This window comes from Tursiops truncatus, chromosome 11 (assembly GCF_011762595.2).
Source record: "Tursiops truncatus isolate mTurTru1 chromosome 11, mTurTru1.mat.Y, whole genome shotgun sequence".
NCBI lineage: Eukaryota > Metazoa > Chordata > Mammalia > Artiodactyla > Delphinidae > Tursiops > Tursiops truncatus.
The window spans coordinates 9,147,405-9,216,675 of record NC_047044.1 but is presented as its reverse complement, the minus strand read 5'-3'; the positions used below and the strand labels follow the sequence as shown (position 1 = coordinate 9,216,675).

Here is a 69,271-nt window from a genome sequence, read left to right as displayed (position 1 = left end):
CTAGATGTGAGGAGTAAATGAGCCAATGCACGGCAGGCTCCAGACACAGTGCACGGACAGGCCAAGAAGCCAACTGCCCCGCTGCCACCCACCCCACCCCGGTGTGGAGAAGCGGGTCCCCTGTGATGAGGTGTGATGGAGGGTCTCAGGGAAGACCTCCCACAACCCACCCCCAAATCTCTCCTCAATTTGCTTCCTGCTGTGCCTGAAATCCCTCTCTTACAAACTCATTCCTTTGAACTGTGCTTTCCCACCCTTCCAGAGCCATCCATTCCTATTTGCCCTGGGCTGGGTGTTGCTCAGCCTTCACAGTTCAGGTCAAGCCTCCCTCTTTCAGAAAGTCTTCCCCGATTGCTGCTGCCCATGGAATTCTCTATCTTTCCCTCCTTTCCTTTCTCTCTCCCCTCACTCTGCACTGGCCTTTGGCTTTCACAGTCCCAGCCTCGGAGCTGAAAGGGCCCTGAGAAATTGTCCAACCCAGACCTCCCTGAGCCCCCATGCTTCAGATGAGGAAACTGAGGCCCATATACTGTGTTCTCAGGGCAGCTGGGATGAGGGCCAGGCCAACAGCACAGATCAGACTTACTTGTTTTTAAATGAAATGTAAAATATTTCACACGTACCAAAGGAACTGTGGAGGCCGCCGCAGCGTGCAGGGTCCCTCAGGGAGGTTTACGTGCAGCTGGGGCTGCTTCGTCTGCCCGCCGAGAGGCACTCCCCAGGCTGTGGGAACCACCCTCCCTCAGCAGCTCTCAGATCATTGCTTCCGGGTTTGTGCTATTGATCAGGTTTTAAAGATAAAAGCCAAGCTATGAAGCTCGCTCTGAGGACCAGACTGAACATATCTGTGGGCTGATTTGGCCCTTGGGCTGCCAACTGCCACTTCTGTGGGCTCCGTGGACCTTGGCGCCAGACCAGTCAGCACCATGGGCTGGCTGTGCGAGCCTCGGCGAGGCAGCGGCCTTCTCTGAGCCCTGGTTTGCCATCTGTGAAATGGAAGTAAAATACTGCCTCTTCAGGGGGCCGTCCGCACATTCAGTATTTACTGATGGAGAGTGTGTGCTGGACATTGAGTGAAGACTACAGGGCAGGGGCACATCCCATGCAGGACCCCACTGAATCCTCCCTCCGGCCTCCGAGGGCTGTCGTGGTGCTGGGAAGAGACCGAGCCAGGATCCAGCCGTACTCAACACGCGGGTCACCGCAGCAGACCCAGGAGGCCTGGGCAGAATGACTCTGGTGGTCCCACACGACCGAGGCACAGCAGCTTGTGACGAGCCGGTAGGTAGACTAGGGCTAAAATGCCACGCGTCTTGAACGCCACACCAAGGTGCCTGATGCCTAGGAGGTGCTCAGTACATGTTTCCATTATATGAATGAATGAACGTGCAGCGGGGAGCCATGGGAAGCTCTTGAGCAGGGGAGGGCCCTGACTTTGATGGGATGTATCTGTGCAGTGCTTAGCTTAGTGGCTGGCCCTGAGGAAGCAAGAGGGGCTGGTGTCTCCACGGGCCTTCGTGTAGCCGTGCTGGGGAGTTCACAGGCCCTGGCCTGATGGAAACGGTGTGGCTGTGTCAGTGTGGAGATGTGTTCATGGGCACTGCTGTGTGAATGGGAGCTGCTGCCCCCTTCTGCTTGGGCTCCCTGCCTATAAAACAGGGGTGAGGACGTCCTGGTGGCACACTGGTTAAGAATCCGCCTGCCAACGCAGGGGACACGGGTTCGAGCTTTGGTCCGGGAAGATCCCACATGCCGCAGAGTAGCTAAGCCCGTGTGTCACAACTACTGAGCCTGCGCTCTAGAGCCCGCGAGCCACAACTACTGAAGCCCGCGTGCCTAGAGCTCGTGCTCCGCAACAAGAGAAGCCACCGCAATGAGAAGCCCGGGAAGAGCCCACATGCTGTGGAGCAACTAAGCCCGCGAGCCACAACTACTGAAGCCTGCGCGCGGAGCTCGTGCCCCACAAGAGAAGCCACCGCAATGAGAAGCCCGCGCACCCCAACGAAGAGTAGCCCCCGCTCGCCACAACTAGAGAAATCCGCGCACAGCAATGAAGACCCAATGCAGCCAAAAATAAATAAATAACGGGTGATAAAAATAAACAAATAAATAAATTTATTAATAATAATAACAGAGGTGATAATAATGCTCCTTTCCTGTCGGGGGGTACTTCGAGAGTGGACGAGGCACATCCTTGCCCGGCCCGGTGCCTGGAGGGTGGGTAATCTTCACCTCAGGACCATTGCCTGGGTCCCTGTGTGGTGCCCCAGGCTGGGCAACCAGGCTCTGAGGAGTGGCTGCCATGGGGTGGGGACCCCCTGGAGGAGCCCACGGGGGACGAGGTGATGGCCAGTGAGGATGGGGAAGTCGGCGAGTCGGCTATCTTTAGCTCCTTCCCTCACGGCCCTTTTCCTCCGCCTGGCGGCGTGGGGCAGGGGCAGGCGCAGGCAGCGGCCGGGAGGGGCTACTTCTCCATAGTCACATGAGGCCCGGTGGCCCAGAGGCCAGCTGCGGGGCTGGGACAGGAGGAGGTGGGGCCGGCTGTGGTACCTGGCTCCCCCACCCCGACCTGTCCCCTGGTGCCCCCATCTCTCAAGCAAGCAGGGGCCCAGGGTGTGCGCCTACAAGAGGCGGCGGGGGAAGGAACATTGGTGCCGCGGTGGCTGCTGGGATGAGGTGTCCCTCCTGCTCCTCATTGGGAGCCTCCAGGCCCCAACTCGGTGGGGCAGTGCGGTGCAGTGGTTAGCGCTGAGCTGCTGGTGCCTGGATTTGACTCTCTGCTTCAGCACTCCTGAGTGAGAGGCCGTTGCTTGGTCTCTCCATGCCTCTGTGTCCTCATTGTGCAAACAGGAGTGTCAGCAGGAACCTGGACTCACGACTCACAGGGCTGTCATGACCACTCAGTGAGACACAGCACCTAAGATGCCTGACAGAGTATATTCTAGCTCTCTGACCTGGGAGGATTCTCTGTATCTCTCTGGGCCCCCATTTTCCCCATCTGTGAAATGGGAATAGTGATTGCAAGGATTAAATAAGATGGCTTTGAAAGGGTCCAACACAATGCTTGGCACACAGTAGGTACTCAACAAATAAGCACCCTTGAGGACTTTCCTGGCTGTCCTGTGGTTAAGACTCCATACTTGCACTGCAGGGGGCATGGGTTCAATCCCTGGTCGGGGAGCTAAGATCGCGCACGCTGCACACGCGGCCGAAGAAACCAAAACCAGATAAGCACCCGACTCTCTCCCTTGAGCCAAAATATCCTTTCCCGGCCCCTAGTACCATAGGTTCAGGGTGAAGTAACGCCCGGGCTCAACTCCCAGCCCTGCCAGTTATCACTGTGTGCCCTTGGGCAAGTGGCTCACTCTCTCTGAGCCTCAGTTTCTTGTTTATAAAATGGGGTAATAGCAGAAGCTGCCTCAAGGGGTGATCCTGAGTATTGAGTTTATATATATAAAGTACTTAGGACAGTACCCAATAGGTATAAGGTATTCACAATTACTACTACCTGTCAGCCTGGGCACCACCCTCCAGAGGCATTCAAAGTCAACATGAGCGCTTGTTATCGAGGGCCAGGGGCAGCGTTGTGAGTCCAGGGGGCCGATGGGTGCCAAGGACACAGGTCATTCAGACATTTAAATAGTTCTGATGTATTAATAGGCCCTGGAAGTTTCCTGGATGCCACCTCTCTCATTCCTGGGCTCATGGATGTTGCTCTCTTGCCTCCAAGAGTTCGGGTCAGGCCCCTCTCCTCTCAGGGGTCCAGACCTGGCTTCAGAGCCTCTGCTGAAAGGACAGGGAGAGCTATTTGGGCTCCTGGGAGCAGCCCAGGAGTCCGGACCCCGGGAGGCACCCGATACTTGTGAGGTCGGCAGGTCCGGAGCGCCAGCCTGAGTGCCAGAACGTCGCATGCAGGGCAGGGGCACCACAGAAGCTTCAGACAAGTAGCTTCCTGCCAAGAGCTGATGGGAGGAGGGTGAGGCCGCCGGAAGCCAGGGCTGGGCCCCCCCGCCGGGGTGGGGGGACAGGGCTGGAGGCTTTGGGGGATGAGGACTGAGGGGCAAACACGCAGCCCCCACTGGCAAGGCTGTCAGTGAGGATCGGGGGAGAGCACTTTGGGCTGAGCCCTCGAGGTGGCAGCAGCCTGTCCACCCCTCCATCCCCCAAGGCCATCCCAGGTAAGCTCCTCGAAGTCACTGGCTCTGCCTTTTACGGCAATGGTGGCTCCTGCCACCTCCCTGTTCCCACGTGCTCAGAAATTCCCAGCAGGTTTGTTTTTTTTCCAGGAGGAATGTAATGAGGCTCCTTGTTCTGTCACCACAGGATCCCAGAGAGGTCTGTCTGGGGATTCCGGTGACAAGAAGCACACACCGCCATGCACTTGGAGATGCACTCTCTGTGACACACACAAACAAGGTCTACAGGAGGCCCAGACCGCTGCCCAGCCCACCACAGGCCCACGGAAATGCCTGGGGACCCCCTCATGGGACACCCAGACGTACACAAGAACGGGCGACTCCCAGAGACCCTGGGAACAACATTTACTGAGCACCTACTATATGCCAGGTCCTGGCTATGGAGGCGGGGCTGGGGGCGGAGCCGGCCCCACCTTCCTGGAACTCACTCAGCTGCCTCCCTCGGGAGTTCAGATCTGAGCCCCAAAGCCTCGTTCCCACCTCAGGGCCTTTGTGCCTACTGTTCCCTCCGCGTGGGGCGTTCTCCCCTTAGAGCTCCACCAGGCTGGATCCTTTACACCCTCAGGTCTCAGAAAGGGCTCCTCTGCACCATCACTCGGCATCCCAATGTCCTGTCTTATTTCTTCACAGCATTCATCACTTTTTTTCTAAGTGCATTTAGAGGAATTCCCTGGCGGTCCAGTGGTTAGGACTCCGTGCTTTCACCGCCGTGGACCCGGGTTCAATCCCTGGTCAGGGAACCAATATCCCGCAAGCCATGCAGCGTGGGCAAAAAAAAATCTTTTTTTTTTTTTAAGTAAAAAATAAAGTGCATTTACTATGAAAGTAACTTTCTCAATGTCCATAATACAGATGCATTTTCACAACCCAATATACAACTCAAAAAGCTTTACAGCCCCAAACTTATATTTACTAAGTTTCCAATTTGAATGAAGTCTAAAATATACAAATCAGGGCCCTGACCATACAAAAGGATAATATTCAAAGAAAGCTCAGTTCAGAATCATTCTGTTTTTGGATCCACAGCAACTTTTGTAGTAACTAGACTTAACAGTAATATAATTCTAATGAAGAAAGTTAAATCAGGGACCTCTAAATTCTGACCCACATCTATCACCAATGACTCAGATGTTTCTTTCTAATGAATTAACCATTTCATGCATAAAGTTCTGAAATGGCCAACAGACCACAGGAACTTTACGCTCCTGCTTAAAACCAAAACCTTCAGCAAACTGCTGGCCTTAATTCAGGGCGAAAGCGTTATCATTTGTATTACCCAAATATTACCTTAGCAGACAAATGCTTTCTTTCTTACTTTAGGCCACAGGGCATGTGGGATCTTCAGGGATCGAACCCACACCCCCTGCAGTGGAAGAGCAGTCTTAACCACTGGACCGCCAGGGAAGTCCCTCATCACTTCTGAAACTGTCTTGTTTGCCTGTGTCTCCTGTCTGCCCTCCCCAACTAGAATAAAAGCTCCTTGAGAGATAGCACCTGGAGGAGTGCTCTGTCCACCGCGGGTGCTCAGGTTTCTTGAGAATGAAGCTGATCCCACACACGTGGCTGAGCTTTCCGCTGCCCCTGGAAGCCCAATTACTCGTCCTGACCAGTTCCAGGCGTTCTGTGCACGCGCTGGGGCTGTCTTCCACACTGGGTCCCATAACCACCACCTCTGAGGTGGCCAGTCACCACCCAGATGAGGCTGAGGCTCAGATCTGTGGCCTTGGGTGTGCCTCAAAGCACTCACTGGCCAGGGGCAGGGTGGAAACGAGGATGGGGACGCGGGGATGGTCAACAGATAAGGGCTCAGCCCTTGTCAAGCAAGCCTGCCCCTGAAAAGGCTCTTTGCGCACATGTCACATGTGTGGGGACGTGAGCGTGTGCTCTACCTGTGCTGTTGGAGGCACATGTGCACACCCTCAGCCTGTTCTCTGGACCCACGTCCCGAGTCATCCTGGCCGTACCTACAACTGGGCAGAGTCCTGAAAGGGAGTGAGGCCCAGCCACGACGGCTCAGACCTGCAAAGCCTTTCGTACCTGGGCTGGGTGGGCAGCTGGGCTCCAGGGCTGGCCTAAGGGTCTGGGGAGGCCCACAGGCTAAGAGGCCAAGAGCAACCGGGATGAGTGAGGGGACGCTGTGGGGCCACTGCCCAGCTCAGCACCCTCCCCAGGATATGACTGAAGTTCCCGTGAATAGAACCCAAAGACCAGGAGCCCAGCTCCCACGCCTGGCTCTGCCGCAGGTGCCTGGTGGCCTTGAGGCAGGTCCTGACCCCCTCCGGCTGTGGGCTTGACTCCCAGGATTATGGGGCATCTGAAGAGACAGCAGTTGGGGAAGGGATTCTGCGCCCCCCCGCAAAGCCCGGAGGTCCTCCTGCAGGGCTGCCCCAACTGGGTGCTGCCCACTCTCGCCCCCTGGTGGCTCCAGCCTGAAATGCAGCTCTGGCCAGTCTAGGCCTGGATCCTGAGCCGACGGGTGCTGCATGGGGTGGCAAATTGGCCCAGAAGTTGGCTTTGAGGCCCACTGCCCCCCAGAGATCAGAAGGGACTCCAGAGAAGTGGGCAGACAGATGTTGGGGAGGGGTCCCATGCCAAGGGCTCTTGCTCAGCCCCTCCAGACCTCAGCCAGCCTCTGCCTCAGGGCCCACATGTAATTCCTGCAACCTCCTCTGTGCCTTGACTGGACATCTTCGGGCCTCACGCGAGTCATGGGGATACCATGCTCATTGGGAACCAGAGGTTCAACTCGGCCACCTCCAGTCATCTTGAGACAGCACCGTAAGTATGGGACCTCCATCTATCCCCAGCTATCACTACCCCTTCTGAAGAGGAAACTAAGGCTCAGAAGACGCCAGAACCCAAGTGATTAACTGGTGGGCAACCAGCTGTCTGCCAGAAGACCGGGCAGGGCCGTCGGCGCTGCTGCAGCTGTGCTCTCTGCCCTCCACGTAGGTGGGGCTGAGGCACACACACCACACGGGCAGATGTGACGTGGGGAGCAGCTGCGGCCGGAAGGGGAATAAGCGGGGGCATTTTGTACACCTGGAATGCCAGGGGCTGGACTGGGGTTCAGTCACCCCACCAAAGGGTGGGCCAGACATCACAGGACTGGGTGCTGGGCTCTAGCAGCCAAGCTCTTACCAGCCTACATGATGCAGGTGCACAACATGGTCGGCACGGGACCGGGGGCTGAGCCAAGTTACCAAAGCAGACCTAGACCAGAATGGAAATTGGGGTTCAATGACCTCACCCAGCCAGGTGAGTCTGGTCAAGGCACTCGACCTCTGCCGGTCCACATTCTCACCTGTTTTAATGAAGTCCTGGTTGATCACCAGGGCTTTCCTCAAAGCAAACATTCCAGTGTTTTCCCAGGTGCCATTCAGGGCTTCTACACGGCACCCTCTCCCATGGCCAGAACTCTGCCGCTGGCTACAGAACCTCCACAAGCCCTAACTGGAACCCCTCCTGCACGGATTAGTGACTAAATTAGGTACCTGTACACTCAGCAGAGAGCCAGGTCCTGCCCTGCCTGCCCTGCCCTGCCCATGGGCAACAGCAACACCAGATCCTCACTGCCCCCTTCCAAGCTGCACAGACACAACTTCTACAGCAGAGCCCCAGCTTCCTCACCCTGAGACAAACATTTCACACAGAGCTCACTCCCCAGGCTGGCCGTACAGTGAGGGCAGACCAGGCTGGCTGGCTCTCGCCCCCCGCTTCACCTAGTCTGCTTCAAGCATGGGGCCCGGCAAGTGGCAGGGGAAAGAGGCAACCAAAAAGGTTGGGGGGACAGCACGCTCCTGGGAGCATGAGGGCCAAGGGAGGCAGCCAGGACCGGGAAGGTGAAGTACAGGCAGATGGATGTCACTGGAAAATAACTTTATTGAGATTCTACCAGCCGTATAATCTGTTCTGACGTTAGGCCCCTTCTTCCTTTGCAATTCGGTCCTTCTTAAGTGGTCCCTGTGGAGAGAAATGCAGCAGGCAAGGTTAGAGATAGAAGGCAGTTAAGAATAACCGCCAACCGCAGTGCCATCCGATTCCGGGCTGGTCTCCACAGCCCGGGGCACACGCAGGCACAAGGTGGCCTCCTCTGCATCAGCACCAGATGGGCAGGCTGACAGGAGACAGCAGCTGAAAGCCACCCCCACCCCAGCCCGAGGGCAGAGAGGTAGGTGCTCACCATGAACGCTTTCTTCTCCTCCACAGTCTGGAAGCGGCCATGGCCAAATTTGGAGGTGGTGTCAATAAACTTGAGGTCGATCTTCTCCAGGGCCCGCCGTTTGGTCTGCACCAGCAAGGACTGTGGACCAAGAGAGCAAGGGTACAGAGCCACGCCTTTCTCTGTACCATCTTTGTTCACAGGTCCCTCATCTTAAGAGGGCAGAGGTCAACTCCATCTAAATCAGTCCTGGAATCAGGACACCCACCCACCCCAAACACCACCATCCAGCCCCTACCAAGGGGCTTCCTCCTGCCACCAGGCGGATGAGAATACAATTAAGAACAGAAGCAAACAGCCGGGCCAGGCCAGACACAGAATTCCCTCCTCCTGGGCCTTCAAAGTCAGGAGTAGCATCCCTCCCCGCCTTCCCTCCCAACCCCCAAACAGAGCTCAACACCCCCTCCTCCAGCCTCACCTTGCGAAGGGTGAGCACTCGCTTCTTGGTTCCCACCACGCAGCCTTTGAGCATGACAAAGTCATTGGTCACTTCACCGTAGTGGACAAAGCCACCCTGGGACGGAGCAAGGCCATCAAAGGTCAGCACAGATCAAGTATGGGGCTGGAGACAGGTCTGACCGCGCACACGACACCCCCCGCCCCCGCAGGTCCTGGTGGTCCCACCACCTGACCAGAGCTGTTCTCAGAAGGAAGGCAGCGAGGAATATTTCCGCAGTCTGACTCGGGCGCCGCACCCAGCGCTCATTCCAGGGCATCATCACTGAACAGCTGGGCCTGCCACCCCACTCCTCACGAGCCAGTCTCCCCTCCACCCAACCGATGACAAAGGGTGCAGACAGCTGGATGCTGTACAGGGGTCCAGTTAACTGGCTGTAAAAATGGCCCCAGCCCCATAGGGGAGGCCTGGAACTGGAAATCCACCCCCCCAGACCAGATATCTGAGGCTTTGCATGGACAGCTCCCATTACTCACCAGAGGGTTGATGCTCTTGTCAGACAGATCGTAATCAGTAGAGGCATTGTTCTTGATCAGTTTGCCATCCTTGATGAGGTAGCCCTGGCCGATCTTGTAGATCTGAAGGAGGAAATGAGCATAAATACTCGAGAACAAGAAAACTGGACGCAAGGACAGCCATTAGGGACAAATGATCCATCTTGGGGGTGGGCTAGCCTACAAAGGGCTCTGGGAAAGCAGCTATGACCTCGGCCCTAGTGAGGGGGCGTCCCAGGCTTTGAGCAAAGAAAAGGTGGCTGGGCCTGAACTGAAAACAATGCCATCCAGTGAGACAATGGATGAGGCTTCTCCGAACACTATGGAACACGAGAGGGGAGACAAAGCTCACGTCCTCAGCCCTGCCAAGGGTCAGCTGCACCAGAACCACATTCAAGGACGGCACTTTACTATCATGACACCCGAGAGTCAGAACTGTGCCACCAGACACGAGCAACTAAGTCCACGGGGTGCTCCGCCACAAATGGACCGATGGTGACGGGGACTGGAAACCCCAATTCCCAACATTGGGACCACCCTGCCCCTCTCCTAGGGTTAAAGTCTCCACAGGACGCCCTTGGGCACCTCACCTTCTTGTTGATCTCGGTGCGGTGATGGTAGCCTTTCTGCCCGGCCCGAGCCACAGAGAAGGCCACCCGTGCGGGGTGCCACGCCCCAATACAGGCAACCTTTCGCAGCCCTCGGTGGGTCTTACGGGGCAGCTTCTTGGTGTGCCAACGGCTGGTGACCCCTGGAATAGACACATGCTATTACTGGGGTGCCTGGCACCCATGCCATTGGCCCTTTCTTGCTATGAATGCCCAACTTGAGCTTGTGGTACTCTGTCCACAGAACATGCAATGCAACATGACTGCCATGTCCTCTCCCTTCTTCTGTCTCCACGCAAGCTTGAATACCAGCTGAGACACAACCCTTGAGTTATAATCAGCAAAGAACAGGCCTTGGAAAATCAGCCCTACTAGCACGTGATCATGCTCATTTGAGAGCATTCAGGACGCCTCCCAGCGCGTTTCGCAGTGCGCTCAAAGCGTATGTATGTCACGCCCGGTCCCACATGCTACCCCAGCCACCTGACCACAGCACTGTCCTCAGAAGGAAGGCAGCAAGGAATACTTCTGCAGTCTGACTCGGGCGCCGCACCCAGCGCTCATTCCAGGGCCTCATCACAGAACAGCTGGGCCTGACACCCCTCTCCCAGGTTAGCCACAGCAATGTGGGCCACTGCGAAGCTCACCTTTGTAGCCTTTGCCCTTGGTCACTCCAATGACATCAATCATCTCATCCTGCCCAAACACCTGGTTCACAGGGACCTGCTGCTCTAGCCTCTCTCGGGCCCAGTCCAGTTTTTCAGCCACAGTGCCTCCGTTCACCTGGATCTCCATGAGGTGGGCCTTCTTCTGGCGTAGAGGAAGCAGGCGCATCTAAAAGGAACAGATGCTTCAAGGTGAGAGGAACTCAGGCTGGGCACGACAGGCAACAGTTTTGCTTTCCAGTGTTACGACTCCCCACGGGGTACCATTCCCCTTTCAATTCTGGTGCCTGAATCAGGTCAGAATAAACTGATCCTTGACAGACACACCAGACCCACCTTAAGACAGGCTGATTTAACCAGATCCTGGGACCAACCAGCCCAATGTCCCTGCTCACTGTCCTTTTGGCCAGTTCCCTTGGGGTACCTGCCCTGGTTTACCCTGGCCATCTACCTTGCTCTGTCAACTATCAGTAAGCCACTTATTTTGGGAGCAGGAGAACACTGTTAGAGTACAAGCTGTGATTAGGGAATGAATCTAAACAGACTTTAGAGCTGTCCAGTGTTATCCTACTGACCCGTCTTCAGTAATGGACACACACCACAAATCTATGGTAATCTGGTCGCCACTAACCACACAGGACTACTGATCACTTAGAATCGTGGGTATACACCCAGGATAATCGCCCAGACTGACAACAAAGGCGGCACCCATTCCTACCTAGACAACCAAGAGCTAATTCAGCTCACATGTCAGGTCTGAAGTGCAAACAGCCAGCATCTCAACACTATTTTCAGTTAGGGGCTAGACAACGTTAGTTATGACTCACGGGTTCCTTCAACCAGTTCTTCTAAAATGGGATGTGGTTTTCCCTAATTAAGAACCATCGGGGACACAGTGCCCTCTGCTGGCAACAAATAAACCAACCCTATGTGAGGAGACCTGGATGCCTTCTCAAGCAGACAACTGTCCTTAACATGGCCCCAGGAACCCAGGCCTCAAGGCAGGGCACTGGCTGGACTGTGTTGCTTTTAACAACCCCTTCCTCCTCCAGGAAATAAGTATAAGAACCTCAAAGTCTTACCATCCCTAAAATCCCGAGGCTTGACACAAAACCCGTGTGAGCTGAGGATCAACTCAGAAGGTAACCGAGCCCCCCAAAGGCCACAGGTGGTCATGTAGGTCATCACCTCCATTGACAATAAGCAGTGGGCGCTCACCTGGGTGTGGGCAATGACACGGATGACCTGGCAGTACTTCTTCATGCTGCTGAAGTCCCTCTCCAGCTGCTTCTTGCCGTCTACATCCTGCCACTTCTTGCAGTATTTGGTGAAGGCCTTCTTCTTAGATTTATGCCTTCAGGAGCAGAGCAGAGTTGGGGAGGGGGCCAGGTGCCAGCCTTCATCACCCTCCAAGGGGTGAGCGGAAGACACGGGCACCGTGTGGGGACAGGGCTCATTGCCGGCTTCTAAGGAGCCTTTTCCACCGGCAAGCGGAGCCTGGATGGAGCTCATCGGGCAGAGCCGAGCGGAGCTGGGCAGAAGTCCACAAGATTAATGATGCAAGTCACATACATTCAGACACACAAGTTCCTGCTCCAGGTTATCCATTAACCAGACCACACACCGGGGGTGGTGGGGTCTGGGGGCATTACTGCTATCCCTCAGCTTCTAAGTAGACTCAACACTTGCCAGCAACTCAGGAAATACTGAACTGACTCCAGGTAGCACCCACTAAGGTGAGCACTGAAGGAAATGTCTCAAGATGCTGCTCCCAGCGCAGCAAAGAATTGCTCTGCTCTGTCCTGCAAAACCTGACACCAGAGCAGCTCCCCCCGCCCCGGCTACGGAGCTGAGGCCCTGGCCCTCCTGGCCAGCCTAACCCAGGGCGAGGGCGGCATCGGCTCCCTTACCAGTTCTTATAGAAGCGCCTTTTGCATTCATCACTGATATGCTCAGCAAAGATGGTCTTAAAGGTCCGGAGGCCTCGAGGTGTTTCCACGTAGCCCACAATGCCCACAATGACCATGGGCGGCGTCTCCACGATGGTCACAGCCTCCACAACTTCCTTCTTGTTCACCTCTGCAGACAAAGCAGGCAGTTAGACCTGAGCGGGCTGCCTCAAGTACCCGGCAGGAGGGCCGTCTTTTGGGAAAATGTCGCGTACCCTTCCAGGCCAGCAAAGCAAGTTGCTTCAGATGACAGGAAGGTTTGTGGGCAAGTCTGCACCGCAGCCCAAACTCCCTCACTGCTGAATGCTCAGTGTGTGTGTATTGACCTTTTCAGCACAAAACTATCTGGACCCTATGCAGCCAAGTAACAGCCTGGTTTCGGTGCTGGTTTATCATAACCATCTCCAGGGACAAACTCCTTATTATCTAGAAGATACAAGAGTACTAAGTATAGTGAGGTAGTAATTCCTCAGCATAGACCATTTTAACTGTCTATTTACTGTGTTTCAATCACCAGCACCGTGTTCTACTTAGCGCCTTTTCTACTTCGAACTTCACAACCCAGGAACATGGGTAGTATTCAGGCGTTCAGGTGAGGCTCACAGTTCAGGGCTGCCACTAAAATGTGAGTGGAGTCTCTATTTAACCCTCAATGGTTGCCACCTCCCATGTTAGCATACTTCTCTGTGCTGCAGCTCTTGACAAATTTCCTCATCACGCTCCCCTACACCATTACATCCCTCTGCCTAAAATTCAAGCACTGCCAGCCACCTGAACCCGGGAAGCATTAATCGATCCTAAAATATATTTCCATTGTGATATCTAGAGGTTCTGTTGATCTCTCCAAAGCCTGCTCTCCTGAGAGCTTGGCCCCATCTAGTCAGTTCCCACCAACTCCTACCCTCCCATCAGCTAGGAAGGTGCAGCATGTACTTACTGGACCCTGGCCTATCGACCTCCCTCACAATGTGGGTCATGCCAGCCTTGTAGCCGAGGAAGGCTGTGAGGTGCACGGGCTTGCAAGAGTCATCCTTGGGGAAGCTCTTCACCTTCCCGCGGTGCCGGCTGCTGCGCTTCCGAGGCAGAAAGCCCAGGGACCCATGCCTGGGAGCGGAGAACTTCCTGTGAGACTAGGAGAAAATGATCGATCAACGTTAGCACCTTCTAAGTAGCTCACGCCTCTGCATCCCCAGAGGCCTAGGTTCTAAGATCCCCAGCAACGCTGGATCCACACCAGGAACCCAGGTAACAGGCTTCTGCGCTGGATTTACTTTTTTCGGGATCACACATCTAAAGGGCATTATTCAGCCAAATGAGTTAAACATGTATCTCAAACCCTCACCCTATAAGTTAAAGAACATGAACCACCCACCTTTTCCTCTAAAGAGGACAAAGGCACACCAGGTAATGGCATTAAAAATCGCTTAACAAGCAGCCTTATGTGCGAGTCAGTTAAGATTCTGACCACGCATGTATATACAATGGAATGTTACTCAGCCATAAGGAACGAAACTGAGTTATTTGTAATGAGGTGAATGGACCTAGAGTCTGTCATACAGAATGAAGTCAGAAAAAGAAAAATACCGTATGCCAACGCACGTATATGGAATCTGAAAAGACAGTACTGATGAATCTAGTGGCAGGGCAGGAATAAAGACGCAGATGTAGAGAACGGACTTGATGACACGGGGGTGGGGAGAAGCTGGGACGAAGTGAGAGTAGCATGGACATACACACACTACCAAATGTAAAATGGACGGCTGGTGGGAAGCTGCTGCATAGCACGGGGAGATCAGCTTGGTGCTGTGTGACGACCTAGAATGGGATAGGGAGGGCGGGAGGGAGACCCAAGAGGGAGGGAATATGGGGATATATGTATACATATAGCTGATTCACGTTGTCGTGCAGCATAAACACAACACTGTAAAGCAACTGTACTCCAATAAACATTCTGTCCACAATAGGGACTCCTGGTCAAACGGCTGGGTGGCAGGTAATGGTAGTAAAGGTTCCTCATGCTCCCAACGGGAGCTAACTGGCAAGTGGAGGCCACTAGAACTCGACAGAACCAAATCAGAACATGACAATCAGCACACAAGTCTCTGTCCGCCCGTCAATAAGTTCATCATCTCTGGTTTCTGATAACTCTAGAGGCCCAAGGAGTTGTACCAACCGTCCCAGACGTTTCAGAATGAGGATTCAACAACCCATACACAAAGCCTCCCCTGCCGCCTGCGGCCTGGATTTCTGCACCTCCCACTTTCACAACAGTGCCAAACGCTCCCACCCAAGGTCCTCCTGGCGAAAGTGCTCATGACTCGGATCTCGAATGCTAAGGCCGAGATCTAGGAAATAATCCATGGCTTGGAGATTGTCGGGCCTGGGCCCCCCAACCCAGCTCCCGTGGCAAGGCCTCTCGCCAGCCGACCGGCAGGCCCAAAGCCAACCTCAGGCCGCGGACATTTTCAGAAAATACACCTGACTGCTGATTCTGCTGAGTGCCCCATGCTCCTAGAGCAGAACCCCGGCACCGGGTGAGGCGAGATGGCGGGGATGTGCCGCGGATTCACTCATGCCGCCGCGACAGACAAATAGAAATCCGCCATAATGTCCCTTACCATCCTGCCGTCGGATGCTGCCGGTAGAGATCGTTCGACTCTCGGCGCGCGATATATAAATTCCAGTCTGGCTCCGCCCCTTCCGGCGTGCGAGCGCGCGCCCGCGGCAGACGTCGGGTCGGGGGGCGGGTACTGGGTGCCGTTTCCACGCACGCTCGTCCTCTCCTTGCTTACGTTCCGACCGGGACGTCAATTTCGTAGGCGGGACTTAGAGGCTCTACGGCGAGCGGCTGAGTTCAAACTTAGTGAAAAGTCTCGGACTCGCCGGCAGAGAATTGTCCTGAGGCGTTGGGCAGTAGCCAAATTTGATGAAACGGCTGTTACGGTGAAGGAAAATGGCTACGTCGGTTCTTTTCATATGAAATGCAGGTTTCATATAAAACCTCTGGAATTGAGTAACCCTGTTGGGGCTTCAGTTCCAAGGCGCTTTCCCACGTGGTATGCCGCTTCCGTCCCACACAGCGTTGTTGCCATTTTGCAGGCACATAGAAGTGGGACGAGTCGCACCGCTTCCACCAGCTCGAAGTTGGAGAGGAAAGACAGGAACCCTGGTTTCCTGGCTCCCAACCCAGAGCCGCTTCCCGGTACCAGCTTGTCTTTAATGCTTCCTGATTTCGGGCCCCCCTCCCTCAAGCCCCATCTCGGCTATTCCTCCGAGAATCTGGCTGTGGGGGCCCGTGCTTGGTTCTGAAGGTCTTAGGCGACGGAACCACCTCACGTCTAGGGTCCTGGGTCCAGCTGCCCGGCCTCACGGACCCTGGCCCTCTCTGCTTCCCAGACTCTGCATGAATCGCCCTTGCTGATGTCTGCTTGGGCTCGGGGTCACCTAGGTCCTAGGCGGCTCCTAGCGGCTCTCCCTGCCTCCAGGCTTGCCCCTCCAAATCTTTCTAAGAATCAAATCCCTTTTTGTTACTTCCCATGACCCTGCCCACGCCCACCCCCAACCCTTGTTGTTTCCCGTGGATTAAGCCTTAACTTCTGAGCCTGCCAGCCAAGAAGCTGCCCTAACTAGCTACTCCAGCTTCTTCACTGCAGGCGAATACACACACTTTTTCATAGATACCACCTTCCACATCCATCCTACCCCGTCCTGTTCTTGGATTCTGGGACTGACCATTGCTCACACCATTGTTAAAAAACATTCTCTCGGGCTTCCCTGGTGGCGCAGTGGTTGAGAGTCCGCCTGCCGATGCAGGGGACGCGGGTTCGTGCCCCGGTCCGGGAAGATCCCACATGCCGTGGATCGGCTGGGCCCGTGAGCCATGGCCGCTGAGCCTGCACGTCCGGAGCCTGTGCTCCGCAACGGGAGAGGCCACAACAGTGAGAGGCCCGCGTACCGCAAAAAAACAGAACAAACAAACAAACAAAAAAACATTCTCTCATGTAACCCTCGCGCCATCCCCCAGTGGCAGTTCTGACAGTCCTCAGCCCCTTACTGGAAATCTTTGGGGCCAGAAATGTATCCAAATTCAGCATTCTTCATGTTTTAGATAATACCGTGCAATATGGTGCACATACTATATATTATGTAATCATCCCTAAGCTGTTGGATGAAACACGTTAATTCTGCTAAGAAACGTGAATATTCACACGGAGTGGGATAAGTATAAATAGCCTCACAGTTAAAGGCTAACTTAGCTACCTAAAAAATTCAGGTTAGGGCTTCCCTGGTGGTTCAGTGGTTGAGAGTCTGCCTCCCGTTGCAGGGAACACAGGTTCATGCCCCGGTCCGGGAAGATGCCACATGCCGCGGAGCGGCTGGGGCCGTGAGCCATGGCCGCTGAGCCTGCGCGTCCGGAGCGTGTGCTCCGCAACGGGAGAGGCCACAACAGTGAGAGGCCCGAGTACCGCAAAAAAAAAAAAAAAAAAAAAAAAATTCAGGTTAGTTTGGTTTTTGCCACCAAATGACTTAAGAAGATTTTTCTTAATGCCGTTTACAGCAACATGGATTGACCTAGAGATTATCATACTGAGTGAAGTAAGTCAGAAAGAGAAAGACCAATACCGTGTGATATCACTTATATGTGGAATCTAAAATATGATACAATTGAACTTATTTACAAAACAGAAACGGATTCACAGACATAGAAAACAAACTTACAGTTACCAAAGAGGAAAGGGGGAGGGATGGATTTGGCGTTTGGGACGAGCAGATACAAACTACTATACATAAAATAGATAAACAAGGTGCTACTGTATAGCACAGGGAACTATATTCAATATCCTGTAATAAACCGTAATGAAAACGAATATGAAAAAGATATAACTGAGTCATTTTGCTATACACCAGAAGCTGACACAACATTGTAAATCAACTATACTTCAATTAAAAAAAAGTTTTTTCATTTCAGAATTGCAGACAAGGAATTATGGCCCACATGACACAGAAAACTAAGTTCAGGCCAAGAGGAAATAATTTGGCAAAAGTCATGCAATTAATAAAGGACAGAGCTCAAGTCTGACTGAGTCTAGGTTGGGTTTTCATGACATCAGACTCAGGGTTCAGTAGCCCTTTCACTGGAAAAGGAGCTCTGGGGTCCTGAGTCACTCATTCACTCAATAAGAAATTCTTCCTAAAGGCCTGCTCTGTGCCAGGCACTGCACCAGTCTGTGGGAGTTTGTAAGAGAACAAGACAGCTACCATTGCAGACCAAATAAGACTGTTTAAAATTGTGATGAGGGTTGAAAAAGATTTAACAAACAATGTTACCAAAGGTCCTGGACAAACCATTCCCCCTAAAAGGAATTCCCTCTTTCCAGTCAGAGAAAAGAGAGTATCAACAGACCTGCGCAGTCCTGCCAGTAGTGCACATAGCTCACTGGGTTATTGCCTTGGGCCTTCTTTCCCCATCTGTCAAATGAGGGATTCATTCATTCACTCAGCAAATGTGTATTGAGCCTACTCTGCCTAAGAATGACATTAAAGGACCAACTAAAGGTGAGAATAAGGTAGAAGAGCTTTCACTACTCTATGGAAGCTGTCAGGTGGGTGACCTGGAAAAGGACACTGAGGGTAGACATGAAGGAGCAGAATCAGGAGATATTTAGGATAGCAGGATCTGGAGACTATTTGTATGAGTCATTGTGGGTTGGGGCAGGGAGAGGAAGCAGAGATGGCAGGAGTCAGGATATCCGTTTTGGAATATTGGATAGATAACGTTACTTTTAGAAAGGATAGATTAACTTATATATGTAGGTTTGGATTCAGTTATGGGGTTAACTGTATCTTTCCTTCTTCCAAGAACATGTCTAAGACTACAGAGCGAGGTGTATGCAAATCAACAAGAAAAAAATAAAGGGCTTCCCTGGTGGTACAGTGGTTAGGAATCCGCCTGTCAATGCAGAGGACACTGGTTAGATCCCTGGTCTGGGAAGATCCCACATGCCTAGGAGCAACGAAGCCGTGCACCACAACTTCTGAGCCTGTGCTCTAAAGCCCGCGAGCCACAACTACTGAAGCCGGCGCGCCTAGAGCCCATGCTCCGCAACAAGAGAATCTACCACAATGAGAATCCCGCGCACTGCAACGAAGAGTAGCCCCCGCTCGCCGCAACTAGAGAAAGTCCACGCGCAGCAACGAAGACCCAACGCAGGCAAAAATTTTTTAAATATATTAAAAAGTTATTTAAAAAGGAAAAGTCTAGGGCTTCCCTGGTGGCGCAGTGGTTGAGAGTCCGCCTGCTGACGCAGGGGACGCGGGTTCGTGCCCCGGTCCGGGAGGATCCCACATGCCGCGGAGCGGCTGGGCCCGTGAGCCATGGCCGCTGAGCCTGTGCATCCGGAACCTGTGCTCTGCAACGGGAGAGGCCACAACAGTGAGAGGCCCGCGTACCACAAAAAAAAAAAAAAACAAAAAAAACTCAAGGTATTTGAGGGCAAGGGAGAGGACTCATAAAGTGATTCTAAGATGTATATGGAAAGTCAAGATCCTTAAAATTTTAAAGCATTTAAAAAAAAATGGAGCCAAGGTAGGAGACGTGCTCTACCAAATATTAAGACATAGTATGAAATCACAGTAGTAAAAACAATGTGGCAGAAAAAACAGGCAGATGAGTGGAGCAGAATGCAGAGCCCAGACGTAAGCTGTGGCGACACATAGGAACTCGGTACATGGAAAAGGTGACATCGCAAACCAGTGGGGACAGCAGGAGCTATTTAGCAGATAGAGTTGGAGAAATTGGTTCACTCTATGAAAAAATAAATAAATATGCGTCTTCTAGTTGGTTGAATGGTGATCCCCCAAAGATATGTCTATCTAGAACCTGTGAATGTGGCCTTATTTGGGAAAAGGATCTTTGCAAAGGACACTTTGAACTAAGGATCTTGAGATTAGATCATCCTGGATTAGGATGGGGGACCCAATGACACGTGTGTTTATAAGAGAAGCTAAAGGGAGGAGAAACACAGAAGAGAAGGCCATGTGAAGTGGGAAGCAGATTAGCCAAGGAATGCCAAGGGTTGCCAATAGCCACCGGAAGCTAGGAGAGAGGCATGAACCAGTTTTACCCTCAGCCCCTCCAGGAGGAACGAACCCTGCCGACACCTGATTTCAGACTTCCTGTTTCCAGAACTGTGGCAGAGTGAGTTTCTGTTGTTTTAAGCCACCGAGTTTTTGGTGACTTCTTACCGCAGCCATAGGAGACTAATACAGGTCCTTACCTTGTATCTCAACTCTATACCTAAGGTCCAAAAATATTTGCGGCAGTATACCAACGCAGAGGTTATTTTAATGTTCTTGAGGCATTTATTATTCTTGGGGAAATGATATTAGCTGCCATTTACTGAGGGCAGAACAGTCTTTTATTTCATCGGATCATCCAATCCACCCTTTGAGGAAAGCACTCTTTTATGTCTCCATTTTATAGTTAAGGAAATTGTCTCAAAAGAATTAAGTAACTTCCTGAGATCATACAGCAGAGCTCACACCTTCAACCACAAGCCTTCACCTCCTGCTCAGGTGTCATGTAGATGGGCTCTGCTGAGTTCCCTGCTAAAGGCCTAGAGCATTTATCCTATGAATGAAATCAGATGCAGGACTTCCCTGGTGGTCCAGTGGTTAAGAATCCACCTCCCAACACAGAGGACACGGGTTCAATCCCTGGTTGGGGAACTAAGATTCCACATCCCTCAGGGCAGCTAAGCCATGTGCCACAACTAGAGAGTCCACACAGCCAAAAATAAAAATAAATAAATATTAAAAAAAGAAAGAAAAGAAATCAGGTGCAGTGTCCCCTTGTAGACTTTCGCCTGTGCCATCCCCATTTGTTTGTGGTTCAGCAGATACTCAACCCTCAACTCACCAAGTCCAGGTCACGGTCACCTCCCACCTGGATTGCTGAACCAATCTACAGGTGCATCCTCTTGGTCTCCCTCCTGCCCCTTCAAGCCGTTCTCCACTCAGTAGCTAGGTAGGTATTATACTGAGAATCAGACCATTATCCCACTGATTAAGACCTCCAGTGGCTTTCCATATGAGGCCTCTGGGGACTGCCAGCTGGGTCCCAGCACATCCCTTGGTCCCAGGGTTTCCCCTCACGCTGACCTCCCCCCTTCCACATGCAGCCCTCCCCGCAGCAGAGTCTTTGGACCTGCTTCTCTTCCTGCCCGGAACATGGGCTGACTTCTATTCTTGTTAAAGCATAAATTGTAAAAGATGATAAAATCACGACACTTGTACAGATATAAAAGGAACATATGTGAAAGATTTTTATTTAGCTCATTAATTAACGAGGAAACCAGGCAGATGCTGCAAATGGTTCAAAGGAGAACACAGAACCACGTAGTTATATGGAGCAAAGAAATGTTGAAATGAATTTACAAATAGACATAAAACTGGCTTTTTCCACTGGTTCGGGTGGGAGTGTCCTTCCACTGGACAGGATTTATTTGCATGTGTACAGATAAAGATTATGTGCATTGCTATCCTTTGTCTACAGTGTACAGAGATGCAAAATAGTTTAAGGGCAAAGAAGAACCTTTAAACTACAAAGAACTAGATGATCTCTGAGGCTCCAGCTTGTCATTAAAAGGATAGCCAGTGATCTCTTTTGTTTATTCCAAAAATCTTTAAATATTCCTATACTCTTCACATCTTATCTTGTATGTTATCTCTTCGGGAGCCTTCCTCAGTCACCTGATCTTATAAACTGGTCTCTCTCCCTTCCTCAGATCTTTTTTCTAAATTTTATTTTTATTTTTGGCTGCGTTAGGTCTTCGTCTCTGCACGCGGCGGGGGGGCTTTCTCTAGTTGCAGCGAGCGGGGGCTACTCTTCTTTGCGGTGCGCAGGCTTCTCATTGCGGTGTCTTCTCTTGTTTCGGAGCACAGGTTCTAGGCACGCAGGTTCAGTAGTTGTGGCTCACGGGCTTAGTTGCTCCGGGCATGTGGGTCTTCCTGGACCAGGGCTCAAACCCGTGTCCCCTGCATTGGCAGGCGGATTCTTAACCAGTGCGCCACCAGGGAAGTTCCCGCTTCTCAGATCTTATCCTGCATTGTGGATTCTAACTTATCAGCTTCTTCAGAGATGGGGCTATTTTCTGTTTTGTCCAGCAGCAAGCACAGAGCAGGGCTGCATAAATATTTGTGGGTAAATGCAATGGTGAGCCTGTTTGTTTTGGGGATATGTAAGTATTGTCAGTGGAGCCTCAAGCTTGGACATCCTGGGTCTCTCTAACAAAAAGTGTAGTGGTATGTCCTGGCCTTCAAGTCTCTGGAAACTTCCCTTTTTGCCATCCCCCAAACACCATGCCCATCGCCCCCAGCATTTTACTAATTCGACCAGCTAACCTAATGGCCAACTAAACCATTGTTTCCTCAGCTGTAAAATGAGAACAATCACATCTAAATCAAGGGGTCATTTATTCATTCAGCGAACACATAAGGAATGCCTGTTACCAGATTCTGTTATACTCGTTACATATAATTCATTATATAATTATAATATTCACTATCTCAGTGATTCTTCAAAATCTCCTGAAACAGTGTTTTTCAAACTTTAATATGCAAACAAATCAGGCAGCTTGTTAGAATGTGGGTTCCGATTCAGGAGGATTGGGGTTCCGAGGCTGCTGGTCCATGGTACACACTTTAAATAGCAAGGCCCTAAGTACATCTTATTAATTATACCCATTTTACAGCCCATTCCTGAGGCTCAGAGTGGTTGAGGGTCCCACAGCTGGCAAAGGTGGAGAGTGGTTTCAGGGACAGAGTAAAGCAGAGATTCTTCAGCATTGACTGAACATTAGAATCACCCAGGGAGGTTTTAGACATTCTGAGTCCCAGGCTGAATCTCAGCACAACAAATTGTAGTTTCTGAGGGTGAGACTCAGGCATTAGACATTTTGAAAAGCTCTCCAGGTGATTCCAAGTATAGCCCAAACTGAGAACTACTGGGCTAGAGAATTCAGGAGGAGGATGAAGTTGTAGGTTTCAACGTTATCCATTCAACCAATCTTTTCTATTTTCTGAATGTGTGCTATGTTCTGCCCTGGGGGGTTGGGGATTTGGAGATGAATCCCTTTGGTGTTCATTCAATTTACCTGGAGAGAGGTGGGGAAGGGCTGTAGGAGGGGAAGGATAGAGGGGGAGGAGTGGGGAAGGGGAGGGGGAGAGGGGGCCGCCTTTCAGAAGGAGGCAGATCTCCCCTGAGGCGAGAGCGTTTCTGTGTCCTGCCCTACAGGCTCCTGGGCTGAGGTAAGTCTCTCCAAGTGCTGGGGTAAGTCTCCCAGGGACCTGAGGTGACCCTGGTGTGGTTCGTGGGCACAGAATCCCCTGAAAGATAAAAAAATACATATCAGTCGGGGGTGGTGAAATAAATCACAGCTCACCTTACCCGACATTAAGACATTTCACAAAGTCACTCATTCAGCACATATTTTTTGTGCACCTGTTGTGTGCCAGGCACTGATTTAGGCATTTGGGAAAAATCAGTGATTAAAACAACGCTTCCTGGGCTTCCCTGGTGGCGCAGTGGTTGAGAGTCCGCCTGCCGATGCAGGGGACACGGGTTTGCGCCCCGGTCCGGGAAGATCCCACATGCCGCGGAGCGGCTGGGCCCGTGAGCCATGGCTGCTGAGCCTGCGCGTCCGGAGCCTGTGCTCCGCAACGGGAGAGGCCACAACAACAAGAGGCCCCCATACTGCAAAAAAAACCAAAAAAACACAATGCTTCCTGCCCTCTGGGTGCTCACATTCCAGCCTTAATGATAAAAAGAGCATGGAACCGGGACAGGTACAGACAAAGGAGTAAAGACAGAGCATGGAAGCAGATCTCCATGCACATCGGGACCGGACCCATGATTGATGAGCCACAGGCCATGGGGCACAGATGGACTGACAAGTGATATGTATGGTGTGGGGAGAACCGATTCACTGGGGGGAGAAAAACTATGGCATCTTCTACATATGCTGTATATGAAGGCAAATTTTAGGTAGATTAAAGAAATGTACGACTATAAAGATAGCTCTTTTTAAAATGGAAGAAAAATCTTTGTGACTTACGGATGCTGAAAGACTTCTTATATAAGGCCCCAGAGGGCTTCCCTGGTGGCACAATGGTTAAGAACCCGCCTGCCAAAGCAGGGGACACGGGTTCGAGCCCTGGTCCAGGAAGATCCCACATGCCGCGGAGCAACTAAGCCTGGGCACCACAACTACTGAGCCTGCGTGGCACACCTACCGAAGCCCATGCGCCTAGAGCCCGTGCTCTGCAATGAGAAGCCACCACAATGAGAAGCCCACGCACTGCAATGAAGAGTAGCCCAGGTTGGCCGCAACTAGAGAAAGCCCGCGCGCAGCAACGAAGACCCAACGAAGCCAAAGATAAATAAAATTAATTAATTAATTTAAAAAAAAAAAAGAAAAAAGAATCTACCTGCCAACGCAGGGGACACGGGTTCGAGCCCTGGTCTGCGAAGATGTCACCTGCCGCGGGGCAACTAAGCCCCTGCACCAAAACTACTGAGCCTGCACTCTAGAGCCCGTGAGCCACAACTACTGAGCTTGAGCACCACAACTACTGAAGCCTGCGCACCTAGAGCCCATGCTCCACAACAAGAGAAGCCACCACAATGCGAAGCCCGCGCACCACAACGAAGAGTAGCCCCCGCTCACTGCAACTAGAGAAAGCTCGCACACAGCAAGGACCCAATGCAGCCAAAAAAAAAAAAAAAAAAGATCGACACCATTGTAAATCAACTTACTTCAATAAAAAAATTAAAAACAAAATTTTTAAAAAAGGCCCCAGAAAAACACATCATAAGGGGGTGATTGTATTCATCTATGTCAAAATTAAGGATTGCTTTCCATTGAAGGAGATTATACTTAGCACTTGCAGAGTATTTCCTAGGTGCCTGGCACTGTTCTATGTGTTTACAAATGTTAACCCATTTCATCTCCCAGCTCTATGAGCTCTGTTCCATTCATATCCTCATATCATACATAGGAAAACAGAGCCATGGAAAGGTACACTTGAAAGCGATGAGAGCAGATTCAAGCACAAGTAGTCTGGGTCCAAGGCCTGGGGTCATTAGCCAGGGATCCACAAAAGCTTTCTGTAAAGGGCCAGAGAGGAAATATTTGGGGTTTTGTGGACCATATAGTTGTGGGGATTCAAAATGCACTCCAGTGGCATTAAGATTATTTTAAGCTGAAAATATCTGAACAAACCGCAGCCACAGAAACAAAACTTACCTAAATGTCTTTGCTGCCTTAAGCAGGACCTTCTGAAAGATACAGCCACCATAAATCCCCGGTCTGGGAGGTTCACGGTCAGAAAGGAGACTAAGCATCATAACCTGAATATTGCTTAAACCAATTTTATCTGAAACTGTCACACCTTCCATTTGTTCTTCCATAGAAGCCCTTTCTACCCACTCCCTATCCCCTTATTAAGTGGGTATATAAATTTATTTATTTATTTATTTATTTATGGCTGTGTTGGGTCTTCGTTGCTGCGCGCGGGCTTTCTCTAGTTGTGACGAGCGGGGGCTACTCTTCGTTGCGGTGCGTGGGCTTCTCATTGCGGTGGCTTCTTTTGTTGCGGAGCACGGGCTGTAGACTCGCAGGCTCAGTAGTTGTGGCCCTTGGGCTCTAGAGCACAGGCTCAATAGTTGTGGCACACGGGCTCAGTAGTTGTGGCTCACGGGCTCTAGAGCGCAGGCTCAGTAGCTGTGGTGCACGGGCTTATTTGCTCTGTGGCATGTGGGATCTTCCCAGACCAGGGCTCGAACCCTTCTCCCCTGCACTGGCAGGCGGATTCTTAACCACTGTGCCACCAGGGAAGTCCCTAAGTGGATATATAAACCCATATCTTCCTTTCTTTTTCTTTCTTTTTTTTTTTTGAAGTATAGTTGATTTACAATGTTGTGTTAGTTTCAGGTAGTACAGCAAAGCGATTCAACTATACATATATATTCTTTTTCAGATTCCTTTCCATTATAGGTTATTACAGATATTGAAGAGAGTTCCCTGTGCTATACAGTACATCTTTCCTTTACTTTAATTCCGTAGTTCTTGAAACAAATGTGAACAGTGGAATTGAAGCAGGAGGTGGCTGCAGCCCCAGTGGCCACCACTAGGGGGATGGATGAATAAGATGTGGGGATGTACACAATGGGATGCTGGACCACATTTGGAATTGCCAAGTTCGATGCTCCTACTATAACGTGGAGAAGGCTTAAAACATAATGTGGAGTTGAAAAAGGGAAGAAACAGTAAGATGTATACCCCAATGCCATTAATACTATTTAAAAACACAAACACAAATGCATCCATACTTAATTTACAAGGGGGAACAAGGTAGAAACACAAAAGCCCAGGCCATACCTGTCAGCAAAGCTCGGGCTCCGTGTTCTTTCTTAGCTCTCCCGGGGAGGCTGATGCACTCCAGCGTTTGAGAACCTCTCTTTAGAAACTGTTGTGAGGAAGGGCCTGGGAGCGGAAAAGGCAAGAAATTAGAGGAGACAGGAGAGGGCTTTTGACCCAGTCTGGAGACCGAAGTGTGTTGTGAGCTGAGGAAACCAATGAACACGGCAGTCTGCACTTGAGGTGAACAAAGAACAATAATTATTATTATTACCATGATGCTTGTAGGGGAGGAAAAAATTATTTTTCCTTCTACGCTTCTAGGTTCTTGGCTGGGGCTCTATAACATATGACTGATTAACAAGAGAAAAACAAACAGAAGTTTATTAACATTTATATAGTATATACACATGGGAGAAACCCGTGAGTAACTCAAAGCAGTGGCTAAACCTTGGGCTTATCTTGCAGCTGCAATAAAGAAGCACACGATTATAGAGAATGACGGGACAAAGGAAATGGGTTTAAGCTTCCAAGGGTGGCAAACTGTGGGGAAGTAAGGACATGGGGGGGAAACGAATGGAATACAGTTCGTTTTCAGATTCCTCTGGTGCTGTCTCTGGGTTAATAAGAGTCTAGAGTTGTCTCCAGGAAAGGAAAATTTATACCCTAGAAAAGGGGAGGGGAAAGAGAGCTTTTCCTGTATTTGCTATTTATTAAAATTTCTTTTTCTTTTTTTTAATAGATTTATTTTATTTATTTATTTATTTTTGGCTGCGCTGAGTCTTCCGTTGCTGTGCGCGGGCTTTCTCTAGTTGCCACGAGCGGGGGCTACTCTTCGTTGCGGTGCAAGGGCTTCTCATTGCGGGGGCTTCTCTTGTTGCCGAGCATGGGCTCTAGGCGCGCGGGCTTCAGTAGTTGTGGCACGTGGGTTTCAGTAATTGTGACACGTGGGCTCAGTAGGTGTGGCTCACGGGCTCAGTAGTTGTGGCTCATGGGCTCTAGAGCGCAGGCTCAGTAGTTGTGGCGCACAGGCTTAGTTGCTCCGCAGCATGTGGGATCTTCCCGGACCAGGGCTCGAGCCCGTGTCCCCTGCATTGGCAGGAGGATTCTCAACCACTGCGCCACCAGGGAAGCCCCTGTATTTGCTACTTCTTAATTGCCTTCAGCTCAAAAGAATTCTTATGTCAAAGAGGCATATTTGGGGGTGACACATTCTGGTTTCCTTCAATGATATTTCTGTACAATGAAATAGTTTACAGCCTGTTAATCAGAATTAGGTAGATCTACATATAGTGACGTGAGAAGACTTTCGAAACACATCAAGTTAAAGAAAGAAAGCAATTCATGGAATAGTCCAAATGCTATAATCCTATTTATTTAAAAATTAGGGACTTCCCTGGTGGCACAGTCCACTCAGCTAGGGAAAGTTTGGGCAAATCATTTAAGCTTAAAATCCGAGTAATTGTATAAGTCTTTGCTGTGCACCAGAAAGCTCCTGTAGGACATTACAAAGCTCTTGTTGGGAGCCTTTGAGCAAATCCCTTCCCGTCTCTGGAAAATGAGGGGGTTGGACCAGAATTTCTTTAATGGATGGTCCCAGGTCCCTTCCACTTAGCTTTAGGATTCTAGATGAGCTGTGTTTCTAATCCAACCAACCAAAATCTACTACTATGTTGTTAAAAAACAAAACACCAGACAACAGCTGTGCTAATAAATACAGAAAAATAATAGAAAAATCACCCCTTTGTAATCGCTAATTGAATCAAGCAAGGATCGTCAAGAGACGTTAAAACCGTTGGGTGAAACACGGCTGGGAAACGGGCTAGTCAGGCGAAGTATCAGCTACAGATTACTTATTAATAACCAAGGAAAAGTGCGCTTCAACATCAGGGAGACTGATGGTCACACTTTAAGCCAGCAGCACATAGTAGGACAACCTGGCATAATGTCCCTCCCAGCGGGGTGCACGGTGAAGTGCATGACATCATATGTGAACTACTAACGTCCAAATGTTTCACATAGGTGTTATCTTGAGGAAACAGACAAATCGTGCCGCTCTGGCCTCCACTTTCCCCCAGCCCCTTCTCAAGCTCTCCCCTTCAGCTCCTCTAAATTTATTGCAACTCCCACAGATGGGGTTTGCAGTGTATGTAGAGGTGACACATATGACAAGTACAACATAGAGCAGGGAGGGTAAAGGGACTTCTATGATGGCGAGATTTTTACAACCTACCTGTATGAGTTGAAGTTCTCCAGAGAAACAGAACCAACAGAACCAATAAAAATATATGTATGATTTATTTTAAGGAATTAGTTCATGGGATCATGGGAGCTGGCAAGTCTGAAATTTGTAGAGCTGGCCAGCAGCCTGGAAACTCAGAAAGGGGTTGATGTTGTAATCTGGAGTCTGAATTCCTTCCCCTCTGGGAAGCCTTCAGGCCTTTACCTGATGAGATGAAGCCCACCCATATTATTGAGGATAATCTCCTTTACTTAGTCAAATGATTATATGTTAATTACATCTACAAAATACTTGCACAGCAACAACTAGACTAGTGTTTGACCAAACAGCAGGGCGCTCTAGCCATCAGTAAACTGTACCAAGGCATTTAATCACTCTGGTCATCCATCTCACTAATTCATTCTTCAGCTGTATCCATGCTGTGTCCTTTATTTCAACATTTATATTTTTCATTCAGTACTTCAAGGGACTTCCCCGGTGACTTAGTGGTTAGGATTCTGCGCTTTCACTGTCATAGCCCAGGTTCAATCTTGGTCAGGGAACTGAGATCCCACAAGCCATGCAGTGCGGCCAAAAAATAAAATAAAATGAAATACTTCTGCTGGATTCACTGTGATTATTTCTTGTTCCTCATTTATATCATTAATATCATCCCTTAGCTCTGTCAGGTCTATTTTATATTCTTGGTTTGTGTTTTCCAGTAGCCGGGCTTCAAATGGTATATGTCCTGCAGTTTACTGTGTTTATTTTCAGGGACTTGTCCTACTCAGACATTTAGTTATTTTAGCCTCTGAGCCCCACCCTCCCCTACAAGGATTTCAACTATTCAATCTGGTAATGTGTATTGGGAAAAGAAAAAGGGCAGTTTCAGGCTTCCCCGGTGTCGCAGTGGTTGAGAATCTGCCTGCCAATGCAGGGGACATGGGTTCGATCCCTGACCAGGGAAGATCCCTCATGCTGCGGAGTAACTAAGCCCGCGAGCCACAACTACTGAGCCCGCGTGCTGCAACTACTGAAGCCCGCGCGCCTAGAGCCTGTGTTCCACAATGAGAGAAGACACTGCAATGAGAAGCCCGCGCACCACAACAAAGAGTAGCCCCCCACTCGCCGCAACTAGAGAAAGCCCGCATGCAGCAATGAAGACCCAACACAGCCAAAAATAAATAAGTAAAATTAAAAAAAAAAAAAAAGAAAGAAAGAGGGCAGTTTCTAGTGTGTGTTTGTCCCAGGAAATTGAAGTAGAGGGGAGGGTGAGCCCTGGGGCAGTAGAGCTCCAGGCTCCACAAGACAGCCAAGCATCCCCTCTTGCTGACACTACCTCTCACTTTACCATGGTTTTACCTGAAAACGCTTAGGGTGAAGGGGCTTTGGGAGGAGGCCGTCTCCCAGCTGTCATCCCTGAGCTGCTGATTTGGAGGGGAGGGGTGGGTAAGTGACTCCTGCGGCCAGTCCACGCCTGTTTTCACAACTGCCACACCCGCTGGGGCTTTTGATTTGCGCTGATGGTACTTGCAACCAGCATGTGGAATTAACTTGTGTGAATGATGTGAGGTAGGAACCCAACCTCATCTTCCCCCCCATATGGATAGCCATTCTTCCCAGCTACTACTTACTGAATGGCCCATCCTTCTGTTTGCAGTGTCACTTCTGCTGTATAACACACTTCCATATGTTCACTGTTCTGTTTCTGGGCTCTGTATTCTGTTCCATTGTTCTTTCTGTCTATCATCTTACTTTAGCTTTATAATCAACCTTTACAGCTGCCCTACCTGTCCAATAGGGCTTGCCCTGCTTCCTCAGACTGTTGTACCAATTCTTGGCCCTTTGTTTTTCCATAAAAATGTTAGAATCAGCGTATCAAGTTCCACTAAAAAGCTTATTGATATTTGAATTGGAATTACACTGACTCTGTAGATCCATTTGGGAAGAATTGAGATCTTTATAATATTGAGTATTCATACCTGATTATCTTGGACTACATCTCCATTTTCTTAGGTCTTCTTTACAGTAAGACCCCTACATACGAATGAGGTCTGATCCAAGAGCGTGTTTGTAAGTCCAATTTGTTCGTAAGTCCAACAAAGCTAGCCTAGGCACCCAACTAACATACATAAAAAACAAACACAAAACATAAAGAAAACAGTTTTAATCTTACAGTACAGTACCTTGAAAAGTACAGTGGTACCGTGCAACAACTGGCACACAGGGGCACGTTCGCATCTTTGAAAGTTCACAACGTGAAGGTTTGTATGCAGGGGTTACTGTGTTAGGGCTTAGGTTTTATTTTTATTTTAAAAATATTTATTTATTTATTTACTTATTTTGGCTGCGCTGGATCTTAGTTGCAGCACGTGGGATCATCGTTGTAGCATGCGGGATCTTTTAGTTGTGGCATGTGGATTTCTTAGTTGCGGCATGCATACACGATCTAGTCCCCCAACCAGGGATCGAGCCTGGGCCCCCTGCATTGGGAGCACGGAGTCTTACCCACTGGACCACCAGGGAAGTCCCCACACACCCCCTTTTAAAATTACCCCTAGATTTTTTTTAAATGCATTATAAATGACTCCCTTTTAAATTTTACATTTTCTAACTATTGGCTGTAGGAATATAAAAATACGATTGCTTTTGGTATTTTGATTTTCTAGTCAGCATACTTATTAAACTCTAATCAATTCTAATAATTTGACTGTACATTCTTTAGAGTTTTCTATGTACAGTAATGATATCACCTGGAACTAATGAATATTTCTTTCTAATCTTTGTACCTTACATATGGTTTTTCCTTGTCTTACTGTGCTGGCTATGATCTCCAGAGCAATGTTGAATATAGTGATGGCTGGTATTCTTGTTTTTTCTCTAATTTTTAAAAGGAATGCTTTTAATGCTACATCTATTAAGTATACTCGTCCTGGGGCTTCCCTGGTGGCTCAGTGGTTAAGAATCCACCTGCCAATGCAGGGGACACAGGGTCGATCCTTGGTTCGGGAAGATCCCACATGCCACGGAGCAACTAAGCCCGTGTACCACAACTGCTGAGCCTGTGCTCTAGAGCCTGCAAGCCACAACTACTGAGCCCGAGTGCCACAACTAATGAAGCCCACGTGCCTAGAGCCCTTGCTCTGCAACAAGAGAAGCCACAACAATGAGAAGCCCGCGCACCACAATGAAAAGTAGCCCCCACTCGCTGCAACTAGAAAAAGCCTGCGCGCAGCCATGAAGACCCAACGCAGCCAAAAAAATAAATAACTTTTTAAAAAAATTAAAAAAAAGTATACTCATCCTATAGGACTTTTGTAGATAATCTTAAGTTAAGGATGTTGTATTTTTAGTTTGGTAAGAGATTTTATATTGAATGGGTATTGATTTTATCGAATAGTCTTAATGCATCTATTGAGATGATCATGTAGTTTTTACCTTTTAATCTGTTTATATGAAAAATGACATTTACTGATTCCCTAAAAATGAACCAAGTTTGCATTCCTAGGATAAAGTCAAGTTGCTCATGATGTATTATCATTTTATGCGTTGCAGGACTAGGTTTGCTAATATTTTCTCAGCACTCTTTGCAATGATATTCATGAATGAGATTGCCCTGAGCGTTTCCTTTCTAGTACTATCTTTCTCCGATTTTGATGTCAAAGTATTCTAACTTCATAGAATAAGTATACCCACTTTTTTTTTTTTTTTTTTTTTTGCGGTACGCGGGCCTCTCACTGTTGTGGCCTCTCCCGTTGCAGAGCACAGGCTCCGGACGCGCAGGCTCAGCGGCCATGGCCCACGGGCCCAGCCGCTCCGCGTTGTGTGGGATCCTCCCGGGCCGGGACACGAACCCCTGTCCCCTACATCGGCAGGTGGACCCTCAACCACTGTGCCACGAGGGAAGCCCAAGCATATCCACTTTTTCACTCTAAAAGAATTTGTGTGAAAATGAAATCATCTTTTTTGGGTGATTGTTAAAATACACTCATAAAATTATCTGGGCCTTGTATTTTATTTGTAACTAGATTTTTTAGCCACTGTTTCAGCTTCTTTAATGGTTATAGGACTACATAGATTTTTCTATGTCTTGTTGCATCCGTTTTCGTAAGCTACATTTTTCTATAAAAACATAGGCAATTGTCCATTTTTCTTTATTTTCAAATTTTATTGGCATAAAGTTCACAATATTCTCTTGCTATATTAGTATTATTATTTTAAATCTCTGCAGCTCTCACAATGATGTGTTAGGGCTCTTTCCTATGGACATATCGGGGATGCCTTGTCTGGGGATGCAGTGGGAGCCTTGCTTCAGCATTCGGTGGCAAGCTAAATCTTTGTCCTCCCTTCCCGGACCCATCACTTTCTTAAGTCAGAGTCCCAGGCAAGAATCCCCCGCAGTTCTATTCTTTGCTTCCTTTCCCGGTGATGGAGTGCCACCCCTGTTGCTGCCTTCAGGCAAGAGCCTGGCTCAGGTTCCGTCTCTTTTGGAAAGTTTTAATCTCTGTTATCCTACAAAAGCCAAAGCTTCGGTGGCTGCTTGGATCCAGAGCTCAAGTATCCATGACTTCCGCCCTCTCCCCAGCTCGTATTTCTGCTTGTGGTATTCAGCTGGTACGTGATCAGTCTGGAGGGTTCAGGACCGTGGTGGTGATGGCTGGAAGGATGCGCTCAGCTGGGAAAGTGCTGAGTCGTCACCACTGGACTGCCAGGGAATTCCCTCAGCTGGGATTCTTAACCTGAGTATGGACATGATGTCTCAGAGGTGTCAACATAGTCAGACTTCTTACATGACAGCTCAGGGCTGAGTGTTTCAAGAGGTGGAGTGTGAAAGCTGATATGTTCTTAAGGCCTGGGCCGGGAAAAGGGCACAATGCCATCCTATTGATCAACGAATCACAAGCCTGCCCATATTCAAGGGGAGGAGACACAGACTCCACCTCTCTGTGGGAGGAGCATCAAAGAGACCAGGTACTATGTCACTGTTGGAGGGTCTTCAACGACTTGGAGCACAGTGGTGTTAAAGATATATTGAACAAATGACTAGGCGAATGTGCAACCCAGCCTTAGAGCTAACTAGGTCTGTGTGTACTTCCTACATCCCTTCCTTGGGAAAAGAATGGGATTTCTGTATCAAATGGCACACTGCCAAACAGCTCTCCAGAAACGTACCTTTGGCAAATTTTTAACGTTATCATTATGCACTCAAATACAATGAATGCATTGCCCATTGGCCCAGCTAACTCCACACTCGCACAAAACAGACCAAACACCTTCCATACCAAAGCGGCCTCCAGGGGGCAGGAGAGAAGGAACAAAGGCGAGTTACAGCTCAGCCTGGGCTGGGAACTTGAACGACCAGGCAGTACAAGGCATGATCCAGGCAGCTCTGGGTTTGCAAAAGCTTGACCTACGAAGGACAGCCTGGCCTTGCTGCTAATGCAGAACACATAAATACAGACAGTAGAAGAGGAGGATGTTTCCATGACCTGCAATGATAGTTAAAAAGTAGAGGTTCCTGGGTGAGTCGGGAAGCTACCCACCATTTATAGCTTTGTGTTTCTAAGAAAGTGCTTGTATGCCCTGCTGTACACAGCTACCCTGAAGACCAACGGGGATGGGCAGCTCACTAACGTTTACTGAGCTCATTCTTTGTATCAAGCGCTATTCTAGGCACATTTTGTGAGTTCTCTCCTTTAATCCTGTCAATAATCCTCAGAGGTAGGTACTATGCTTATTCCATTTTTCAGATGAGGAAACAGGCACAGAGAGGTGAAGCCACTTGCCCAAGGTCACACAGTGAGTGAAGGGTGGCAGGAGCCAGGACCACCCAAGAATATCTCAGTCTGAAGCTCAGGTTTCTGAACACTACCCTTTCTGAGATTTAATACATTAGTGTGATCAAACCTTAGTGCTGGAAGGTCTAGGGACAGTCTCTAAATTCTTCACTCTTATGGCCCTATGCGTAGCACAAAGCCTTATGCATGGTGGGCTTCAAATAAATATTTATTGAATGAATAAATGAATGAACATGACTCACTGATCTGAATATCACTCACTGATTCAGCCCATCAGCCTTGCACACTTTTTTCTCCATTAAAAAAAAAATTAGGGGGGCTTCCCTGGTGGCACAGTGGTTGAGAGTCTGCCTGCCGATGCAGGGGACACGGATTCGTGCCCCGGTCTGGGAAGATCCCACATGCCGCAGAGCGGCTGGGCCCGTGAGCCATGGCCGCTGAGCCTGCGCGTCCGGAGCCTGTGCTCCGCAACGGGAGAAGCCACAACAGTGAGAGGCCCGCGTACCGCAAAAAAAAAAAAATTAGGTATAACTTCAATACAGTGAAAGTCACCCTTTAATGGACATTTTTGCAAGTTTTGACAAACATATATAGTCAATTGTATAACTATCACCACAAACAAGATATAGAATGATTCCATCATCCCCCCAAATTTCCCTGTGCTTCTTAGTAGTAAATCCTACACACACACACACACACACACACACACACACACACACACACACACCAACCTCACTCCTAGCCCCTGGCAACCACTGGTCTGTTTCTTGTTCCTATAGTTTTGCTTTTGTAAGAATGTCACGTAAAGGAAGTCATGCAGTCTGTAGTCTCTTGTGGTTGAGTGTATCAGTTGTTCATTCCTTTTGATTCCTGAGTAGTATTCCATTGTATGAATGTTCCACAATTTTTTTTTATACAATCTACAGCTGAGGGACATTTGGGTGGTTTCCAGATTTCAGCTATTCCCAATGAAACTGCCGTAAAAATTCCTGTACAGGGTTTTGTGTGAATGTAACTTCTCGTTTCTCTAGCGTCAATACCTAGGAGAGGGTTGCAAGGTCACATGGCAAATGTATAGTTATCGCCATAAGAAGCTGCTGGATTGTTTTCCTAAATGGCTGCACTATTTTGTATTTTCATCAGCAATGTACAAGAGTTCTGGTTGTTATAAATACTCATTAACACTCAAAACTGTCAAATTTTTATTCAATTTAATTAATTAAGTTACTTATCATTTTTGGCTGCGTTGAGTCTTCATTGCTGCGCGAGGGCTTTTCTCTAGTTGCGGCGAGTGGGGGCTACTCTTCGTTGCGGTGCGCGGGCTTCTCATTCTGGTGGCTTCTCTTGTTGCGGAGCACGGGCTCTATGCGCGTGGGCTTTAGTGGTTGTGGCACGCGGGCTCAGTAGTTGTGGCTCATGGGCCTGGTTGCTCTGCGGCATGTGGGATCTTTCCAGATCAGGGCTCGAACCCGTGTCCCCTGCATTGGCAGGCAGATTCTTAAACACTGCGCCACCAGGGGAGCCCTAAATTGTCAAAATTTTAAAACATTAACCATTTTAATAGGTGTGTGGAAATATCTCATTGATTTTAATTTGCATTTCCCTAATTACTAATGATGTTGAGCATCTTTTCATGTGCTTAGTTGCCATCTGTATATCTTCTCTGGTGAAGTGTGTCTGCTCCAATCTTTTGCCCATTTTTTAAAAAATGGCTTGTTTATCTTATTATTGACTTTTTAGAGTCCTTCATATGTATTTGGGACGCAAATCCGTTGTCTGAAATGTGCTTTGCAAATATTTTCTCCCAGACTGTGGTTTGCCTTTTCATTCAGTCTTTTAACAAGGTCTTTGGATGAGTGTTTTTTTAAAAAATATTTATTTATTTATTTGGCTGTGCCAGGTCTTAGCTGTGGCACGTGGGATGTTTGTTGCCATGTACTGGATCTTTGTTGTGGCGTGTGGGATCTTTTAGTTGCAGCATGCAGGATCTTTTAGTTGCGGCATGTGGGATCTAGTTCCCTGACCAGGGATCGAACCCCAGCCCCCTGCATTGGGAGCGTGGAGCCTTAACCACTGGACCACCAGGGAAGTCCCCGGATGAGTGTTCCTAATTTTGACGAAGTCCCATTTATCGATTTTCTTTTATGGATCATGGTCTTGGTATCGTATCTAAGAACTCTTTGCCTAACCCAAAGTCACAAAAAATTTCTGTTTGCTTCTAGAAGTTTCATATAATCATAGAATATGATTGCTGTATTAAATGGGATAACGTATGTAAAGCCCTTAGCTCAGGCCCTGGTGCTGAGTTAACAGTCACTAAACAGAGCCTAAGATGGACATTTGTCTATGGAATGTTTATAAGGGGTGGCCTCACACCCACCACATTTCCTCTGCACGGATCTGGTGTCCTGTCATCACAGGATGCGGCATGTTCTGTCATCACCAGGACAGCAAAGGCCCCTGCAGATAGACATCCTTATCCAACAGCCTCCTGGAACCAGTGGAGACATGAGGCCCTGGGGACTACAGGTCATGCTAAGAGCCAGACCTGGAAGGCAGTCATTCTCACTGCAGCGAGCACTCCTCCATCCAGCCTCGGTTTCCATGAAAGCTGGAGCTCTAGGCCAAGCAGTGATGGGGTGATGGGGATCAGGATCTGTTTACTGAGCACCTACTGTGTGCCAGGCCCTTGGCTACAGCAGTGAACAAGTCAGACAAAATTCGCAGACTAGCAGAGGAGCACAATGAACAAATAACTACATAATTAATTAGTGGATTAAGGAAAAGGGTAGCGTGCTGGTGGGGTGGGGGTGAGGGTGTCTCATAAAGAATTGATTGCCGTTCCTAGGTCTCTGCCTCTGAGCCAGGTACCTCGGACCCCTCCAGGCTGGGGGTGGGGTTGCGCAGACTCGGGGACTCACGTGACGTCAGCGTAAAAACAGGGTGGAAAGGTCCTCCGGGGCGGTGGGGCTGTGCTTGGGAAGGCTCTGAGAGAAGGGTAATTCATTCGTGAATCGAATTCATTCGTGGTTCATTCATTCGAGAAGTCCTGCGGCACCTACTGTGTCCCAAGCACCCCATGAGGAATACAAACGCGGCCCCTGTCCGCTCACTATATTGGGGGCAGACAGAGCGACAGGAAACCAGCAAAAAAGTCACGAAGGTGGTTTCATCCAGGGCCGTAGGCTCGGAGCGGGTAGGGCGGCCCGGCAGACCCGCCACCCGGGGGCGGGGACAAGTCCTGCATTTACTGCACCCCCCCACTCCTCGTCCCCACTACTCAGCAAAGAGGTCACCAAGCCAGCGACGAGCGCGCCCTCCGCCGGCTCCGCAGCACCCGCGTCCCCGCGATCGAGGGCGCGCGCGGCCCGCCCTCGGCTTACGGCGCCCCCTCGCGGGAGCCCTCGGCCTCGCCGGTCGCGCGAGCAGGGGAGCGGGCGGGGGCGCCACGCACGCGCACGGGCTGGCGGAGCGCGCCGAGCGGGGTGCACCGCGCGGGTGCAGTCACGATGGAAGGAGGTGCGTACGGAGCGGGCAAAGCCGGGGGCGCCTTCGACCCCTACACCCTGGTCCGGCAGCCGCACACCATCCTGCGCGTCGTGTCCTGGGTAAGGACGTCTGGGTGGCCCGGCCAAGCAGGGGGTGGGGCGGGGTGGGGGCGCGGGCGAGGGCGGCGCGCCCGGACGGACCCCAACCCCACCGGGCCTGCTGCCCGGGTGCGGCCGCGGGTGGGGAGCCGGCCGGCCGGCGTCCTGGCGCCCGCCCCTCCCTCCTTCCCGGGCTCCGGGCGGGGGTCCTGGCCCTCGCGGGGGCGCCTGCTCCCCGACCCCTGGCTTCCCGGTGTCCCCACTTCTTACTCTCCCCCACGCCCCCCCGTCGCGGTGACCTCCAGACCGCGACCTGGCGCCTCGTGGGTCGGGTTGCGCGCGGCCGCCTGGGCGGACCGGCGACCGTGGGGACGGAACCCTGGTTTCAGGTGGCCTTTATTCGGGGGTGGATCGGGGCGTGGATCGTTTCGCGGGGTGCACGCGCTCTTGCCATGGACGTTCAAGGAGGAGAGGGCAGGAAACCGGGTTTTTGTGGCTTAGCTGGGCTCGTGTGGAGCGACGCGCCGGGAGCCGGATACCTGGGCTCTCTCCCCGGGAACCGTCTTTCTGCAGCGTGACCTTGGGCTGGAAGCCACCCTAGAAATGTTCACGGAAAGTGAGGAGTTAAATTCCGAGGTGGGCAGCGTCACCTCCTCTAGCTTGCCTCAGTTTCCCGATTTGTAGCGAGGTGCGAGGAGCCTCCTTGAGACCTCCTTGGGCTTGGATATTTCCTGAATTCGTGCAGACACCTGGATGCCTGAGGAGGGCCGTGGGCCGGCAGGGCGGGAGAGAGGTCCCCTGCCCACAGGGAAGAGCAGAGAAGCCCGTTCTGGACCTCCAGCCTGGCGAGGGCAGAATCCCTCAGTGCAGAGAGCTGGGTGGGGGTCCCTGTTCAAACCTGGGGTCGGGGAGAGGAGGATGGGACAGAGTCAGCACACGGGGAGGGGTTCACATGACCTGGCAGCACCCCAGGGAAAGGAGGCCTGCTGCTGTCTGGGGAGGGGTGTCTGGGGCTCCCTAGGGTTGCTGGCCATTGCCCAGACCCCCTCACTAGAGCGTCTTGCCTCTGCAGGCCTGGGGCCCCTTCCTGTGGGCCTAGATCAGAAAGGCCTGGATTGGGGACACTGGGCAGGGCCCCTGTCAGCCACCCCACCGGGCTAAGCCTAAAGCCAGCTGTGGGGTGCTCAAGCTCCCTCACTTCCTGGATTTTCAGGGCCATATAAGGGTGTGATGGGTGGGACAGCTGGGGTGTTTATCTCTGGCCTCCCAGAGGGAAAGGGATCTACCTTTCCTTTGTCTAAAAACGTTAAAACCTCCCTCTGGTGCCACAGGAAGGGTGGCCACGTTTAAACCCCTTCTTCTCAAGTGCCCACCAGATGGGGAGCTCTTTGAGGGCAGGGAAGCCCTGTTCTTTAGTCTTTGGGTCCCTGGTGCTGGCACATGGCCTGGCACCCTGGGTACATCCAGGAGGGTTTGTGGTGCTGAGTTCATTCATCCGTGTGTTGTCTCCAGCTCCCCAGAGACCCTGGCAGGTCCTTGGCAAAGGTAGAGCTCTGGGGGACACCTGCCTGATGAGGTGGGGTGGCTCTGTGCACTGCTCCCCTCCGCCGGCCCGAAGCGTGAAGTCACTGGCTTTGTGACGGGGTGTGGGCGTTTTGTCTGCTTGGGTCACTTCTGCTGGTGAAGGCTTCATTTAGCAAAGCTTTATTGAGTTGGCTAGGCTCCGAGGGAAGGCGGCGTGACTCAGACGCAGCCCTTAGTGCTCAGGGAGCCTACAGTCCCGCTGGGGAGTGAGCCAGGCACCCTCAGGCAGAGGCCAGCAAAACCAGGAGAGCAATCAGAGAAGCTTCCTGGAGGAGGCGATGTCAAATTGGGCCTGGAAGGATGAGGAGGGTTTACATGTGTGCACATCAAGGTGCCGGGAGGACATTCCAAGCAGAAGGGAGAAAAAGTCACTGAGCACCCACTATGCAGGGCTGTTCTCACGGTTGCCTGGCTAGTTCCCCCCACAAGTCTGTATCACACTTGAGGGAACTGAGGCTCAGAGAGGCCCAAGGTTACTGAGCATGTAAGTAGCAGATGGAGGATTTGAACCCAGATCTTCCTGTCTCCAAAGCACAGTGCTTCCCCTGGATCAGGAAGAGTTTGAAGTCCTGGGATTTCAGGTTTGGAAAGGATAAGGGTCATCTGGGTCAACCTCCATCCAATGTCCAAATCCCCCCAGAGGCCCCCAACAGTCTCCCAGCTCTGCTCACTACCTTTGCGTGAGCAGAGGTATCTGATACAGGCTGATGTGCTTTAAAAAAATATGTAGGTTTTTTTCTGATCATAGAAGTAATACCTGCCGATTGTTGGAAAACATACATCACTTGTGATGGTTGCACAACCAGGTATATGCGCTGAACACCACTGAACTGTGCACTTGAAGACGGTTAAGATGGTAAATTTTATGCTGTGTGTATTTCACCAAAAAAAAAAAAATTGGAAAAAGAAGCACATGTGATCCCACCACTTAGGGAGGGCTGCTGTCTCCTACCAGCCTTTTTCAAAAACACGTGATGCGCTGAGACCTTTTAACACGTGGGGGCACGTGGTGGACGCACATGGCCACCTGCCCTCCTCCCTCGAGCTCCCTCTGCTTGCTCACCACAGGGTCCGGCAGGCAGGGTCTGGCTGGCGTTAAGCTTCACCTTCCAGCTAATGGAGCCTGAGCATTCAGCACCCGCTTGCCCTGGTTTGCCAGAACTTTCCTGGCTTCAGCACTGATAGTCCCATGACCTGGGAGCCCCCCTGTTCCAGACAGACAAGACGGTTGGTCACTCTATCCAGGACTCCCGTGCTCCCCAAGACCCCTTCTGCCGCCCTGTAGGGCCCTAACAACGTGAGCACTTGGGCTTGCGATTTTGTAAAACTTGCAAGAGAAAGATCTTTTTTCTGTTATTTTTTTATTTGAAAGTGGGTCCCCAAACCATGTAAGCTTCAGGGAGTCACCAAACCTGGACCTACCCTGGAACCTGAGCCCCCAGGCCTGCAGGACCCCTTATCTCTTGACCGAGGCTTTCTCAACTCCTCTCTGCCCCTGTGTGCCCTACACCACCTCCCCCAACCCCACACACACACCTGGGGGGGGGGTGATTACTCACTTCGCGAATTGAGGAATGGACCCTGAGGGTTAAGGTGGGGAGGGAGCTGGTGAGCCCTCTGGCAGATCCCAACTTGGACCCTTCCTGCCCTGGGCGAGGAGGTGATGGCTAAGCTGGGACAGTGTCCAGGGTGAGCTCAGAGCTGCCTCCTCTGACCTGGGCTGGCGGGGAGGTGGGCTGTGCTGGCCGGGGGCCAGGAGATCTGGCACCAGCTGTGGCCACCCCCTCTGCCTCTGTCTCCCCATCGGAAAGCGGAGGCTGGGCTGGATCAGAGGGGCCCAATCCTGCCCCGATCCTGCAGCCTGTCAGTGACCCCTTTCTTTACCTGGAGCCAGATGGGGGGAAGTGGAGTTTCAGCAGGGAGCTAGCTGAAGGACTACCTTCTATTTGGAATTTACATCCTTTTAGAGCTTTGAAATGACCTATGGGAAAAGAATATTAGCACTGGTAGATGAGAGGTTTTCTTTTTCTTTCTTTCTTTTTTTTTTTTAAATTAATGCTCTGTTTTGGCAAAAATAAAACAATAAAATGTTGGAAATTTTGCCATTTTCAGGGTTGATCTCTTAAGGGCTTTGGCTGTAACACTCAGGATGTTGTAAGGAGGGTGGGTGTCATCCCTCGCATGACAGAAGTCAGGGGCAGGCTGGAGGTGACTTCTCTACTGACTAGAGACAGAGCTCCTGGGCCCGGGATTGTCAGAGCCGCAGTTTCAATCCAGTCCACTGGGTCCACATTCAGTGTACTCCCCGTGGCTTCCCTGTCTGAGTCGCAGTGGCACCAAGGAGTGGCTTGAGGGAGCGATTTTACACCCTCATTTTTATCAGACCCCCTCAATCACTCCAAGCAGACACTGAGTACAAGAGCCGAGCTTGCGGGACTTCCCCGGCGGTCCAATGGTTAAGAGTCCGCGCTTGCACTGCGGGGAGCGCGGATTCAATCCCTGGTCGGGAATTCCCGACGCCGCGAGGCTCAGCCAAAAAATAAAAATAAAAAAGCTGAGTTTGCTTTGCAGACGCAGCAGCTTCGAAATGAGACCCCTTGTCTCCGTTCCCAGCCAGATTGCCACACTCTAGCTGTCCCACATAGAAATTCTAGAGCCTGCAGGGGCTGGGGTGAAATGGGTCCAGGGTGGAGACAGAGCCTCTGGCCAGCTCTGGCATTCATTCATTCATTCCACAAATACCGAGTCCCTGCTCGGTGCCAGCCTGTGTGTCCCACCGGAGATGCTCTAGGTCAGTGAGAACAGAATTGAGTCGACAGGCACCATCCAGAAGGCTTGGGATGCAATGAGAAGGAAATCCAGTGGGGAGTAGGTACCTCTGCCAGGGGGCGTGGAGGGCTTCCAGGGGGAGGTGACCCCTGTGTTGGTCCTAATAAAGAAGGTGGGGGTGGAGGTGTATTCCAGGTGGGAGGAACAACATGTATAAATAAATACTTGGGGGCACAAGGTCTGAGTGGGTTTTAGAAACGTTGCTGAGCTCCTGGGGACCCCGGGTGTGTGAGTGAGAGCAAGTCAAAGAGGTGTGGGGGGCAGGCAGGGTGGGCAACCCAGGGTCGGCCTTGGGCGCCAGTTTCACAAGCTGGGCTGCATCGGAGGGCCATGGACAGCCTCAGAGAGGGGTTTTAAGCAGAGAAGAGGTGTGTTTTCGGAAGTTCCCTGCGGAGCCATGTGGAGGTGTGGCTTGGGGCGGGCTCTGGGGACAGGAGGCCCAGCAGGAAATGTGTGGTGTGGTCTAGCCTGTCCTCTCCCAGCGCCAGGCAAGGCCCTGCCACTTACTCAGGGGGCTGGGTCCACGCAGGCATGTCCTGTGCTCCTTTGGTGTGTATCGCTGACAGCCTCAGAATCTTCTTGTCCTCTTCGCCTGCCTGTGACCGACCTTTGTCTGGTCCATCTCTCTCAGGCGTGGGAGAGAGTCAGGGCACGGAGGTCAACAGGAGACGTGGATGGTAGGTTTCTGCCTGCGTCTTGGGCATTTCTTCGTGTCCTGGGGCAGTGTGGGAACTTGAGGAGTCTTGGGTTTGGCATCGAGACCAGGGCCGCCAGAGAGGGACCTTGGAAAATCCTCACCTGGAACGTGGGATTGGAGCGCCTGGGTTCAGGGCGGGCTCGGTTTGTGAACATGGATGTATAAAGGGCCTGCCATCCAGTTCATTCCTCTAGGCGCGTGACATCCCTGTCCAATGGGTTTCATGGCCCCCGCTTTAGGTGAGATGCTGAGGCCCAGAGAGGTTAACTGGAGCTACTGGGATGGCAGCCCATGCCTGACTTCCAGGACGTGGCCCTTTCTTCCTGCTTTGGGGAGTCCCCAGCCACATGGGGAGTCCCACACGGCCACTTGTGCAGAGCTGTTAGGCAGGCTTGAGCCTGGGGAGAAAGAACAAAGGCTGGGGGAGGGAGGGCGGAGAGGAGGAAGAACCAAGGGGAGGAGGGAGGAAAGGGAGAGGGCAGATGGCAGAGCTGGCATGGAGCCACAGTTGGCACCTACGCCGGAAGAACCAGCTGTCCGGTGGGAGGAGAGGCAGGGCAGAGCGTCAGGAAGTGCCTGGGGCCCGAGGCCTGAGTCCGTGTTCTGCGCCCACTCCGCCCCTGACAGGTGGTGTGACGTGAGCGTCTGCCAGTGCTCTCTGGGCCCGTTTCCCCATCTATCAGATGCGGGGAGGACAGGCAGGTTGGGCTGGTGGTTCCCGGCCTTTCTACCCTCAGCAAATGCTACTCCTGCTCCCAGTGGGTTGTAGGTTGGGAACTTGGGGACTGGTCAGTATTTAAAGAAGTGATGTCAGGGACCAGCCTCCTGCACCCCTGATGCTTTGTGGGGGCCTGCAGGGGGAGCCTGGGCCCCAGATCCATACTGCAGGAGCAGAACAGTGTCAGCTGGAGCCGGCAGGGTGGCCCGTGCCCCTGTGTTTCTGGGGAAGCCCTCCCTTCCTGGAGGGAGATGTGCTCACCCCACCTCTGCCTGGGAAGATGGTGTGGGGGGAGGGGGACCTTGGGGAAGGGGTGGCTGGGAGAGTCCCAGGCTGTCAGGCCCAGACTGTTCAGAAAGCCATCACCTGGGAACCCCAACCATCCCGGCTCCTCAAATGACTCAGGGTCCAGGGGTCAAGAGGACATGGTCGTCCCCAAATCTTGGGCCCCCCTCTGAGCATCCCTGACACCTTTTTTAAGTTGCACTGTAACCTGGCCTCCCCACCCCCGACCCAGACCCGGCTTCCCCAGCAGCCTTCTCAGTGGGGGCTGTTCTTTGCCTCATGCCCTCCCTCCGCCGGGCCTGGAGATGGGACACAGTCATCCCGGCTCCTGAGGCTGCTTCCAGACCATTCTCCCCCAGCTTTGAATCTCATCACAGCACTGGGCCAGCCACTCCCCTCATTGCAAGCCAGCCCCAGGTCACTTGCCCTGTCCCTCAGCACCACCCCGCCTTCCATCCTGCTGACTGTAGCTCCCGCTTCCGTGATCCTTCTCACAGCCTGGCCTCTCACTTCCTTGGCCTCCAGCCTCCCACAGTCTTGTCCTCCCTGCCTCAGCCACTCTCACTGGGTGTACCCTGGGCCTGGCCCTTGTTCCTGGCGAGAACTCAGGTGTCCGCCTCTCCCCACCCCTCCTGTCGTTCCAGCGCTCTGCCTCGCGCGCGGTCCTTGGCCTGGGCCTCCCTCTGTACACCGGCCCTCACCCCATCCTCCCCGCCCCCCTCACCAGCTTGGGCTCCCTGGTGGTCTCACCCACCTGCTCCCGGCTCTGGCCCCACTGCGTCGCTGCGCTTACCTGGCAAAGCCCTGCTTGCATCCACCCTTGGCCTCCTCGCACCCGCCCCTCCCCCAGGCTCTCTCCTGTTCTGGTGGCCAGGCCAGCCTCGCAGGGTCCACCAGGTGCACCCTCTCACCTGCTGGAGGACTCAGATTCCCTCCTTCCCTCCCTCCCTCCGCCCTTGCCTCCAACCTCCACTCTGGCTCTTTCCCATCGGCTTACAAATGGGAGTTCTTCCCACGCCCTTGCCCGTGCCTCTGGTCCTGCAGAAGATTCGTCTATGGTCTTCGTCTCTGGTGTTTCTCCCCTGGTTTTCTCTCACTTGCGCCCTGCTCAGGCTCTCGCCCTCACCTCTCCATCTCGTCAAGATCATCCGTGACCTTCACGTTGCCAAATCCTGTGGCCAATTGTTATTAATGGCTGTCACGGCCGCATCTGGCGCAGTGAGGGGTTCGTACGTCCTCCCATTGGTTCCGTGGGTTCCGACAGCCGCGGGACTGCCACCTTCTCTCTAATGTGCCTGGTCTTTGCGAGACTCACAGTCTAGTGGTGGGAAATGTGGCTGAGGAACCACTTAAAGTATGGAGGTGAGCATAAGCCCTAGAGTGAGGGACGCTCCCTCAGGCTCACCGGCTCGGGACAGGTGGGAGGGATGGGGCCAGCCAGGCGGAGAGCGGGGACATTCCAAGCAGGAGCAGCACGGGTGAAGGCGCGGCAGGGCGGTGATGAGAGGCTGCTGCCCCACCCCCTCCACGCCCCATGGGCTGTAAGCTCTGGGGGGCAGGGACCGTGTCTGTCAGGTCACTGTCTATCCCCAGTGCGAGACGGCACCTGGCATCTTGTCATGGCTCACATGTGGGTGAATGAGGCTGGGAATTGCCGTGCTCTGTCCTCCTCCGTCCACCCACCGTCCCCATTCAAGTCTGCAGTCTTCAGGGCTGGGTCTCAGTTTCCCCGTTTCTAAGGAGGCTCCCTGCTCTCCTGGTGTTTGTGCAGCCACAGGAGGGAGAAGACAGGGGAGCCTTCAGATCACCAGGTCCAGCGAGTCTCAGTGCCGCAGGGACAGGGCCCCTGCCCAGCAAGCCCACTCCCCACCCCCACTGCGGAGAACACACGGAGACAGCTTGCGGGAAGATTACTGCCTAATCCGCAGCAGGTCTCTGCTTCCAAGGCTGCAGAGGTGGTGGCCGGGCCGGGCCTGGGAGGAGAGAAGGGAGCCCGCCTGCCCCGCCCCCACCCTGCGGCTCTGCACGAGGCTCTTGAGGAAGCCGAGTGCCCCCCCACCCAGTGCCCATCACGCGCCCCTGCGTTGGCTTTGGCCCTTTCCCTCACGTGACCCCGGGGGGGAGGCAGGGCCTGTTCCCATGAAGGGGGGCCCTTGCAGCCTGACTCATCCCTCAAACGCTCGGCTGCCCGTTTCTTTGTCCGCTCTTCCCGTGAGGCCCAGGAGGCAGGTTGAGGACTTCATGGGGATGCGGGCAGGAAGGCGGGCTCAGCTCGTGCTGAGGGAGAGGACGTGGCAGCCCTTTGTTACGGAGTGAGCTCCCTGTGGTCAGAGGTGTGCAAGCCAAGGATGCTGAGGAGAGAAGAGTCTTTCTCCCAACTCTCGTGCTGCCTGTGCCTCTGCCCATCTATCAGGCTTGCTGTTCACTCACCTTGAAGCCTTTCCTGACCCTCCCTCTGTCTGGAGTGGAGACATACACCCAACAACTGAACCAAAAAATAAGAAAAAATATGTAATGAGGTTATCAAGAAAATAAATGGGGGTATTGGAGAATATTGGGAGTCAGGTCTGGAGAGCTTCTCTGAGGAGGTGGCTTGCATTGAGATTTGGATGTTGAGAAGGAACCAGCAGGAGCCAGCCTGGAAGATCTGGGGAACTGTAGGCATCCCAGGTAGAGGGAACAGCCAGTGCCAAGGTCCTGAGGCAGGAATGAGCTTAGGAGGAAGCAGAGGCGAGTGGCAGGAGAGGAGGCTGAGAGGAAGCTGGAACCCTGGGGGTTGGGGTGGGGAGGGGGATTTCACCATGCGGCTGTTGGTGAGTGAGATGCAGCAGGGGGTGACACGATCTGACTTAGGTTTAGAGAGATCTGGATGGTGCAGGGGCGCAGGAGTGGCGCACAGAGGCTGGGAAGCTGCCGTCATCGCTTAGCAAGAGGTGATGGTGGCCTGGACCGGCACAGGGGCCGGGGCGGGAGGCTGCATGGAGGAAATTGAGAGTTTGGGGAAGAATGAAGAAATAGACCCAAGTGCCAGGTTGGATGGGGTTCAAGGACACGCCCACTCGGGGGTCTGAGCAGCTGAGTGGGGACCAGTGTGCAGATGGATGAGGGGGCGGGGAGAGACCAGAGGTGAGACCAGCAGCCCGTCGGTGTCTTCTTCTTCGGGGCTGGACTTTATCCTCAGCCCCGGGAGGGACTGGTGAGAGTTGGGGGAGTGGTGAGCGCCCCCTGGCGCCCGTCTGGAGATGGGTTGGAGGAGGCGGGAGAGGAGGCTGTCCTGAGTCAGGCAAGCAACACTGTGGCCTGGAAGTGGACAGTAGCCGATGCCGCGAACTGGAGAGCCGGCGAGCGGGTCCGCTGGCTGCCTGCAGCGTGAGGCAGGGACCAGGGACTCCTCCCAGCCACCGGTCTGGGGAACAGATGTCTCTGTACAGGGTGAGGTAGATAGAAGGTACCATCCGGAGCTGGCAGGACCGGAGAGTCGTGGACTCCTGACCTCATCTCTTGACAGCTTGTCTGGGGGAAGACTCAGCAGGTGCCCAAGGATGTTTAAAGCCAGGCCTCTGGGAAGTTCCCTGAGAACAGCAGGGACCTCTGTCTCCACCTGCCCCTGATGCTGGCTGGGCCCAGCTGTCCCTGGAGCCCAAGTTAGCCTGATGCCCGGCACTGGCCCAGGCACAGCCTGCCAGCTCTCTGGGCGGATGTGGAGAAAAGTGGGCCGGGCCCCTCCTGCACTGTGGGGAGATGACAGGCTCGGCACAGCAGCTGTCTCTCCTGGGTCTCGTGCTGGTCCTAGAGTCTGGGATCTGGAAGTCATTTCTTCATGGGGAGGCAGCTGAAGGTCGAGGTTTGGCACACGTTCTGGAATGGGGCTGGACCTGGGGCAGGCCTGGGCAGGAGGCCTGGCACCATGCTTACCTGCTCCGGGTCATCCGGCCGTGGGCTGGCCAGAGTCCAGGCCTCATGGAGCCTCAGCTGCCCTCTGCTGGAGTGCGCGAAGTAAGCCTGCTTTGTTGGGGTGGGCGTTTTGTTGTTGTTTATCTGTTGAAGTGTAGTTGATTTTTACAATGTTAGTTTCTGGTGTACAGCAAAGTGATTCAGTTATACATATAGGTGTATATATATATATATATATTTTTTTTTTTTTCAGATTCTTTTCCATTAGGTTATTACAAGATACTGAATCTGGTTCCCTGTGCTCTACAGTAGGACCTTGTTTATCTGTTTTGTACATAGTAGTGTGTATCTCCTAATCTGTGGGGTGTTTTTAGGTTTATTTTTTTCCTTAGAGGTTTTGATGAGGATTAAATGAGATGATTTTTGGCAAGCCCTCCCAGTGGATGCAGGGCCCCTGCAGAGGCTGTGGGCTGGCTCAGGGTCGGGGGTGAGGGTGGGCCGGGGGAGACAGACCGCTAGATGAATCCCAAGCAGGAGTATGTGCAGGGTTAGGGTGGGCGAGAGTGACTGGGAAGGAGGGTGTCCCAGGAGGCAGCTGCAAGTCACCACCTCCCAGCAGGGTTTTGAAGGGTGCGAAGGAGTTCGTTCCTGTTTGAAAGATGAAGAAGGTGGGGAAGGGTGTTCTGGGAGGTGGGAACAGCCAGGGCGAAATTATCAAACAGCCTGTGGCTTTGCTAGTGCTGGCCCTCTAGGATGGTTGAGTCGTGGGGTGGGAGAGAGAGTGATGTGAGGCCAGGGCAGGGTCTGGCAGTTCTGGGGTCTCTGTTTCTGTGTCTCTCTGAGTCCAGGAGCCTGAGATGCTGAGATTCCTTCGGTTTGCTTTTCTGAGTTGGAGATAGCTCTGCTCTAAGTGCCATCTGGAATCCGTTTTTTTAAGGCTCAGGATTGGATTATAAAGATGGTGGAAAAAACAGAGTCTTGCCCCAGTTTACCTTGGTGCTTTTTTTTTAAACATTTTTCTCTAGTGCAAGGGAGGGAGGTGGTTTTTCCTGTGCCTGCCTGTGCCCAGTGGCCCCCTGAGTACCTCCCGGGGCCCTCACCCTCCATCCTCTCCTGTTTCCTGGCTGCTGGTTCTGCCTCCGCAGCCCTGTCCTGGCCCCTGCAGCAGATCTGCTTGTTGGGGTGAGCTTCTCCCTCCCATGCCTCTGCCACTGTGGCCAGCGTAGAATTTCATTGTGGTTTAATTTCCGGTTCTCTGATGGCTGCTCTGCGTGCTCCTTGCCATCCGGCCTTAGCAAGTCACCCCAGAGGCCGCCCGACACAGGGCACCGGCCTTGGATTTTTGTCAATACTCCATCCACCCTTAAACAGCCGTGGGACCTGGGCAGTTCCCTGGACGTGGGTAAAATGAGAATAAGGCCATGGACCTTGTGGAGTGAAGAGCATGTGTTTCAGTCACATCGTGGGTCTTGAGGGAGTCCCCGTTCCTCCTGCCTTGGACTGTGGAACAGAAACCTGGGGCCTGGGCCTGCTTTTGGGAGGCTCCCTCCCACTCGGGGTGGGGAGACTGCAGCTAAATGGAGGAGTTAACCTGGGGCCCAGAGGGTCCTGCAGGGGGTGTGGTGAGACTGCAAGGGCCTTGTTGTGTGTCCTTGGCAATGCTGCTTCCCCTCCCCTCGGCTCAGTTTCTCCATCTGTAGACTCTCAGCCTGGTCCAGGGGTGGCTCCCTGCCCTGGCCCAGCCCTGCAGCCTGCGGGGGACCTGGCACGACACCTCTGTTCCCAATTCTCATCCAGCCCAGCCCCTCCCCGACTGCCCTGCTCCCCGCAGCAGGCCAGTGTCTGCAGATTCTGGTGGCTTTACCTCCAAAGGACATTCAGCCCCCACCACTTCACCCCATCCCGCTGCCCATGCCAGCCCCGCCCGCTTGTCCCTCACCTGGGCGCTGATTAGCCCCTCTGGTCTCCCTGCTTTCATCCTCGCCCCACAGTCTTTTCTCCACCATGACCAGGGTGAGTCTTCTTTTTTTTTTGCGGTACGCGGGCCTCTCACTGTTGCGGAGCACAGGCTCCGGACGCGCAGGCTCAGCGGCCATGGCCCACGGGCCCAGCCGCTCCGCGGCATGTGGGATCCTCCCGGACCGGGGCACGAACCCGTGTCCCCTGCATCGGCAGGCGGACTCTCAACCACTGCGCCACCAGGGAAGCCCCGGCAGGTGGATTCTTAACCACTGCGCCACCAGGGAAGCCCACGGTGAGTCTTCTTAAACCTAAGTCAGATCAATCACTCACCTGCTCTTAACCCCAAAGTGACTCCTGAACTCAGCCTTCCCCTGCAGGCCCTGGGGGCCGGCCCCTGCCTACCTCGGGGACCTCCCCTTGCTCACTGTGCTCCAGACACACCCTGTGCACCTCCTCGAGGCACCAAGCTTATTTGCGCCCCAGGGCCTTTGCACTTGTGGTTACTTCTCCCTGGAACATCTCTCCCCAATATCTGCATGGTTCTGCCTTTCTGCATATGGGCGTCTGCTCAAAGGTCACTACATCAGTGACCCCCATCTGCCCAGTCTGTCTCCTCCTGCCTTGCTTGGCGCTTCTTCGGGACACTTGTCTGGACTCTTGTACATGTCTCTCAGCTGTTTGTCTCCCTGATGAGAACAGGGACCTTGCCCCCTCAGCCTCTCGCACAGGGCCTGGCACGTACTAGGTGCTTAGAAATACTTTAAAATGAATGAACAACCGATAGCAAGCCCCAGTTCTCTGGCCTCCGAGCTGCGGCCTCCCAGGCCCCGGAGGCAGGGGGCCCTGTGGCTGCAGAGCGGTCATCTCCCTGGGGAGTGCAGGCCCAGCAGAGGGGCAGCTCACCCCACCGTCACCCAGCATAATCAGAAAAGTTAGTTATAGCCCAGCACCTACCGCGTGGTAGAAAGAATATTACGGAAAGAAAACAGCGGAAAGGGCCGGGGGTTGTGAGGTGGGCAAGTAGGTGGCTGGTGGGAAGTGGAGGGAAGGGAGGCACCGGGAGAGGTGGGCAGAGCGGGTACTTAGAGGACCTTGACCACCAGCCCTAGAAGCTTGGATTGTGTCCAGAAGGCCCAGGGCCGGGGATTGGGGGCCTTAGGTGACCTTCGTTCTGCAGGGTGGGGACCATGATCCATAGACCCAGATCTCGTTGCTCCTGTGGCTTCTCACCGCATTTAATCCAATGTGCCCGTGGCCCACCAGGTCCTGCCCTCCCTGCCGCTTCCTGTCCCATTGCCTCCTCCAGCCCCAGCTCCCTGGTCCCTGCTCCAGGCGTGCTCCTTCCCTCACCTTCAGCCTTTGCCCCTTCTGTTCCTGTGCCTGAAACACGCTTCCCCTGATCTATGCAGGGCTGGCTCCTTCTTGGCCCAGCTCAGAGGTCACTGCTCAGGGCTCCCTCCCCTGACCACTGCCACCTCTTCCCAGCACTTGCCACCGTGGGTCATTGCCTCAATTATCTTTTCCACTTGTTTAGTGTCAGTCTGGCATTTTTTGGTTGTTTACTCTGCATCACATGCTCTTCCTTACACGTAGGACCTCATTTATTCCTCACAAAATGTCAGTGGTTTAGGTGCTATTGTTGTTGGGAACCGAGACTCAGAGAGGTTAAGCCCAAGGTCACCCCACTAGACAAGGGGCCAGGCTCTCGCCCCCTCACTCCTGTAGCTCCAGATGGTCAGCTCCCCGACAGCAGGGGCTCCATGGACGTGGTCCCCCTTGACGCCCCCTCCCAGCACAGTGCAAGGCACTGAGAAGCCTGTGACCTGTGATGAATGCCTGACGGAGGCCCAAGTCTGCAGGAGGGAGCCGTGGGCGGAGAGGAGGGCGGGGAGCCCAGGGGCTGAAGGACGGGCTGCAGGGAGCTGGCATGCCAGCTCTGCCAGTTCGACGGGTCAGGTCCAGGAGGCTGTTTAATCTTGCTCCTTCCCCTCTTGGGGACACGCCCTCACCAGCACTTTCCTCCTGGCGTCTCTGAGGACTCCCTGCTCCTCTCCCCCAAGAGGGCCCGTCTTAATGCTTCCTCCTCTGCTGTCCCCAAAGCCCAGACTTCCGCCCACCTGCTGCCCCCACGCCTCCACTCAGCCTGCTTTAGGGAGGGGGTCCACCCTTGTTCCAGCCCCCAGGGAGCGTGTCTTCTCTCCCAGGGCCTCTGGAGAAGGGAGTTAACCCTTAACGAAGTCCTGACTGCTGTGCTCTGTGTACTTGTGTATAATGCTTCCATCAGCCCTGGAGGGAAGGTTAATTTTTACAGAGGACCAATCTGAGGCTCAGAGAGGTTAAGTCGTTTGCCTGAGGCCACACAGCATGAGCAGCAGGCCTGGGATTTGAATCCAGCAGGTCTGTGTGACTCCTCAGTGTCTGAAGTCTCTGTCTAATCAAGAGACTTTTCCATTTTGCTGGATTGGTGATGTCTGATGACATTGGGACTGGGCCTCAGATTCCCAGCCTGGCAGTTTTCTGGTAGGAGCCTTGGACTTGTCTTGGTGCACAGGCCCAAGGGGCTGTGTGAGTGGTAGTCCCTGGAGTTGTGCAGTGCACGGCCCAGGCAGCTGGCTGTCAGAGCCTGCCTTTGTCTCCCAGTGGCGTCTTCGTTGCTTGTCTGGGCTGTCAGTAGCCTAGGGGTCCCTTTGACAGTTGCTCTGAAGTCTGGACTTCGTGCCTCTCCCCTCCTGTGCCCCTGAACGCCAGACTTGCCATTCCAGTCCCACGGCCTGTTCCCATCACACTGATGCTTTCCTACTGATCCCCTGGGTCTCTGGAAATAAAGGGTCACGCCTGCTTCAGGGCCCACCTCCTGAGGCTGAGGGTCAGCTTGGTCAGGTGGAAGAGAGCGTAGGGCTGAGGTTCAAGAGACCTGGGTTCAAGTTCAGCCTGTACCCTGACAACAGTGTCACCTTCTCTTTCTGAGCCTCAGTTTTCCTTCTCTGTCAATTGGGGGCAGTACGAATTGCCCTTGCTGCTCCACGCGGAGATTGTGAAGATGCAGAGCCTGTGACCGGGCAGAGCTGTGTGCCAGGAGGCCTGCACTGGTCTGCAGGTTGAGGTGACATGTACATTCCCAAATCAGGACTGGCACATGTGTGGCTCACAGGCCACCACTGTCCATTTCAGTGCCCGTGGCTGAACCAGGACACAGCACCCCCCGCATCCTTTCTTTTTTTTTTTGAATTGCAGAAAAATTCATATTACCCACAATAACCCATTTTAAAGTATACAGTTCAGTAGCATTTAGTGGATTCTCGATGTTGTACAACTACCACCTGTCTAGTTTTGAAACTTTTTCATCACCCCATAAATACCCGCCATACCCATGAAGTAATCCCTCCTCATTCTTCCCTCCCCCAGCCCCCGGTAACCTCTAGTCTGCTTTTTGTCTCTGTTTTGCCTATTCTGGGTATGATACATAAAAGAAATCATAATACTGACCTTTGGTGTCTGGGCTTCTTTCACTTCTTTCTTCACCTGTTTTAAGGTTCATCCAGTTGCAGCATGTATCAGAACTCTGTCCCTTTTTATGGCTGAATAATATTCCATTGTATGGATGTGCCATTCATCCATTCATGGACATTTGGGTCAGAATCCTTGTTAACGCAAGTGTCATGAACCAGCGGTCTCCAAACCTTAGTTCGTGCCGTCCTTCAGGAAAAATTTTTGAATCAGTCCTCCCATTAAACGTAAATTTGAAACCCACGCACCTATGGTCAGTTAATCTATGACACAGGAGGCAAGAATATACAGTGGAGAAAAGACAGTCTCTTCAACAAGTAGTGCTGGAAAAACTGGAGAGCTACATGGAAAAGAATAAAATCAGAGTGTTCTCAAACACGATATACAAAAATAAACTTCAAAGTGGATTAAAGACCTAAATGTAAGACTGGAAACCATAAAACTCCTAGAGGAAAACATAGGCAGAATACTCTTTGACATAAATCATAGCAGTATTTTTTTGGAATTATCTCCTAAAGCAAAGGAAATAAAGGCAAAAATAAACAAATGGGACCTAATTAAACTTAAAACCTTTTGCACAGCAAAGGAAACATGAACAAAACAAAAACACAACCCTACTGAACGGGAGAAAATATTTGCAAATGATATGACTGATAAGAGGTTAATATCCAACATATATAAACAGCTCATACAACTCAACATCAAAAAAACAACCTGATTAAAAAATGGACAGGAGACCTGAATAGACATTTTTCCAGAGAGGAAATGCAGATGGCCAGCAGGCACATAAAAAATGCTCACCATCGCTAATCGTCAGGGAAACGCAAATCAAAACAAAAATGAGATATCATATCACACCTGTCAGAATGGTTATCATCAGAAAGAACATAGGGACTTCCCTGGTGGTCCAGTGGGTAAGGCTTCACACTTCCAATGCGGGGGGCCCGGGTTTTATCCCTGGTCAGGGAACTAGATCCTGCATGCATGCTGCAACTAAGAGTCCAAATGCTGCAACTAAAGATCCCGCATGCTGCAATGAAGACCCGGTGCAGCCAAAATAAATAAATAAATAATAAATAGATAGATAAATAAATATTTTTTTAAAAAGAACACAAATAACAAATGTTGACGAGGATGTGGAGAAAAGGGAACCCTCCTACACTGTTGGTGGGAATGTAAATTGGTGCAGCCACTGTGGAGAACAGTATGGAGGTTTCTCAAAAAACTAAAAATAGAACTACCGTATGACCCAGCAATTCCACTCCTGGACATATATCTGAAAAAAACAAAAACACCGACTTGAAAAGATACATGCACCCCAATGTTCATGCATTATTTACAGTTGCCAAGAAATGGAAGCAACCTAAGTGTCCATCAACAGATGAATGGATAAAGAAGATGTGGTACATGTTGTATATATATGTAATGGAATACTACTCAGCCATAAAAAAGAATGAAATTTTGCCATTGCAGCAACATGGGTGGACTTGGAGGGTATTATGCTAAGTGAAATAAGTCAGACAGAGAGAGACAGGTACTGTGTATCACTCATATGTGGAATCTAAAAAACACAACAAACTAGTGAATATAACAAAAAAGAAGCAGACTCACAGATATAGAGAACAAGCTAGTGGTTACTAGTGGGGATTAAGAGGTACAAACTATTACGTATAAAATAAGCTACAAGGATTTATTGTACAACAAGGGACTATAGCCAATAATTTATAATAACTATAAATGGAATATAATCTTTAAAAATTGTGAATCACTATATTGTATACTTGTAACTTATATAATATTGTACATCAACTATACTTCGATAAGAAATGTGGATTTGTTTTATATATATTACTGCTACACTAATATGTCCAGTACATTATAAAACCCATGTAACGTGTAGACATCTTAAAAAGATACAATTTAAAAAATGATGCTGCTTATATTTTTTCTCACACCTGCGCTGGAGTCACTTCCCATCATAGGTGTTAGCTAAGGATAAAAATGTGTCTGGGTCATATTGAAATTCTAGTTCCTTATTATAGAAAAGTTGGAAAGCAAAGTGAAGTGGACAATGGACAATAAACGCTCTGCAGCCTGCACCTCAAGTTCACTGTAGGCCACATCTGAGGTTCTGTTTTCCTGTTTGTGTGTTTGTCTGTTGGGTCTGGGCCTCCTCATAATCATAGTTTCTGGGGAGGCGAGAGGTAGGAGGAAAAAGCATGAACTTCAGAGTCAGGTCCCTGGGTTTCAAGCCAGCTCTGCCACGTACCAGCTGTGTGACTCTGGGCACATTCACCAATACCTATACCTTCCCTGCTTCATCTGCAAAATGCCGATGATGCTGATTGTCCTCGTTAGCTGCTGCTGTGTAACAAGACACCCCAAAATGTAGTGGCTTAAAACAACAAACATTTGTTATCTCACAGTTTCTGTGGCCAGGAATCTGCTTAGCGAGGTGCCACTGCCTCTCACATCATGGTGTCAGCCAGGGCTGCGGTCTCATCTGAAGGCTGAGGGAGGATCCATTGTCAAGCTCACTTACATGGTGCTGGCCGGACTCGTTCCCTGTGGGCCGCGGGGCTCAGTTCCCTGCTGGCTGTTGACTGGAGGCCTCTCAGTTCCATGCTGCGTGTGTTTCTCCATAAGGCAGCTCAAAACCTGGCAGCTGCTTCAATCAGAGCAAGCAAGTGAGAGGAGTCAGGAGGGGGTGAGCACGATGGAGGCCAGGTCTTTGTAACCTCCTCGCGCAAGCGACATCCTGTCGCTTTTTGACGCATTCTGTTTGTTTAGAAGCAAATCGCTAGGCTCAGCCCACAGTCTAGGGGAAGGAGATCGCACAAACGCGGAATACCAGGAGGTGGGGTCTTAGGGGACCACCTCTGCTGGCTGCCAGCCCAGCTGAAATAGACCTGTCTTGGAAGTTGTTGGGGAGCACTTAAGGAGGTAACACATGTTACACTTGGGGTCCTGCAAGTAATTGACCTGTTGCTCTGTAATTGACAGGATTGTGACGGTTGTATTTTTTTCATTTATCATTCTTTCCACTTGTCAGGGCCTGGGCAACAGGGAAGGGTGGGACCAAGGACAGGGCCTGAGACCCCAGAACAGCCCGTGGCTCTGCAGAGCAGAGGGGAGCACAGAATGGGGCTGGGCACGTGCCCACATCCGGGGGAATAAGCTGGGGGCTTGCTGGCTTGGCAGTTTACCACCCAGAGGGCTGAGACCTCTTCTCCTGGGAGGCCAGGTCCAGTCCTAGAGGAACTGTGGTATCAGGGCCCAGGAAGACCTCTCAGCACCTGGCTGGAAGGGGAGTGGGGCCACATCTGTGGTCAGAGGGTCCTCAGTGCCTGCAGCTGAAGAAGAAGGCGATTGACCCCGCCTGTGCTGTGTGACCCCAAGCAAGTTCCCTTCCCTCTCTGGGCCTGCCCTCTGAAATGCATGCTTAACACCGGCCCTGTGGCTGTTTGGGGTGAAGAGGGCTCACAGAGAGGCAGGCAGCGGGCCGAGGGGGTTGGCAGCCCTCCCCTCCCCTGGGGCTGGTACTGGGAGGGGTCTCACGCCTGCCCCTGCCCCTCCCCCGCCACCGCAGGTGTTCTCCATCGTGGTGTTCGGCTCCATCGTGAATGAGGGCTACCTCAATAGCCCCTCAGAGAGCAAGGAGTTTTGCATCTACAACCGCAACCCCAATGCCTGCGGCTACGGCGTGACCGTGGGCGTGCTTGCCTTCCTCACCTGCCTGCTCTACCTGGCCCTGGACGTGTACTTCCCGCAGATCAGCAGTGTCAAGGACCGTAAGAAGGCCGTCCTGTCTGACATCGGCGTCTCGGGTGAGCCCCCATCCCAGTGGGCACCCCCCAACCCCAGCACAACAGAGTCCGCAGGGGGCTGTCCTGGCCGTGGTCCTCCTCAGCCTCACGCACACCTGGGAGGCGGCTGCCACCCTTCTCCCTATTTTCCAGATGGGGAAACTGAGGTACAGGCAGGTGAAGAGACAGACTTGGGGTCACAGGGCTGGCAGCAGGGAAGGGTGGAACCAGGGCTGGGCTGAGACCCCAGAACAGCCCACAGCTCACGCGGGGAGGGGAGCACAACGACCAGAGGAGTTACCCCTTCTTTCAGTGGCCTCCTCTGGCCCCTTCCCTGGTGGAGCCCCGTGAGAAGTAAGCAAGGCGATGGCTGAAGGCCCTAGCACACAGTAGGTACCCCGGGAGGGCCAGGACCTGGAGCTGGGGAGCCACCGTGACCTGCCACCCTTGCCCTTCAGAAATGGCCTTTGGCAGAAGTACCCTGGTCTCTGTCCCCATGAGTTCCGAGAGACTGATTGGAGGGTGCTTGGATTTGGTGTCACTGGCCTGGGGTTGTGGTCTCAGGTGTCTGGCTGGGACCTCCCCCCACTTCCTGGCCCCAGGACTCTCAGGATGTGCCTGGCTTGCAGGCAGTGAGGCCCGGGGTCCCTTAGACTTGAAGGAACTAGAATGACATGAGTGGTTCTCAAACTTCGTTCCATGGAGCCCCTGGGTTCCCCAGCAGTGTCTCTGGGAGGGGCTGGGCTCTAGGCACCACCCCCGGCACACACGCTTTTTATCCTGAGCAGCTCTGGACTTCTATGGATAGACTGTGGGCATCTAGAGATCTTGTTGCCACAGGGCTCGCACCACTAAACTCCCCAGACCTCGGCTCTCCAAGGGCCCCTCACTAACCTCGGGGCCTTGTGAGGCTGCAGTCACACTAGTGGTTGAAACTCAGACCTGCTGGCCCCGGCATCCCCTCATCCTCCCCTGCCCAGTTCTCTGGGAGGCTGCGGGGTTGGGTGGACGCTCCTCCCAGAGAGCTGCAGGTCTCAGGGTGGACCATGGGTCAGTCAGGGATTCAGCCAGGAAATGTGTGTTGGCTGAGGTTAGAGACACGCCGGCCGAGGCTGACTGACTTTTCTCTGTCTCTCCTCCCCTCTGTGTCTCCCTCCCTCTCACTGCCCGGCCCTCCCTGGATCTGCTCCCGGCCTGGCTGGTTCCTTTCTGTGGTCTCTCTCCCGCTCTGCATCTGACCGGCCTCTCTGTTTCCACCTGCACCTTGCCTGTGCTCTCCCCACTCTGGCCCCCACCTCCTCTCCCTTTGGGGGTGGGGGAGCGTGGGAGACGTGCTCTTGAACGTCCCCCGTTCCTCGGTTTCCAATCGCCTCCCTCTTCGCCCTCTCTCCCCGCGCGGGCGTCTGCCTGGCCCCGCGCACACCCCAGCCTTCTGGGCCTTCCTGTGGTTCGTGGGCTTCTGCTACCTGGCCAACCAGTGGCAGGTCTCCAAGGACAGCCTGCTGAACGAAGGGACAGACGCGGCCCGGGCTGCCATCGCCTTCTCCTTCTTCTCCATCTTCACGTGGGTGAGTACACCGCCCACCCAGCCCACACTCGCCGGCCCCAGCCAGGCTCCCGGGCTGGTGGCCTTTGAGCATAGCCATGGACTCTGTTCTGCTTCTCTCCTCAATGCTCATGGCGGGGCTGCTCCCTGAGGAAGGAGACTGTCCAGCAAAGACAGTCAGGTGGTGGTGGCAGACCCTGGCTTTGGTGCAGAGCACCATTCCTGTGGTAATGGACTCCCCTCCCAGCCACTCCAATAGTTGGGTGGTAGGTAGTTACTGTCCCCTTTTACAGATGACAAAGCTGAGGCCTAGATGGGAAGATAAGGCCTTGAGGTTCAAGGCAGGGAAGGAGCCCAAGCAGAGAGTCAGGAGACCTGGGTCAAATCATGGGGCTGCCTCTCATTTTCTGGGCCTCTGTCTTCCCATCTCAGGTGTCTGGCTGGGACCTCCCCCCACCAGACACCTCCACCCCCAGGTGTCTGGCTGGGGAGATTGGATTTGCTGTGGGGTGTGTCACAAACGCAGATGGCCACGGGGCAGGCAGGATGTGAGAAGGTGTGAGTGGACCGGGTGGCATGTGCACACCGTCCTAAAAGGGTACCCTCTGCCCGGCCCCTGTTCTGAGCAGTAATGGGGACCCACAGAGGCCAGGTCTTCCTGTTCTCCCAGGGAGCCCAGAAGTCTGAATTTCTATGAGAAATCTGATCTTTATGTGTTAGCAATTTGTTCAAGTTTAAAGAAATATATTGTGTGGGTCCAAAAAAGCATGTCTCTGGGCCCCACTGGCCAGAGGTCACCCCTTTGCAGGCTCTAGACCACGGGGTGTTGAGCACCCATCAGCGTGACAGCAAGGCTGGTCCTTCTTTCCCACTGGTTCCAGGTCCTCTCGATTTACTTTTTCTTCTCTCGTCTCCCTCCTGCAGATATCTGGGCTCCGTTGCCACATCCCTAGGGTTCTCGCCTCCCCTCTGACAGTGCCCCCTTCCCTCCAGGCCTTCCAGCTGTCCTGACCCCTCCTGTGAAGCCTTGCCGCAGCCAGCCTTCCTTGTCCCCCCTGCCCTCCTGGGCCTGTCCTAGACTTCTTCCTTTTTTGTGGGCTCCTGGCTATCCCTTTTCTCTTGGGGGCGGGGCTTGCAGAGGAGGAGTGGGTGATTGGACACCAGGACTTCCAGGGGTGGGTCTGAAAGCCTGACTGACAGGTGCCCACCAGCCCACTGCAGTCAGCCTCCCTGCCGGCACCTCTGCCTCTCCCTGTTCTTCCCCACTGGCCTCACCCCTGCTGTCTCCTGGCAGAGCCTGACCGCAGCCTTGGCCGTGCGGAGATTCAAGGACCTTACCTTCCAGGAGGAATACAGCACACTGTTTCCCAGCTCAGCACAGCCGTAGGCCCGCCCGGCTTCCAGAGGCAGGGAGCCCTAATCATGCCCAGTGGCAAGGTTGGGGGGCAGCCCACTTCCTGGACCGGCCAAGATGCCAGGGCGTGCAGGGCGGTGGAAAGCTGGCTAGAGGGGCCAGTTAAGACTCACCATTCGCTCATTGCCTCCTTTGTTTATTCTTCATGTGTCCGTTCATTCAGTAAACATTTATTGAGCAACTGTTATGTGCCTAGTGATGAATCAGATGTGGTCCCTGGCCCCAGGAGCCCACATCCTGGGGAGGCGAAGACAGACAAACCGAAACCTCCCCCAAATGTTCTGCACAGGCTGTAGAAGGGCTGGAGGTGGCTCCACACATGGGCTGTCAGGGTGCCGAGCTGTGGGCTGAGAGCCCGTCCCATGGCTGCAACATGAAGGCCGATTTTCCAGTCGCCATGGAGGCTGGCTGCCAAGGGGGGTCTGGCCCAGGACATCAGAAGACTCATGGTCTGGCTCTGCTCTCGTGTGCTTTGTGACCCTGGGCAGACCTGTGCACCTCTCTGAGCCTCAGTCTACTTCCCTGGACTGAGGAGTGATAATGGACCAGCCTCTCAGGGCTGTTGCACAGATGAAACAAAGCTTGGCACAGGGCTTGGCACAGAGATGCTCAATAAATGTAGGTTCTTTTGTTCATTCATTCATTCATTCATTCTCTCCAAGGAGTCAAGGACACCTTCATAATCTCTACTTTGGGAGTGATTCCCGTGTGGTGAATCCCTGTTCTTCCAAAGGACCTTGGCCCCCATTTCTACACAGGTTCCCTCTGCTGCCCTGGAGTACAAACTGGCCCCCAGGGCAAAGCACTGCACGGTGGAAATGCCACAGAGAGTGCACCTGCTCTGAAGAAGCAGGGCCAGGTGGACCACCAGGTCCCTGGGCTCTGAACAGAACGCCCAGCCTCACCTCTGCACCCCAGTCCAGCAGGGGCCCACACCCCTCCATGGCTCCTGTCTGTGGCTCTTTGAACTGGCTGGCTAAGGGAGGTCTTGACTCAGTGGGGATGGAGGAGTGACCACAGATATAGCACTAGGTGCCTGTAGCTAGAGGCCCCTTCCTGGAAGGGTCTGCAGAGGTCATCTGCTCCAGCCCTCTGCCTCCGTGCAGACCCCAGTGGAGCCAGGGAGCTGTGGGAGGACCAGGTCTGCAGAAGTTCCTCTCAGGGACTCATTCATTCATTCATTCATTCCCCTTGTGCTCTTGTGGGCTCACTGATGGCTCAAGGGTGCTGACAACGTTGCTGGTACCCCAGGGGGGACTTTCCACCTCCCTGCTTCTCCAGGCTCCTGCATCCGAGTGCCCCACAGCCAGGACCTCTTACCAACATAGTGGAAAATACAGGAGGGCCACTCCTAACCTCCTCAGCCCACCTCATTGAGGCCTGGTCTGCCTTTCCCAGGCCCCTGGCCCTTTGCCCCCTGCCTCTCACCCATTGACCCTTTCGGGTTCCTGGTTGACTCAGTGCCTCGTCAGCAGGCTGATCAAAAGGAAGGAGGTGGGGAGGGCCGTGGCCTGGGAAGGGGCAGGACCCCTGTGTTTAGGTCTGGGTTCTGGCACTGACTGCCATGAGTCCACCCTTTTCTAGGCCTCAGTCTTCCCAGACCCCAAACAAGGGTATGTAGAACATTAGCATTTTCCCATCACAGGCAGATTACCTGGATTGGGAAGGTCTCTGGAGAAGACTTTCAGTGCAAACCTATAAACATTGTCGTTTAATGACAGATTTAATTTATTCCCTAGCTTGGTGTGATCAGTGTCATTGTCCTTCATAACAATGAAACTGCTTTTACTGGAAAAGAACTTCCCGCTTATGCATTTATGCGGTAGACAAGTCTTTCCCAACTGGGTCCTGTGAAAAAAGGGCTTCAGTGGTTGGATAAGGTTGGCAAATGTTGCTTGCCATAGTTTTCCCCTTGGGGATCCCAGCATATATTAGTCATTAGTCAAAGCTCTGACAAGTCCTATAGTCTTCTATTTAACTCAGTTTCCCAAACTTGTTTGGTGAAGCATTTCAGTTAGAATTAGGTTCAGCGACAAATGACAGAAATCACAAATGACAGTGGTTTAAACAAAGTCTAAGTCTGGGAAGACAGTCCAGGGCTGGCATAGTGGCTCCAGAAGTCTATAGTGACCCAGGCTTCGTCCATCCCTATAATTTGGCTCATGGACCTCATGGTCCATTATGACAACTAGAGCGCCCGCTATCACACCTGCATTCCAGGCATCAGGTCAAAGGGTGGGACAGAGAACTTGGGGGTGACCCATTGACTAGAACTTAGTCATATGGCTATGCCTAACTGCAAGAGAGACAGAATAGCTTTTAGGAGATGCCGACATTTCTCTGTCCCACCAAAACCTTTTTTCTCCATTCCATCTAACTCCCTAAGAACACATCTTGAGAAGGATGCTGTGGGCCTTGGGGGCATTTTAACACTCCAAAATGAAGACTCTAGAATTTTTGTTGACCCAGAGTGACCTCTGGGATTAGGGGCCATAGGGCAGGTGATTTCTGAAGTTCTTTGTGGCTAGAGAGTGTGGTTCTGGGCTGGCTTCGAGGACGGCCTTCCCTCCTCCCCAGTCAAGCTTGTTTCATCTTCTGTGTTTTGAGGATATTTAACCCTCTATTGCCCGTGTCCTGTGGACTAACCTCTACTAACCCAGTGCTCTTGTCTGTCTTTCCCCTAACCGTCCCCTCCCGCCTGTCCTTGTCCCCGCCGACCCCCGTCCCCAGGCGGGCCAGGCTGTGCTGGCCTTCCAGAGGTACCAGATTGGCGCAGACTCGGCCCTCTTCTCCCAGGACTACATGGACCCCAGCCAGGACTCCAGCATGCCTTACGCCCCCTACGTGGAGCCCAGCACCGGGCCAGACACCGCCGGCATGGGTGGCACCTACCAGCAGCCGGCCAGCGCCTTTGAGCCCGAGCCCCAGGGCTACCAGTCACAGGGCTACTGAGCCACAGTGACCACCTGCCCCCCGCCTGCCTGTGACCTGCCCCAGCTGCCCCCTGCTCCCCTTCACACCCGGCCCCCTTCTCCCTCCCAGGCTGCCCTACCCGGTCCCTCCAGGTGGTTCCACTGAGGTCCAGGGCAGCTCGGGTGGGATGGGGCAGTGAGGTGTTGGGGGGGTATCCACATGTGTGTGCAGGTGTGTTCAGCAGGGCCCTGGGGTGTTTGCATTCGTTCCTTGTGTCTTCGAGCGTTCGTTGAGCACCTACTATATATCAGGCCTGTGCTTGGCATGAGTGCTGAAAGACAAATGGTCCCTGGAAGTGGGGAAGAGGAGATGTGGAGGAGGCCCTACTGGTACCAGAAGTAGGAATGGAGAGAAAACTAGACCCGGAGGATGCTGGGAAGGTTTGGCTGCAGGGTGTGAGCACCCACAGGACACTGGGGGCTGTCACCCGCTAGAAGTGACACAACCGCCCTGCTAGGAGTGTTGGCCTGTCTCCATTTTATGGCTGAGGAAACTGAGGCCTGGAGAGGTCAAGGTCACTCACCCAGGGTCATTCAGGCAGCCAGTGATAGAGATGGGGCCAAGCCCAGGCCCCTGACTACAGAGCACCTGCTGTCCCCTGGCCTTCCCACCATCCCCCCTCCCCGAGCTGGGGGCTCCACCGCTCAGTGCTACTGTCACTCTGGGAGGGCTTGGGGACCTCAGCCCATGAGACACCCTGATTCTGCTGCAAGCCAGGGGCCTGCTCTTCCCCGACTGTTCCCTCAAGTGGGACAGCCCTGCCTCCAGGCCCCTCTCCCCACATCCCGCCAGCCCCTCCCCTGGCCGCCTCCCAGGGCGGGAGAGCCAAGAGGGCGGGCCTGGCTCCCGTGTGCTGCTCCGTGCTGCGCGTATCCCACCAGGAGCTCCAGCACGCCTTTGTGGCCTCCTGGCGACTGACCATGTCCCTGCCTCTCGGAGGGGCTCGCTATGTCCCTGCCCGGGGCCGAGTGGACGAGGAGGCCTGGATGGGGAGCACGTCGCCCAAGGTTACAGTGAGTGAGTGGCAGGGCTGGGCTTGCTACCTGGTCTCCTTGGTCCCAGCTACCCAGCAGGTGCCCCATTCCCTGCCCTTGTGACCTCCCAGGAAACAGAACTGATCTGGGACACTGTGTCATCTTCCCTCATTTGGGGTCAGCCAGGGTCCCAGGGGCTGGGACAGCCAAGCCAAAGCCTTCCAGAAGGCCTGCCAATGGCCGGTCTCCCTATGGGAAGACAGGGGCTCTAGACCCAGCAAGGCCAGCCTGCAGTTGCTGTCGTGGGACAAACTGTCCTCAAGATGAACGGTGAGAGCCCCTGGGGCGTGGAAGGCTCCGGGAGGCCACAGGCTGTAGGGGAGAGGGTGGCAGGTGTCCTCAAAGGCACAGGGAGGGTTGTGGGGGACAGGGAGGGACTCTTACACAACGTGGGCTCTCCACTGAGCCTTAAGGGTTGGGGAGGCCTTGAGAAGAGGGGAGAGGTGTGGAGAGACCTGGGGCCCAGCGTCCACCAGCCAGTGCCTCGGGAAGCAGGGCACTGGAATTGCAGGTCAGCACGGTGCTGGGTGTTCCCACCACCAGCCCCCACGAGAACCCTAAGGGGCAGGTAATATTTGTTCACTTGCCTGTTGATTCAGCAGTTATGGGGCATCTGTGCTGGGAATATAGAGGGTGGGGTCCCTGCCCTCAAGGAGCCGACAGTCGTCAGAGGTGAGCATTAAACCGACAGCTGTATCCAGGGTCCATTACAGGCGTGAGGCGCTATGCGAGTGCATGACGGGCTGCGGCTCCCCAAGGAGGGGCCCTGAGGATGGGCAGCAGTTAGCTTGGCAATGAGGGAAGGAGAGGAAATTTCCTAGGCAGAGAAGTAGCATCGTTGTCCCCACTTAAGGGGAAACTGAGGCTCAGCACGTGAATTAGCAGTGGAGCATGGATCAGGTCTGGTCAAGTCCTCCCAAGAGGCAGCGGTGACGGGAGAGGACCCCAGGCAGCCAAGTGACAGCTGCTTGTTGCTGACTTCAGTTTTCCACATCTGGGGAAGGGGCTCTATCTATGGTTCTCTCCCCCTGGGTGGCCCAAGTGGGGACAGGATGGGGCTCTGGTATCTGCCAGGTTGAGCAGTGGAACCGGTACCAGAGCAGCGGTTTGCGAAAAAGGTAAGGGTGGGAGTGGGTGTGTTTCTGGCAGAGAGAAGCTCTGTGCCCACATAGGATTCTATGAGAAGTCCTCTCCCTCACCCACTCCCCACCAAAAACATCCCTTGCTGATGGGCACCAGGAGACCCCAGGGTGCTGCCCATCTCTTCCCCTGGGCACCGACCAGCTGCTGGTGATGCTGGGCTAGAGGGCAGGATACCATTTAAACTTTACCCGGTCGCTGGGTGTTTATTACAGACTCTACCTGCCACCCCAGAATGGGAAAACTTACAAGGCCCTGCCAGGATTGGGGGCTGCTGAATCCCCACTAGTCCTGGGGTGCTGCCCAGACAGGGTCCCGTGGTCAGGCTGTGCTGCGGCGGGGGTGAGAAACAGGAGCAGGGATTTGCAGGGCGGGAGTTGATTGAGACCCAGGGCTCCCGACTCCCCTGCTGAGTGGTTGGTGGGGAAGCCCTGCTCCTTCTGTTGGCTGAGGACAGCCCCCGGGGACCCCAAGCTTAGAGCCTGTGCTCACAGGCCAGCGGTATCCCCTTTTCCCTCCCTGCTGCCCCTCTCTGCCTCCCCCTTGCTTCCAAGCCCTTCCTTGGAGAAGGGCACCCCTGCAGTCCGACCTTGCTGAGTTTGGGCTCCCTTCTCCCGTCAAGCGCAAGAGAGGGCCAAGGAAAACTGGGTTCCACACAAGTTTAGAGCTGCACGGACGCTTAGGGGTGGTAGAGTCTGGGCCAGGAAGACAGTGACTTGTCCAAAGTCAAGCACAGAGCCAGAGGTTCGGGATCCAGGTCTCCTGTCTCCGAGTTGACACTCGTCCTGCTCCATCACAGGCATCTGGTCCACCTGGGTGTGTAACCATTGAGGGACTAACTCCCAGAGTGCTGGCATCTGCTCCCCACTCCACCCTTCCCTGGTGGTTCTTGATCTTCGAAGACTGTTGGGGGTCCCAGGCTTCCCCCCACGTTACCCCTCGGGAGCCCCCAACCTTGGCCCAAGACCCCTTTGATTCTCTAAGGAGCACAAAGGGGGAGCATCCCTCCCAAGAGTTTGTGGGAGGATGGACTTGTCCATCCGTCTCCCAGCGCTGCCCCTTGATGTGACGCTCGCCATCCCCTGGTGCCCACAACCCTTGTCTGGGTGCCCTGGCCCTTCCCGCAGCGTTACTGCCTGTGTATAGTATAAATATATATATTTTCTATATATAAGATGTATAATATAAGGCTCCACAAATATATCTCTGTGTGCGTGTGTGTGCAGTGAATGGCAGTCCCCATCCTGGGCCCCCACTCTGGACTCCCCCACCACCTGGTTAAGTCTCAAGAGTGAATCCTGTGGCCCCATGGCACCCTCCTCTATGACATCCGTCCATTTGTGGTGAACCAAGTGAAGGTGGTGACTTCTGGTGACATAGTAATAAAGTGAAGACTCCAAACCCACCAGTGGACTGCAGAGTGTCACGGTGTTTTTTTGGTTCTTGGTGAGTGTGGCTTGGCATTTGCCCATCCCCTCTGTCTCCCCTGACCTGGAACATGCTTTATTTGTTCATTAATGTTTAGTAAAAAGTAAAGTCATTACAGATGAAGCCAATGCCCCTCACCTTCACATGTGTGCATGCACGCACACCCCATCGCCACTCCCTTTCCTGGTCCCTTCCCCAACCACACAGGCAGCCAAGGTTAGCTTGGCCTCATTCCTTCCAGACCATTCCCATGCTCTTACGTACACATGTTTGCAGGGCGCTGTTTTTAAAGTTAGTGGCCCTCAGCTGCCACAGGATTTATTCAGACTCTGTAAAGTGCCAGACACTGTGCTGGGCCCTAGGAGTTCAACACTGAACCAGGTAGACACCCCTGCCCTTGCAGAGGTGGTCTTCCAGCAGGGGAGATGGACGTTAAACCAACGCGCAAGCAAAAATCTCAACTGTGTGAAGTGCTGAGAGAGTGTCAGAAGATGCGGTTTAGACCTGGGCCCCTCTGAGCAGATGACCCTTAACCTGAGCTGTCTAGGATGAGCAGGGGTTCGCTGGCAAGAAGGTGGGCTGGTGAGCATTCTGGAGAGGAACTAAAACGCTGTCCTGTCTGGGGAAGAGCTTGAGAGTGGCGGACAACGGAGAGAATGTGGAGGGTACTCGAGTTCCACGGCGCAGGGTCTTGAGGCCTGCGTAGGGGTTTGGTTCAGAGTCAGTGTGTGGAACCCACTGAAGAGCGAGTGACCGTCCCAGTGTGTTCTTTAAAAAGACCACTCCGGTGGTGAGATGGCAGTCGAGGTTGCTGCCCAGTGTTCAGACAGGAAGGTCACCATGGCGATGAGAAGAGTGGAAGAAGTTTGACGGAGGAGCAGATCAGTAAATAATGGACTGACTAAAGAGGGGTGAGGTAGGTGTGAGAACACCTCCCAAGTACTGGAAGTGCTGGAGGTCAGGCTGGCGGGGAGGAGCAGGTGAGCTTGGCTCTCAGTATGGACCTGTCAGTTATGGTGCTGGCCACGCCCACTCCCCTGCTCTCTGCAAATTCCGCAGTAGTCCCGGCCTGGGAAATAGCCTCTAGGCCTCTGATTGGACAGAGGTGAACACCTGATCCACGGGCCGCCCCTTCACAGGCTGATGTGTCCCTGGGCCTTGGCGCCATGGCTGTTATAAAGCACCGCCCCCCCCCGTCCCACCCCACCCTATGACCAAGCCAATCAGGTTGCTTCCCTCGGCGATGGAGCAGAGGGACTGGTCAATCGGGTGGGCGGAGACTCAGGAAGAGGCGCGAGTTCCAGGAGAAAGTGGAGAACCGCAGGTTTCAGCCTACCCAGGTTCTGTCCTGCTTTGCTTTAAGGAGGCCCGAAGGCCGCAACTGCTTGCAATCAGAAGAGCCCCACCACCCCTGGAAGGCCCGCCCTTGAGGCTGCTGTCCCCCCACCCCCAGCCCGGCGTGAGGAAGCGTACCCCTGGGACACAGTGGGGCCGGGCTCCAGCCCGCTAGCTTCTGCTTGACCCCGGGGCTCACCTGTAACAGCCTTTCCCCTCAGTCTTCAAGAAGATTAATGGAATTGTGATCATTTAGTAGTCACACCGTCCTCTATTTGCACTTTCTGTCCTCGTCATCATTATTCCGGTATTCCCTCCACCCTTTACAGTTACCACTTGTCACATATTGCCAAAGGACTTCAAAAATTGACATCGAAGGACTCAGATCTGCCATCTGGGATGGGGGTGGGGGAGCGATTCAGAGGAAAGTGTCTCAGGTGGAGAAGACTGCGCCCCAAAGGGGATGAATAGGACATCACAGTGAAGAGCGTCAGCCTTCCAAGATGACCAGCGCTCCACACTGTGATGTGGGTTTTAGAAAGTTATCACGGGGTGGCCATTCATTGGACTGGAGGGAAGTCTGTAAAAGCCTGAGGCAGGACAATTTGCAGAAGTGTGAAAACCCTTGAAAAAAATACTAGTTTTCAGAATCAGGGCCGCTACATAATTTGCAGAGCCCAGTTCAAAATTAAACGCAGGGCCTCTTGTTCAAAAAGCAGTAAAAAAAAAAAAAAAAAAAAAATAGTGCAGTTAAAGGTACTAAAATATAAAGATTTTTCCTTTCAAAATATTTTATTACTTTTTTTTTTTTTTTTTTTTTTTTTGGGTACGCGGGCCTCTCACCGCTGTGGCCTCTCCTGTTGTGGAGCACAGGCTCTGGACGCGCAGGCTCAGCGGCCATGGCTCACGGGCCTAGCCGCTCCGTGGCATGCGGGATCTTCCCAGACCAGGGCACGAACCCGTGTCCCCTGCATCGGCAGGCAGACTCTCAACCACTGCGATACCAGGGAAGCCCATTTTATTACTTATAATGATAAGTAAGAGGTAATAGTGATACATGAGTAACACCATAAACCTAAAATTGAAAAATAAATTTTTTATTGTCATAATTTTATATAATACAATAAATAATAATACCTTGTTAATATGATATCTGATCATTAAACTATTCTGGCTTACTTTTTTGTAAATTCATTTATTAAGTCATCAAAACATACTTTTGTCAACTTCATTTCCATTGACATTAAAAGCTATGACAGTTATTCTTGGCAAATGCAAGATCACAAATAATTTTTTATAATTTTTAATTTTGAGGATCTTTCTGCTGATGCAGTTGTTACTGGAGTTGTTAAGAATATTTTATAGGCTGTCACATTAGGAGAAATTTCTGATAAACTACTTCAAAATATATCAAATATTAGTACATCTAGAACTGATGATTCTTGTGGAACAATTTTTCTAAAAAGACTTAACTCTTCATACAAACCAATTTCATATGTCTGAA

At 52.6% G+C, this 69,271-nt stretch overlaps 2 protein-coding genes and 5 non-coding genes across 10 annotated transcripts; 1 reads left to right on the top strand and 6 right to left on the bottom strand.

Moving 5' to 3' along the window:
* Positions 1–5,322: 5,322 nt before the first annotated feature.
* On the bottom strand, positions 5,323–5,452 carry LOC117314362 (small nucleolar RNA SNORA2/SNORA34 family). The gene has a single exon (XR_004529109.1). It is a non-coding gene; the product is annotated as a small nucleolar RNA SNORA2/SNORA34 family (small nucleolar RNA).
* A 2,606-nt stretch (positions 5,453–8,058) lies between these two features.
* RPL3 (ribosomal protein L3) lies at positions 8,059–15,327 on the bottom strand. The gene is made up of 10 exons (XM_033866018.2): positions 15,210–15,327; positions 13,529–13,721; positions 12,553–12,721; positions 11,861–11,996; positions 10,625–10,811; positions 9,960–10,120; positions 9,352–9,453; positions 8,837–8,932; positions 8,380–8,499; positions 8,059–8,159 (listed from the first exon to the last, which is right to left on the bottom strand). The coding sequence occupies exons 1-10, from the start codon at positions 15,210–15,212 to the stop codon at positions 8,115–8,117; spliced, it is 1,212 nt and encodes a 403-aa protein (XP_033721909.1). The 5' UTR covers positions 15,213–15,327; the 3' UTR covers positions 8,059–8,114.
* Positions 9,055–9,148, bottom strand: LOC117314373 (small nucleolar RNA U83B). The gene has a single exon (XR_004529119.1). It is a non-coding gene; the product is annotated as a small nucleolar RNA U83B (small nucleolar RNA).
* On the bottom strand, positions 10,472–10,565 carry LOC117314374 (small nucleolar RNA U83B). The gene has a single exon (XR_004529120.1). It is a non-coding gene; the product is annotated as a small nucleolar RNA U83B (small nucleolar RNA).
* Positions 11,997–12,051, bottom strand: LOC117314380 (small nucleolar RNA U82P). The gene has a single exon (XR_004529126.1). It is a non-coding gene; the product is annotated as a small nucleolar RNA U82P (small nucleolar RNA).
* On the bottom strand, positions 14,661–14,725 carry LOC117314353 (small nucleolar RNA SNORD43). The gene has a single exon (XR_004529100.1). It is a non-coding gene; the product is annotated as a small nucleolar RNA SNORD43 (small nucleolar RNA).
* Positions 15,328–37,457: 22,130 nt separating the features above from the next.
* On the top strand, positions 37,458–66,409 carry SYNGR1 (synaptogyrin 1). 4 transcript variants are annotated; one of them, XM_033866014.2, is made up of 4 exons: positions 37,458–37,636; positions 56,681–56,918; positions 58,326–58,465; positions 62,588–66,409. In XM_033866014.2, exons 1-4 carry the CDS (start codon positions 37,538–37,540, stop codon positions 62,807–62,809), a joined length of 699 nt encoding a protein of 232 aa, XP_033721905.1. In that variant the 5' UTR covers positions 37,458–37,537; the 3' UTR covers positions 62,810–66,409. The 4 variants fall into 4 exon arrangements, with proteins under 4 accessions (XP_033721905.1, XP_033721908.1, XP_033721907.1 ...); XM_033866017.2 differs by lacking the exon at positions 62,588–66,409 and adding an exon at positions 59,368–60,492 and having other exon boundaries at positions 37,465–37,636; XM_033866016.2 differs by lacking the exon at positions 62,588–66,409 and adding an exon at positions 59,738–60,492 and having other exon boundaries at positions 37,476–37,636.
* Positions 66,410–69,271: the final 2,862 nt, after the last annotated feature.

Coding starts and splice junctions, on each gene's coding strand:
- RPL3 (XM_033866018.2), bottom strand. Junction 10,812..11,860: donor GTGTCATTGCCCACACCCAG/GTGAGCGCCCAC, acceptor TGTTCCTTTTAG/ATGCGCCTGCTTCCTCTACG. Junction 8,933..9,351: donor ACAAGAGCATCAACCCTCTG/GTGAGTAATGGG, acceptor GCTCCGTCCCAG/GGTGGCTTTGTCCACTACGG.
- SYNGR1 (XM_033866014.2), top strand. CDS start 37,538: ATGGAAGGAGGTGCGTACGGAGCGGGCAAAGCCGGGGGCGCCTTCGAC. Junction 56,919..58,325: donor GTCTGACATCGGCGTCTCGG/GTGAGCCCCCAT, acceptor CGCACACCCCAG/CCTTCTGGGCCTTCCTGTGG. Junction 58,466..62,587: donor TCTTCTCCATCTTCACGTGG/GTGAGTACACCG, acceptor CCCCGTCCCCAG/GCGGGCCAGGCTGTGCTGGC.